This window comes from Exserohilum turcica (assembly GCF_000359705.1).
Source record: "Exserohilum turcica Et28A unplaced genomic scaffold SETTUscaffold_21, whole genome shotgun sequence".
NCBI classification, from domain to species: Eukaryota; Fungi; Ascomycota; class Dothideomycetes; order Pleosporales; family Pleosporaceae; genus Exserohilum; species Exserohilum turcicum.
In genome coordinates this window covers 552,870-607,313 of record NW_007360037.1, presented here as the reverse complement: position 1 = coordinate 607,313, position 54,444 = coordinate 552,870, and the positions used below count along the sequence as shown (strand labels likewise).

The 54,444-nt window shown below is 52.0% G+C and overlaps 18 protein-coding genes across 18 annotated transcripts; 13 read left to right on the top strand and 5 right to left on the bottom strand.

Annotated features, from left to right (window-relative positions):
• Positions 1-2,214: 2,214 nt before the first annotated feature.
• SETTUDRAFT_110373 (uncharacterized protein) lies at positions 2,215-3,475 on the top strand (the record flags this gene model as incomplete). Its single annotated transcript, XM_008028064.1, has 5 exons — positions 2,215-2,385; positions 2,451-2,487; positions 2,537-2,604; positions 2,654-3,027; positions 3,091-3,475. The coding sequence occupies 5 exons, from the start codon at positions 2,215-2,217 to the stop codon at positions 3,473-3,475; spliced, it is 1,035 nt and encodes a 344-aa protein (XP_008026255.1).
• Positions 3,476-4,997: 1,522 nt separating this feature from the next.
• On the bottom strand, positions 4,998-8,441 carry SETTUDRAFT_151418 (uncharacterized protein; the record flags this gene model as incomplete). The annotated part of the gene is made up of 3 exons (XM_008028063.1): positions 7,287-8,441; positions 5,784-7,238; positions 4,998-5,730 (listed from the first exon to the last, which is right to left on the bottom strand). Exons 1-3 carry the CDS (start codon positions 8,417-8,419, stop codon positions 4,998-5,000), a joined length of 3,321 nt encoding a protein of 1,106 aa, XP_008026254.1. The 5' UTR covers positions 8,420-8,441.
• A 2,414-nt stretch (positions 8,442-10,855) lies between these two features.
• Positions 10,856-12,621, top strand: SETTUDRAFT_169365 (uncharacterized protein). The gene is made up of 2 exons (XM_008028062.1): positions 10,856-11,507; positions 11,591-12,621. Exons 1-2 carry the CDS (start codon positions 11,175-11,177, stop codon positions 12,332-12,334), a joined length of 1,077 nt encoding a protein of 358 aa, XP_008026253.1. The 5' UTR covers positions 10,856-11,174; the 3' UTR covers positions 12,335-12,621.
• Positions 12,622-12,716: 95 nt separating this feature from the next.
• SETTUDRAFT_151408 (uncharacterized protein) lies at positions 12,717-14,429 on the bottom strand (the record flags this gene model as incomplete). Its single annotated transcript, XM_008028061.1, has 2 exons — positions 12,717-12,878; positions 12,928-14,429. The coding sequence occupies one exon, from the start codon at positions 14,427-14,429 to the stop codon at positions 13,134-13,136; it is 1,296 nt and encodes a 431-aa protein (XP_008026252.1). The 3' UTR covers positions 12,717-12,878; positions 12,928-13,133.
• A 586-nt stretch (positions 14,430-15,015) lies between these two features.
• Positions 15,016-17,736, top strand: SETTUDRAFT_131666 (uncharacterized protein; the record flags this gene model as incomplete). The annotated part of the gene is made up of 3 exons (XM_008028060.1): positions 15,016-15,135; positions 15,200-16,865; positions 16,926-17,736. 3 exons carry the CDS (start codon positions 15,016-15,018, stop codon positions 17,660-17,662), a joined length of 2,523 nt encoding a protein of 840 aa, XP_008026251.1. The 3' UTR covers positions 17,663-17,736.
• A 2,095-nt stretch (positions 17,737-19,831) lies between these two features.
• SETTUDRAFT_39764 (uncharacterized protein) lies at positions 19,832-23,173 on the top strand (the record flags this gene model as incomplete). Its single annotated transcript, XM_008027931.1, has 4 exons — positions 19,832-20,073; positions 20,135-20,454; positions 20,520-21,073; positions 21,140-23,173. 4 exons carry the CDS (start codon positions 19,832-19,834, stop codon positions 23,171-23,173), a joined length of 3,150 nt encoding a protein of 1,049 aa, XP_008026122.1.
• A 315-nt stretch (positions 23,174-23,488) lies between these two features.
• SETTUDRAFT_47622 (uncharacterized protein) lies at positions 23,489-24,324 on the top strand. Its single transcript, XM_008027939.1, has 3 exons — positions 23,489-23,844; positions 23,905-24,050; positions 24,104-24,324. The coding sequence occupies exons 1-3, from the start codon at positions 23,533-23,535 to the stop codon at positions 24,312-24,314; spliced, it is 669 nt and encodes a 222-aa protein (XP_008026130.1). The 5' UTR covers positions 23,489-23,532; the 3' UTR covers positions 24,315-24,324.
• Positions 24,325-25,366: 1,042 nt separating this feature from the next.
• Positions 25,367-27,202, bottom strand: SETTUDRAFT_110193 (uncharacterized protein; the record flags this gene model as incomplete). The annotated part of the gene is made up of 5 exons (XM_008028059.1): positions 25,367-26,095; positions 26,148-26,618; positions 26,673-26,861; positions 26,918-27,045; positions 27,097-27,202. 5 exons carry the CDS (start codon positions 27,200-27,202, stop codon positions 25,367-25,369), a joined length of 1,623 nt encoding a protein of 540 aa, XP_008026250.1.
• A 1,333-nt stretch (positions 27,203-28,535) lies between these two features.
• Positions 28,536-29,136, top strand: SETTUDRAFT_169363 (uncharacterized protein). Its single transcript, XM_008028058.1, has 2 exons — positions 28,536-28,552; positions 28,614-29,136. Exon 2 carries the CDS (start codon positions 28,771-28,773, stop codon positions 28,993-28,995), a length of 225 nt encoding a protein of 74 aa, XP_008026249.1. The 5' UTR covers positions 28,536-28,552; positions 28,614-28,770; the 3' UTR covers positions 28,996-29,136.
• Positions 29,137-29,580: 444 nt separating this feature from the next.
• On the top strand, positions 29,581-30,755 carry SETTUDRAFT_169362 (uncharacterized protein). The gene is made up of 2 exons (XM_008028057.1): positions 29,581-30,243; positions 30,297-30,755. The coding sequence occupies exons 1-2, from the start codon at positions 29,627-29,629 to the stop codon at positions 30,526-30,528; spliced, it is 849 nt and encodes a 282-aa protein (XP_008026248.1). The 5' UTR covers positions 29,581-29,626; the 3' UTR covers positions 30,529-30,755.
• Positions 30,756-31,066: 311 nt separating this feature from the next.
• On the top strand, positions 31,067-33,108 carry SETTUDRAFT_28670 (uncharacterized protein; the record flags this gene model as incomplete). The annotated part of the gene is made up of 2 exons (XM_008027905.1): positions 31,067-31,176; positions 32,865-33,108. 2 exons carry the CDS (start codon positions 31,067-31,069, stop codon positions 33,106-33,108), a joined length of 354 nt encoding a protein of 117 aa, XP_008026096.1.
• A 338-nt stretch (positions 33,109-33,446) lies between these two features.
• On the top strand, positions 33,447-34,271 carry SETTUDRAFT_110396 (uncharacterized protein; the record flags this gene model as incomplete). Its single annotated transcript, XM_008028056.1, has 1 exon — positions 33,447-34,271. The coding sequence occupies one exon, from the start codon at positions 33,447-33,449 to the stop codon at positions 34,269-34,271; it is 825 nt and encodes a 274-aa protein (XP_008026247.1).
• Positions 34,272-35,514: 1,243 nt separating this feature from the next.
• On the top strand, positions 35,515-35,915 carry SETTUDRAFT_39759 (uncharacterized protein; the record flags this gene model as incomplete). The annotated part of the gene is made up of 2 exons (XM_008027930.1): positions 35,515-35,721; positions 35,781-35,915. The coding sequence occupies 2 exons, from the start codon at positions 35,515-35,517 to the stop codon at positions 35,913-35,915; spliced, it is 342 nt and encodes a 113-aa protein (XP_008026121.1).
• A 1,306-nt stretch (positions 35,916-37,221) lies between these two features.
• On the top strand, positions 37,222-40,759 carry SETTUDRAFT_39758 (uncharacterized protein; the record flags this gene model as incomplete). The annotated part of the gene is made up of 5 exons (XM_008027929.1): positions 37,222-37,724; positions 37,769-39,030; positions 39,082-39,453; positions 39,515-39,735; positions 39,791-40,759. 5 exons carry the CDS (start codon positions 37,222-37,224, stop codon positions 40,757-40,759), a joined length of 3,327 nt encoding a protein of 1,108 aa, XP_008026120.1.
• Positions 40,760-41,488: 729 nt separating this feature from the next.
• On the top strand, positions 41,489-43,019 carry SETTUDRAFT_110380 (uncharacterized protein; the record flags this gene model as incomplete). Its single annotated transcript, XM_008028055.1, has 2 exons — positions 41,489-41,691; positions 41,750-43,019. The coding sequence occupies 2 exons, from the start codon at positions 41,489-41,491 to the stop codon at positions 43,017-43,019; spliced, it is 1,473 nt and encodes a 490-aa protein (XP_008026246.1).
• Positions 43,020-43,194: 175 nt separating this feature from the next.
• On the bottom strand, positions 43,195-43,483 carry SETTUDRAFT_110082 (uncharacterized protein; the record flags this gene model as incomplete). Its single annotated transcript, XM_008028054.1, has 2 exons — positions 43,195-43,282; positions 43,359-43,483. The coding sequence occupies 2 exons, from the start codon at positions 43,481-43,483 to the stop codon at positions 43,195-43,197; spliced, it is 213 nt and encodes a 70-aa protein (XP_008026245.1).
• Positions 43,484-44,068: 585 nt separating this feature from the next.
• On the top strand, positions 44,069-47,645 carry SETTUDRAFT_47616 (uncharacterized protein; the record flags this gene model as incomplete). Its single annotated transcript, XM_008027938.1, has 2 exons — positions 44,069-44,203; positions 44,253-47,645. 2 exons carry the CDS (start codon positions 44,069-44,071, stop codon positions 47,643-47,645), a joined length of 3,528 nt encoding a protein of 1,175 aa, XP_008026129.1.
• Positions 47,646-50,633: 2,988 nt separating this feature from the next.
• On the bottom strand, positions 50,634-53,799 carry SETTUDRAFT_110320 (uncharacterized protein; the record flags this gene model as incomplete). The annotated part of the gene is made up of 2 exons (XM_008028053.1): positions 50,634-53,447; positions 53,503-53,799. 2 exons carry the CDS (start codon positions 53,797-53,799, stop codon positions 50,634-50,636), a joined length of 3,111 nt encoding a protein of 1,036 aa, XP_008026244.1.
• Positions 53,800-54,444: the final 645 nt, after the last annotated feature.

Genomic DNA, 54,444 nt, shown 5'->3' with positions numbered 1-54,444 from the left:
GGTTGGATTTCATTATTACACTCGTTGTGGTCAACTCATTATACTGTACTTTCTTACAAGCTTTGTCACTTAACAAGATTGTTACTTTGTTATTCTATCCTAGATAGAATTGATTGTCTTTACTACCGGTTAACATCCATAACTATTTTCCACACGAATTACTCGGCAATCATGTAACGGGCTGAACGCCCTTCGCCTCCCATACTCGTCTACGACCTCGTTTACTCCACCTGCCCGGCCCGATTGTTACCCTAGCAACCAGCATTGTATATAGATAGCTACGTAGCCGAGAGCTTAGCTCTCTATCGAATACAATCTTGTTACCTTGGCCTGTCCGATCGTGCTCCCGAGCTTAAGACTACCCTCCGGGGTCGAGCCCCTTACAAATCACACGGCTTACCGCTGATCTGCTACCTCGCCCTAACCCGGATCGAGACTTAGAGAAGTATAGCCCAACCCCGTGTAACATAGACGTTAAAAAGAGCAAGTTAAAGATTAGATTTAGAATATATTAATAGACGGTTGCGTTGTTAAGACATCACGCGTTATAGTGATGAAGTTGATGGGCTGGTGGGGCGTTAGCGACTCGCTTGGGTTAGCGACTCACTTGTGAACCACGTTAGTTACTATAGTAAGGGCTAATATTTAGCTAAGCGCTAATCTGGAACAGCTTACAAGTCAGAGATAGAAAACAGAGAACCAAACAGAGCCTAAGTATCTAGTAGACAAGACAACTATACTGACTCAAATAGAAGCTCTGCAAATAGCATGTTACAGCCAATTATGTACATATCGTGTCAATAGAGTAGCAGATTGCCGCAGTTACTACAAGGATACCGCTGCAGACATCCCAGCTGAGACAGGAGGCCACTCACATCAAACCACTGCGGTAGTAACAGTTATGCACTAATCTCACAAGAATTTACAACAGCCACATATTATACATGGATTGAGACTGCAGACAGAACGCCCAACTAATGAATATAATCTTCTTCACAAGATTAAACAATTAGAGATTCTTGCAGTAGTTAGCTGTCTACAGTTTCATAATAACCCCCTAAAATCTTGCATATGTACCAAGAGATATCGGGCCGAGATATCAGCCACGTCCTCACACGACACGCGATAGCGCTGATCAGTTCGCTTACGAAACGCATTAGCGAGATATCAGTTACACAACATGCGCACCCTGCACCAATCGCTTTCTTGCTCAGTATGTTAGATCTCAATCTCGTCCCCTTATTAAGGGGGGAACCTTAGGTTGTTCCTTGCAACAAATGATATGGGCGCTCTAAGCGATTTTACTGCTAGGCTAGGTTCTATATAGCCTAGCAGCCCCTATTCACATTACTCATGTTAGCGTTATGCAAGTCACAGTGGCACACGGGACACTGTCTACCCAAACAGAACTACAAGATCAGACATGGGGCGGGCTGCTAGCGGCCGCCTCTCCCAAATCCGCAAGCCATTACAGAACCCTCTTCTTATCTCACGCACGCCTACCGTGATGTAGAATGCCCACTACGCCCCTAGATTCCTTTAAGCTGATGTTTTATTTCATACTAAAAGTACACTTACCATAGTATGGAAACTTACAAACTACTATTCTTTATAAACTAGCTCTACTCCAAGCTAACTACTATACTCTAGGATCAGTAGTAGTTAGGAATACTATTAAAATAATATTATTATAGAATAACTTATGTCTAAGACTAATAGTGAATTACTCTAAGAAATAATATGTATATATCAATAGTAGTAACTAGAACATAATAATACGTAGACTGTATAATCAGATAATAGGAGGTGATTAAAGGCTAAGAGAAAATTAAACAGATAGTAAGATTGTTAGTCACCTTAAACAGTTGTATACTAGATTAGTAGCACTCAATTTCTACTAGAGAACGTTTTAAGTAAATGTATCTATCGCTGTAGTGTGGTGTCAGCTTTACAGACGCTAACGGGTGAGATTAGCGTACCTGAACCGAACTACTAGAGCGAAACTCAATCGATTAATCCATGAACTACTGTGCCCCTACTAAACCTTCCTAGAGAGTGTCAGCTCATGTGGCTTTCGGATCTGCAAAACCCGCCAGCCTGCCAAACCCCATGTAGGTCTAAATACTTCAGACCCAGTCTATGCAAAGTTTGAAGATGATCATTTCCCAAACCCTCTGAATATCTCAATAGGCCCTTTAATACACCAAACACGCAATGGGCACGCCTGTAAGCAACGGCGCTCCGGGGAATCAAGCTGCAACTGTAATTGCAGTTGTGGTATGCCTGCTGAGTGTTGCAACAATTCTACTTGCGGGTCGCATCTACGCTCGGTGCGTATTAGTAAATGCCCCAGGGATCGATGACTGGGCCGCCCTCATAGCTTGGGTAACTAGGATTCTTATCGCTACAAAACAAAAAAAAAAGTGCTAACTCTATTTCGCCCACTCTAGATCCTCACCGTTGCGACTGGAGTAGATGTAGCGCTAGGTAAGCGCAACAAGTGCTAGCAAAGACCTTAATTCTTACATCTGCCTAGCTACCCGATACGGCCTGGGATACCACACAGCGACACTGCAAGTGGAGACAATGATTGCGTATGCGAAAGTAAAATCCGCCCTATCAACAATTAGTATCCATGTTCTAACAGTGTTAGTGTTTTTTTGTTCTAATTATTCTCTATAATCACGCCTTAACCGCTACCAAGATCGCTTTCCTGTTGCAGTACCGCCGCGTCTTTCTGAGGACTAAAATGCGGCTAGCATGCAACATTGGAATTGGGATTGTCGCACTTTGGGGTCTACTCCAGGTTTTATTGACTGTCTTTTTCTGCAAACCAATATCTGGATTCTGGGATGTTACAATTGAAGCGCAGTGCTTTCCGAGACTGCCCTTATGGTATATTAATTCGGTATTCAATATTGTTAGCGACATTGTCATCTTTGTCCTTCCGCTACCTGGGTTGCGAACACTGCAGCTGGTCAAGGCCCAGAAGCGAGTTTTGATCGGTGTTTTCTGTCTTGGTTTCTTGTAAGTCTGGTTCCAGCTTCTGCGCGATGGCAAACCTGCTGACAATGTTTCTGCTCTCTCTAGCATTTGCGCTATCTCCATTGTACGCATTCAAACTCTCAAAGAGGCCGCAGTAACGAAAGATCCTACCTGGAACGGCGTGGCCGCTGCCTGTTGGAGTATGGCCGAACTTGGCTGCGGCATCATCTGTCTGTGCATCCCGACTCTGCGTCCTTTAGCAATGCGGCTGTTCCCTGGCATGCTACAGTCAAATCTAGGGAGGGGAGCCGAAGGCTACGAGATGCATCCGGACTCGAGGGATATTCACGTTAAGCGTGATTTTGACGTGCAAGGGAGCAAGGACAGTCTGTGCCCAGATACGCATTTTGAGACGAACCAATCCAGTGCATCGGGTGCAAGTAGGGCTCAGAGTGGTAGTGGTATATCTGTCGTGGAATCAACTGGCTAACAGTTGTAATATTCAGTGTATATCACTGGTGCGTCTCTAAAGAGTCTCTCTACTCAAGTGCTTCACCTTGTGCTGTTTCTCCTATTAGAACTTTCTTGAAAGTCTCATAATGATTCTGTTTCTATCTCCAAACAACACTTAAATCATGTAAATGAGTAATATAGAGTTAGTTTCTTAGTAGACATACTTCAGCAGAATTTTGAGTACGTATCTTATCTATGTCCTACTATCCTATATTGAGATACTATTTTTCAACCTAGTAGGTACAATAAGCTTTTTAATATCATGAAAGTATTATTAAGAGTAGTATTAAAGTTTAATTCATGTAAGTAGACAGAATTCTTAGTAAATTGCACAAAGAGTATATGGATAGCACTCTAAAAACTATTTTAGTATATCAGTTTCTTAAGAGAAACTACTTTTATACTCTGCCTAACTATTCGTCTCTTACTTGATAATGATACATCTTTTTATAAATTAATACAAGCGGTAGTTGCCTATTAAGTTCAAAAAAGCTTAATGTTAAGACATAACTCATTACTTATACTTTATACTAAACAATTTAGGTGATCATTAAGATAGATAACAACTTTAGCAGCCTGTTGTCAGTCCTTAAGCAACCACATACCCTGTTGCTAAGACCCTCATCGCTATCCAGGTAGGATTGGTCTTGCTAGCTGCGTTCTGAGATTTCCTAGGCTCAAATCAAATCCTTCCGCAAAACCGCCTTTCAACATCTCAGCAGCTCCCAATCGCTGCGGTTGATTTGCCTGAGTGCAATGTAGATATCTACGGCCACTTGGATGGTGGTAACAATCCTAACAGTGGCATACATGAGAAGACCTTACTTTTCAGCTGTTGACTGTAGGGCTAAATCAGGATATTTCTCATCCATCTGGTATGTGTAGGGAATCCTTTATAAGCACAGATATGGTATCGATTTCCCTATGACATTAGTCTCTTTTATGAAGAAGACACAAAATGTTATTAATAGTGCCACTTCATACCTGTTTAGCCTGGTTTTTTCTATGCTTGCGATAATTGAGAGTCTCATCGAAGGCTTGGCTATGTATAAGGGTATGGCGACTAGCAGACTCTAACTTCTTATCACCTTCTATACTGTAGTCCATTAGAAGTTTCTACGCTCCTTTCAAGGCCTGTAAGGTACACTATTCAGAGTACCCCTTTAGTGTCTGGTCCGCATGTCGGTCCCTGTAGATGGGTATTCGGCCATTGCAAAGTATACAATGAATATTCTCACTAGGAACAGATAATCTGTCTATTTAAACCACGATCTATCATTTCAACATTGAAATTTCAGCTTATCGCAGACAGAACATAGGAAGCTTCAGTTACGGTGTTTATCATTGCGCCTGCTCGGCTCTATAACAAGATTAAAATAGTATTCTTTCTACGTACATTTACTATCGACCTCTATAGCTGGATAGCAAACGCTCAACTTGGGTGCACGAAAGAATTGCTACCTGAGACAAGGATATCTAGCAAGCCAAGTTCTATGGAATTACCACGCGATGCGCGCAATAGGCCCATTTGGCCACATTCTGACAGCCAACTTCCTCATCTCATCCATGACTAGAATACCAAGTGCTAATGGGATTGGAATGAGCCAGAACTCTATCGGTACTGCGGCAGTACCGAATAGATTCTGTATGCCTTTGACTTCTGTTACAAAGATGGCAATGCACAGACTGACAAGAATACCAGCCGCGAGCCAGGGATTGCGCCGGTCTTTGCGGAAGGGATCGGCCTGTAGGATGCTGAGGCGCTTGTTGCGGATAGATAGGATATTGCCCCATTGCAAAATGACGAGAGTGACGAAGTAGACGCATTGCCCGACCGTGTTGAAGTGGTTGAGTTCGTCCATGGTGTACCCGTAGAAACCGTCTGTATACTTTTCGTAGGCAAAGAAGAGGGCGGAAGCGGGTATCTTTGCATGACGCCACATGTAAAGGAAAAACATGGAATGGGCGCAGACAGTCTGCATGACTCCAATGAAGAGATACGACTGAATGTAGATCTTGACGTTGATGAGATGATCGCGCTTGGTGTCTCGTGGGGGAAGTGAGAGAAGATCAAACTCCTCACGTTCCATAATAAGAGAGAGCGAGCAGAAGAGATCCGTGAAAACGCAGATGATGATCATGAGGAAAGAGCTCAATGGAAGGGGCACGCCAAAGAAGACATTCAGGAGAACGGGCCATATTTCGGACCAGGAGCCTGCAGGCAAAAGGTATCTGTGTCAATGCGTCAGTAAATTACAGTCTTGCTATACGGTTGAGTGTCTTACCCAATAACCTTTTGAAGATTCTGGAATACGAGTCTTCCAAGGCGAATACCATCGATGATGGAAGAGAACTTATCCATGAGGACCAGGTCGGAGGCTTCGAGGGCGACATCAGAACCGGACACAATGGCGATACCGACGTCGCTGGCACGAAGAGCGGGGGCGTCGTTAACACCGTCACCAGTTACAGCAACTACGTTTTGACGGCTCTTGAGCTCGTTGACAATACGTAGTTTCTGTTCAGGTGTTGTGCGACCAAACACAATTTCCTCGTATTGGCAAACCGCGTCCCAATCAGCGTCGCTCAAGTCGCCAAGTTGCGTGCCTTCGAGAAGCAGAGATCGGCTTCCTGAGCTAGTGGACATGGCTTCTGTACTGGCCACTTCTTTGGTGTCATCGCGGCCAACAATGTTCGCTATTGTATCTGGTTCTCTATCACTAGAGAAGATGCCAATCCGCCGGGCGATTGCGGCACCCGTGAGACCAAAGTCACCTGTAACCATGAAGAATCTGATACCAGCTCGGCGACATGTTGCAACAGTTTCGGCTGATTCAGGACGCGGGGGGTCGAGAATGCCCAAAATGCCAATAATGGTGAGGTCAGTTAGAGCGTGCTCGGTAAGCTCGTCCGAAAAAGCGTTGGAGCGCAAGGATGCAACGGGCTTATATCGTCGCTGGCAAAGCATGATAACGCGTTCTGCATTGCGCGAAAGTTTCTCTTGTGCTTGGGATAGAAGGCGTCGCGCCTCGGCATCCAATGGTTGGACAGTGTTCGTGTGGAATGACAACCAGGAAGAGCATTTTGGGAGTAGCACATCGGGCGCGCCTTTCACAAGTACCAGAAACTCTAGCTTTTCCGATTCGGACTTCGGCCCTTCTTCGTGTAGCGAGAGCATCCATTTGTTTTTTGAGTTGAACGGGATCGCAAAGACGCGAGGGAAGGCGTCGTGGACAGAACGCCCCGGCTTCGCGCCTTCAGCAAAGCGTAACACGGCTCCGTCGGTCGCATTGCCTTGGATGGCTCTTTCATTTACAGGAAGTTGAATCGTTGTGGGATCGAACATGGCGTCGTTGCACAAAATGGCAGCCTTATGAAGCTCCTGCAAAGCCCCTGGACAGTTTTCAGAAGCGAGCTTCGGCGCAAGATCCTCGGCAGACTTGAGCTCGTCGACGAATCCAATTGAAGTAACAGTCATTTTGTTTTCTGTAAGAGTTCCTGTCTTGTCGGAGCATATGACATTGACACAGCCGAGTGTCTCCACGGTAGACAGTCCTTTGGGCAAAACGTTGGCACTCTTCATGCGTCGCGCTACCATCATGAGCGTCAGTGCCACGCCAACGGGCATACCCTCAGGAATGAATGCAACGACACAGCCCATGACATTGTTGAGCATGGCAACGACGGAGAGGAAGCCTTTGTGGTCTTTGCGTAACCACCCGAGCCAGACGAACAGTAGTCTTTATACGGTCAGCTTCTTCTACACAGGAACCAGGCTTCAGACTTACAAGAGAGCAAGGAATATCGTCAAACACACGATAATGTAGACGAATCGGCTAATCTCGCGTTGGATAAGGGTAGGCTCGTCCTCGACGCCAGACGTTGCCTGCGCGATACGGCCCATAACGGAATTCTTTCCCGTCAACACAACGATACCAACAGCGCTGCCGTTGACCACCATGGTCCCCATGAAGGCAATGTTGCGCGACTCGAGGAAGTTCTCGTCGGTAGAATCGAGCGCGCCGTCTATCTCCTCAGCTTCTCCAGTTATCATTGAACGATCGAACCGTACATCGCCCGAAGACGTCAACAAACGCATGTCGGCAGGCACTTTGTCGCCAATGGAGATACGAACAATGTCGCCGGCAACTAGATCGGTAGAAGGGACTTTGACAAAGGAGCCTTCACGCATGACCATGGCATCAGAGGGAAGTAGGTCGAGGATTGACTGCATCGTCCGCTTGGTCGACCAATCTTGGAAAGCCGAGAAGCAGGCCTGGAGGAGGATGACAATGAGTACTAAGATGGCCAGGCCAAGGTTGTACGCTTGCGGGTTGGGGTCTCCCAAAGGCCTCCAGCATATGAAGAAGATGATGACTCCGATCCAGAGAACGGAGCAGAAGCCTCCAAAAACATACCAAAAGATCTTGCGCCACATGTGCTCGGGTGGACTGGGGATGGCGTTTTTGCCATCGCGTTCAAGGCGTGTAGCAGCTGCCTCTTTACTGAGGCCCTGCTCCTGGAAGACGTTGAAACGGTCGCAGACGCTCTTCGCACTCAGTATGTGGTAGTCGAGTTGCTCAAAGTAATTGGTATTCTCGTTCTTGGTATCGTCGTCGTGTTTCAATGGCGGCTCTTTTGCTTTGGCCTTGCTCTCGGCCACTTGGATGGAAAGCGTGCGGAACTCGATAGGGATGCCAGAGACGGAATGGGCACGACTTCGAACGCTCGAGATGGAACCTTGGCTTCTACTGCGCGATGGGCGGCGGATGCCTCTACCATCTGAACGGCCCCTCGCATGGTGATCGACATCCTCCCATACAATGTGTGGCGTTCTCTCTTGCTTCTCGACGTCGTTTACATCTCTGGTAGGTGCTGTCTCCTCGTGCTCGTCAGTAACGTTGCCCTTACTGGAGACCATAGCTGAGGGTGCGCTGGGGGGCTAGCCCGCCGATACGGAGCGGCAGTTTGCTTCACAAAGAGCACCCTAAGAATGGAAAGAAAAAAATGAATGCCAGTTGGTGTGATTCTGGGATTGCGACTGGGCGCGATCAAATAGGACAGGAACACCATAGTCGACTGAAAGACGCTCTGGCCTAGACCTGGTGGCAGGAGCGAATAAAATTGTTCATCTCGTACCGACCCGTGGTGTTGGTTTGGAGCTACACCCAATTGTCATGTCATCAACGGCCCGTATGCAACTAGGTTAACGCGTTTTCCTCCCCGTCACCCGGCAGAGAAAATGCCTCATAGTAAAACACCCAAATCAGCCCCCACGTTTGCTTGAGCTAACAGGACAGCAGACACTACAGGTCAGTAGCTGGATTCGGAGATTTAGCAGTTCTGGTGAAAGCTCGCACAGCCACCTGGCTGGATCCGGGTACGTGACTTGAGTGATATAAAAATGAGGGATATAATACCCGCCAAACACGTGCGAAAACTATACGCTCTGCTTTTTTCTTATCTTTACATGAAAGAAAAAGGGCTCGAGGATGGTTGGATAAAAGATGAAGAGTGGACGCGACGATTGGGCCAGGAAACAGAGCACCGCGTAGCATAGTGACTGCGCAAAGCAGTGTGAACAGGTCACGTGGCCGTCATCACCACCAAAGGTTGCCGGCAGTTGGGATGCAAGCTACTCAGGGCTATTAGCAATACTGTTAGCTCAGACCGAAAATCCAGTTTTGAGGAAACATGCAGCAGATAGCGCCCACTTCTCAACAACGCGTTTAGCCTTGTGCACTGTTTGTACATTACTCGATCTTATTAGATGTCTGGTCCCATGGATGCTGTAGAAACGGCTTTCCGGACAAGACAGTCGTTTCGAGTGCTATTCTGTTTCTCAGCCTAAGAAATCTCTTTGCGGTCGCGTGGTTGGTTTGGAGAGCAGCAGAATTGAATGGAGGGCTATCTTGATTACAGGTATCAGCCTGGTACTATCATGTGCGGGAACCATAGGGTTGCGTTGCTTCTGGTCAGATCATGCCACGGTGCCGTTGCAGGTAAGCGCTAATCAAACGCACAAGTGTCGCATGCACATGCCGTATCTGCTATGTACCTCTCCAAGGAGGGCGGTGAAATGCTATGGGAATTCCGGTCTTGCTTTATCGTAGAAGAGTTGGATTATATCAAGAGCAAAGACTCTCATTCTACCATGTACTTGGTGAATGCAGGGTTGGAATGGATACCCGAAAAAGACGCCACAGATGGCAATACCAGTAAGCACTAGGAAGGCGTGCAACGAACCATGCCAGCGAATGCATGTGCATGCAGATTCTAACATCACTAGCTCGCACTGCCATGCTTCTGCTTTTGGGCGTTCGCGAGGTTTGACTTCTGACTGTGTTTGGCAGCAGCATTTGCTTTCTCAGCTTACTTACAACTCGACCTGGTCGATATTCCCAGCCATTCCTATTTCTCTACGTACATCGTGTTGTCCCTGTTATCTACATTGCTTGTTTGATGGTGGAGCACCTCACGCCACTCATCTTACTTGGTGGAGTCACGTTACGTGCTCTAGTAACGGAATTGTGCGCTTTTGCCATGGGAGGTACCTCTTGTGCGGTCATTGTCACATTGTTGCACAAGTGGGGATCATCGCCGCACATGCAAGGGGCAACGGTTAGAATTTTCTTCATTTCGAGTGCGTCTCACAACGCAATGTCTTCCTAGACTAGTTTTGATCCAAAAAGGTAAGACTTGGCTAGTGGGGGATCGCGGGCTGCTTCCTGGTTCAAGCTCTGCGCTTGTCACGGCTTATTTCTCAGGTACCAATTTTGCCTCATTCACTTTTGAGTGTCGTGTTGGACTAGGGTCCGGTGAGTTGCGTACAATTTATCTACAACCTGATGTGGAGCTATTTCCTGTTATTAGAGTGGAGGATGTACAATGCGTGGACAGTCTCTTTGATGACTAAACTTGGTAGTGGGGGGTCGGGCGTGTATAAATTGAGGATGTATTGAGTTATTAGAGTTGGATGCATTGTTTGGAGAAAAATAGGAGAGGAAACTGGTTACTAAGCCATCATGACGTGATATATGAAATGGACAAGCATGGAAAATGACTATTTTTGCCTTTCTTAGAGCCTTCCTGCTGTTCTTTCAGGGGTTCAAAAGCCCAGAATTTCGAAATCATGTCGTGGGGAGGGCGAGATGGTGGGCGCAATGGTACAAGTCGTGTCCTCCATCTAGCTTTACAACTCCTTGTTATTGCTCTATTCTTTGGCACAGTTTCCTAGCACTTCCAGTGCTCATTTAGTAGCATTTCTGTTTGTTGCACTGCGATATTGCAGCTGGACATGATTAGAAAACGTGATGGTGGCCCAGACGTGCAATTGATCGATGTGTGTATTTTGGTATGATTTTTACGCGAATTCGAGTGGACATGTCCGACTAGGAATACATGGATAGCGAGAGTCCACTTCTAGTCCTCCACCATGTCTAGGAAAAGTGGAAAGGGTGGCCTGTGCACCAAGTAGTAGGATGCGATGTGCAGTCTCGGCAGAAACCTAACCCGAAGTATCCATGGCATTGAGTCACCTTGTTGCCTGAAGGTATCCTCGCACATGAACAGGTCACTCTCTGCAGCATCATACTATACCCTTTGAATCCAATTTCCGGCAAAGAAGCTTCTTTCCATCACCCTCCCCCCTTGTACATGGTCAATTGCAGGCAGCCATGGCCCAACCCACCCCAGACAGCAAGATGTTTGTCGCAGCCAACGACGCCGAGCAATTCGTCCGGGAGGTCCTTGTGGCCAACGGCGTAAGTGCGGACAATGCCGACATTGTAGCACGGTGCCTGATCGCAGCCGATCTGCGCGGCGTGGACACGCATGGCATGAACCGCATTCCGTCGTATCTGGAACGTGTTCGCCAGGGCGTCTTGGACGGCTCGGCAAGGCCAGAGATCAGGCAGATGACGCCCGTGGTAGCGCAGGTGGATGGGCGCAATGGGTGGGGCTTTGTGGCTGCCGACATGGGCATGGCGGCAGCTATTGAGGCTGCCAAGGTGAATTGACCCGTGCCGTATCGTATTACGACTCAACTTATGCGCGAGCAAAGAGCACCAGACTAAGACGATTTGTGTGGCAGGTCTACGGCATAGGCATGACGAGCATCAAGCATTCGAACCATTTTGGCATGAGTGCATGGATTGTGCAAAAGGCATTGGACGCCGACATGATGAGCTTGGTCTTCACCAATTCCAGCCCTGCCCTGCCGCCATGGGGAGGCAAATCGAAGCTGCTGGGCGTATCTCCCATTGCGTGTGGCGCGCCTGGAAAAGACACGCCCTTTATTCTCGACATGGCGCCGTCGGTGGCGGCAAGGGGCAAAATCTACAAGGCCAAGAGGAGAGGCGAGGCGATCCCATCGGATTGGGCACTGGACAAGGACGGCCAGGCCACGACGGATCCTGCTGCAGCGCTTGATGGAGGCGTCATGCTTCCCATGGGTGGCCCCAAGGGCTCGGGCTTGGCCATCATGATGGACGTTTTCTCCGGAGTGCTGTCTGGATCCGCCTTTGCTGGCGACGTCACAGGTCCATACGACCCTTCCAAGCCATCTGACGTGGGCCATTTCCTCGTCGCAATCAAGCCCGACCTGTTCATGAGCCTGCAAGACTTCAGGGATCGCATGCAGTATCTCTACGGCCGCGTCGTGGGTGCAGACAAGGCTGCCGGTGTGCATCGCATCTACTTTCCTGGCGAGCTCGAGCAGTTGCAACAAAAGGAGCGAGAAGCGACGGGTATTCCGCTGGTCCAGGCCGAGATTGACGCTCTGAACGCAGAGGCTGTACGCGTAGGGGTCAGTCCTCTCAAGGTCAAGAGCCAATAGTTTTGGACCAACAAGACATGTTTTCATAAGCTGCCGAGCCTATGTATTTTGGCTGTGACGTTATGTCACGACTGGGCCAACTTGGTCAAAGCCTCTCCCTCGACGCGCAATCCCACCCATTCATCTTTCCTCTTGGCGCCAATCACCTCACTTTGGTAGAAATTGAGACTGGGCTCGTTCCAATCAAGACAGCTCCACTCGAGCCTCGCGCCCCCAACCTTGAGCACCTCTGCAGCAAGCTCTTTCAGGAGCCTCTTGCCATAGCCCTTCTTCCTGTAGCTCTCTTTGACAAACAGATCTTCGAGATAGATGCCAGGGACGCCAGTCCAGGTGCTGTAGTTGTAGAAATAGAGGGCCATGCCTGCTACCGTGCCGTCGGGGTCGGTGATGAGGAGCGTGCGAGCGAAGCCCTCGGAGAATGTAGCGGTAGAGGGGTCGTAGTGCGCAAGGGTGCGCGTGAGGATCTCCTCGGTAGCCTCGACCTTGTCACTGGCTGATTCGTATTCGGCAAGTTCGCATACGAGGGCCAGAATGGTCGGCACGTCTACGAGCACGTCAGTGTGTGTTGACGAGAAACAAATGCTCAATTGTACCTTGGCGACGTGCGTGGCGGATTGTTGCGCTGCTTGAGGCCATTGTAGGAGTCTAAATAAAAAAAAATGTTGCTAGTGTTTTTGCGAATGTCGGGCCAATGCCTGGGTTTTATGGCAGCGAGCAATACACGCCCTACATGTCGCGTTGCGGGGCTAGCAAGTAGGCGACTGGGTGGGCTACATCCATGTCTGTTTTGGGGCCCCGCTCACGACACTTTCTCCTTGTGCGCGCGCCCAGCCGCAGCCGCAGCAGCAGCTCGCTTCCTTTTCCACTCGTCCAATTCTTTGCGAAGCGGGTTGGTTGTAGGAAGAAACTCGGCGAAAAAGGGGAAGCGCATGTATTCTCCGTCGGCGTTGCGGGGCTGCACGTGAGCAGATTTGTCGAGGGCATGTTTTTTGGGCGGCTTGGGAACGCGTCCCGTGGCATCGACGCCAGCAAAGAGGTCTTGGTCAACGGGCGCATGGTAGAGACTGGGCTTGATGGTCTTGTTGGGGGTGCCCCAGGTGACTTTCCATTGCTTGAGTTGGTCATTGTAATCGAGCTTGCAGCAGAGCACGAGGAGCTTGGTGTAGAGTCGTCGCATGAACTTGGGCGTGATGGCATGCGGGCGCTGCATGCCAGCGGGCCTGTCGGCTCTGCTAGGCTTGTCCAGGGCCATGGCTTCGTTGACGGTGCTGGCGAGGGCGAGGGCGTGGGCGTGGGCGGCGGGCGCAGGCTCCAAGACAGCGGTCCGGGTCCTGCGCTTGACCAAGTCAATGGGCTGGTCGCCGACCATCATGGCATGCACCCTGTCCCATTCGTCGTTGGGCAGAGGCGGCAGCAATCTCGTCATCGTCTCTGCATACCAGCGGCGCACATTGTTGCGCGCGCGCTTGATGGGCATGGGCCGCTCCCATATGTTGTGGATGGGCGTCTTCATGGCGGGGCCCTTGAGCTCGCGGTGGATGGCGAGGCCCTTTTGGTGCTGGGAGCGGAGGACGGCGCGCAGGCGGCCGAAGCGGTGCGAGATGGCGATGGTGTAGTGCGTCTTGGAGGCGGGCACGGGGGCGTCGAAGAAGGCGAGGTAGCGGCTGGTGCTGTGGTAGAGCTTCTGCAGCGGCTTGGGGCGGGCGTCGCCGTCCATGGCAGCGTCGGGCCTGAGGAGGCTGGCCAGCAGGGCGTACTTGCGGCGGCCCAGGCGGCCATAGGCAAAGAAGAGGACCTTGTGCAGGCAGGGCAGCTCGCCGTGGTTGGCGCGGCGCAGGAAATTCAGGCCCTTGTGCGCCTTTCGCAGCAGCGGGCGGGCGCGGGCGTGGATGAGGGCGGGCGGGCGGCGCTTGAAGGCGGCATGCCTGTACCGGGCGACGGCGGAGGCGGCGGCAGAGGCGGTTGCATGGTGTTGGGGCTGGTAGGCCTTGAAGCGGGCGACGATGTAGCGGCGGAAGTAGGCGCGCGCAGTGGCATCGGGCAGATACGAGGCTTCGCGCAGGAGGGCGCGCAGCAGATGCAGCGGCTGGCGCATGCAGGACGAGATGGCGGTTGTATGCAGCGGGAGTGGGGGGGAGAATGGGAGAATGGGAGAATGGGGGAATGGGGGGAATGTCTGCTGTCCATGGTGGTGGAGTGAAGGTCGGCCGTGCGGGCGAGGGGTGGCGGGCCGCTGTGATTGGCCGGCGGGCGCACAAGCGACCGACGCGTGAGGACGCGAATCTCCACTCGCTCCAGACAACGACGGGCAATTCACTCCCCCCCGTCCATCCAGTCCATCCACATCCCGACGCTGCGCCTCCAACACTACGCCATATCGCGACTACACACACGCACACCCGCCCGACAGTCCCCGCCGCCCCGCGCCCGCTGCCACTACTACCACCACCACCACCACCGCCACACCCACACCCACAACAACAAGCCGCGCAGCGCATGCCGCCCGCCCCCTTCTCGCCCCGCCCCTCCCCTCCCTTGCGCTGCTGCTGCCCCCATGACCGTCGCCTGAGCCGCGCATTCACCACCACCGCCGCCGCCAGCCTTGCACTGACATAATGCAAGTCGCGCGCACGTCGCACTCGTTCTCCGCTGCATCGCCGCCCCAGCAGCAGCCGCCCGCCATGTATGCCAATTCCCCCCACGCCCACGGCCTCATGGCTGCCCCCGCCGGCTTCAACCGGTCCTTCTCCGACATGGCCGGCTTCCAGCAGCACGCCATGGACAAGCCCCAGATCTACACGGTACGCCCCTCGCTGCACAAAGCACGCCGCCCCCCTCCCGCGCCCGCCATGACTAACCAGCCAGGCCGTCTACTCGGGCGTGTCCGTCTACGAGATGGAGGTGAACCGCGTCGCCGTCATGCGCCGCCGCTCCGACGGCTGGCTCAACGCTACCCAGATCCTCAAGGTTGCCGGCGTCGACAAGGGCAAGCGCACAAAGGTGCTGGAAAAGGAGATTCTCACCGGCGAGCATGAGAAGGTGCAGGGCGGCTACGGAAAGTACCAGGGCACCTGGATCAACTACCGCCGCGGACGAGAGTTCTGTCGCCAATACGGCGTCGAAGACGTCCTGCGGCCCCTTCTCGACTACGACATCAGCGTCGACGGCAACCAGGGTCCGGGCCACGGCATCGAGACGCCAACCAAGGAGCAGGCCATGGCCGCCAACCGGAAACGCTTCTACACCCAGAGCATGGACGGCCGCACCACCAGCCAGAGCGTCGGCGGCACTTTTTTCAGCAACATCTCGTCCACCGCCACGAGCGCCCTGGCTGCCATGAACAAGGTCGCCCGCCTCAACTCGCCTGCCCCGCGGCCCGCCTCAGCCTCGCAGGGGCGCAGAAGTATGGCGCGCCCGTCGCAGGGCCCACTCGCCAGCCAGGAATCGTTTCGCACAAGCAGCCAACAGAGCCTTACCTCGGAACGCAGCTTCAGTGCGCAGAATGGACACACCGACTCCGCCTACGGCACAGGCATCGAGGAGCCCCAGGAGCCGCCCAGGAAACGCGCGCGAGCCTCGCACGACGAAACACTTTCCCAGCCCAACCCCGCAGACATGTCTGTTCGTGACTTGGGCTCGCCCACCGAGCCAAGCGAGAGCTTCTATCAGCACCAGACAGGGCAGCGCATTACCCTTCCCGACGGCGAGGCCCCGACCGCCCTGCCGCCCCTGCCACACCCAGACACCAAGCAGAATGAAGAGAAGCAGGCCATGCTGACTGATTTGTTCGCCGATCAGACCAGGTCGGATTTCACCAATCACCCAGCCCTACTACATCTGTCGGGCGCCGATCTCGACATGCCCATTGACAACACGTCAAATACGGCACTGCACTGGGCGGCCACACTAGCTCGTGTCTCGCTCATGCGATTATTAGTATCCAAAGGCGCAAACATGTTCCGCGGAAACGCCTCTGGCCAAACCCCCTTGATGAGCGCTGTTTCTGTCAACAACAGTCTGGATCATAGCTGCTTCCCGGAGACGCTTGAAATCCTTGCGCCCCTCATCGAGCTACGCGACTCCCAAGGCAGGACGATTCTGCACCACATTGCTGTCACGTGTGCCATCAAAGGCCGCGCAGCCTCCAGCAAATATTACCTCGAAGCCCTTCTTGAGTATCTTGTCCGAAGCAACATTGGTGGTGGCCAAATACCCTCGTTCCACGACACGACCAATTACCCAAAACCAATAGGCTTGATGAGATTTATGCAGGAAATGGTCAACGCACGAGACAAAGCCGGCAACACTGCGCTAAACCTGGCAGCGAGGATAGGGAACCGCAACATCATCTCCCAACTGATGGAAGTCCAGGCGGATCCCACTATACCAAACCACAAGGGCACAAGACCCATCGACTTTGGTGTTGGCAATGACCTGGGTGACGGTGAGGCTCTCATCACAGCAACAAGCCCGAGCAAGGGCAAGGCACCGTTGAGTAAAGTCGAGGAAACTAGCCGAGAAATCCAACCTCGTGAGTATACACATGTGGCTTTACTTGATAGCAGTACGCTAACAAAACACTCTCACTCAGTCATGAGCGGAATCCTCCAGTCCGCGTCTATGCAGTTTACACAGGAAGCGCGCCTGAAACAAGACGCCATCGACCAAACAAATGACCACATTACCCAACTCTCCAGTCAGCAGAAGCAAGAGCAACAGAAGCTTGAATCGCTTCGTGCTCGCTTACTTTTGCGACAAGACCGCGCCAAGCGGATATCGAACCTCAAGCGTTGGCTAGAGCCTCAACGACACATGCTTTCAGTCAATGCCGGTGCCACGGATTTGCACGACAAGAAGAGAATTGGCTACGCCGACGCCGAGGGTGCAGGCCTGCTCATCAAGGAAGACGATCTTCCCTATGAAGTCCGACAAGCTGGAGACCATTTGGATCGACGCGCCTCAGACGGCGCCATTTATTTGTCGACTTCAATACCTTTAGACTCCGCAACGCTTGGACGAGTGTCGAACCAGCCCCAGTACCAGAGCTTCATTGTGCAACTACCTGCCGCTTCGGTCCTTCGGCAACGGCTCGAGACCTACACGACAACGAACAATGCGCTCCTGAAGCGCAGTAGAATGTTGAAAGAGAAGGACGGACAGCTAGAGATGATGTATCGCAAAGTGGTCAGTCTATGTACAAAGGTGGAGGAATCTCGGATCGAAGAGTGCCTTGAAGGACTAGTGGCAGCTTTGGATAGCGAAGAAGGTGAAGGCGTCGAAGTGGGCCGTGTCAGAGAATTTTTAAGAAAAGTCGAAGGCGTCGACTAAGCCACATGTTGTCAATGGTTCGCCAGCGAGCGATTGGGAAGCCAAAGCAGTGGAAGAACTTGCGCTTATTCGTCAGAGGGAGGGAGGTTCTGGTGTTTACACTGTCTGCTCGACTCGATTTCTTGGGCACCTCGGTGCATGGCTTGATTGGCGTTGAATCATGGATACCAGCCCGGCGAGGTTAGATGACGATTTTCTCGCGATATAGCCCTTAATTGAGTTAATGATACTTGGAAGACCTTGTTGTATATCATTTGCCATAGCATAGTGGGAAATACCATCATATTCTTTGTTTCGACAGCTATCCGTTTAGGTTGTCAATCTGGGGAGGACTAGTAGAGCAAGGCTTACAGGAATCGACGACCAGGATGCCGACACAACGGTGATTAGGGTTGATGTCGCTGCCACTAGATTGAAATAATGGGTACTGAATGTCGTTGAAAAAGTCTGGCAAAATCGTTTCTTGTTTATCTGGAGCAGGGTGACTAGTCTGGAGCACGACGATGAGCTCACAGACGTATGTAGACCATGTCACATGTTATCGGATGGGCCACGACATCCGAAGGCTGTGAAATCATGTCAATATCTACATCAAGCTCTTCTCGAGATTCGTCGCTTTTCACCACGCAATATTGTTTGCATTTGCTTTGCCACAGTACATATTATCAATACGTCGATAAGGATCTATATATGGTCTGTTGTATACGCAGATTGAGTTCCAGTATGCTGCATACGTACATTTCCGCTCTAGAAAACGGGCAAGGAGCGGGGAGTGTCACTGAAGAAATAGCAAGGCGCTTTGTTGAATGACATCTGGCAAAGGGCACAGTCTTTGCCAGGTATCCTTGGGAGCTCGAGCACCCCTCAACGGATATACATAGGCTAACTACGTGAGTATTTGCGGGGCCCGACATTGCCGGGTTCCCCAATTTCTCTATATCACCGAGCTGCCCTCCTTTTCAGTAGCTGAGTGCCGAAAAAAGAAATACCGTCAGATGCACAGCACGGATATGGCTGCTTTTTTCATTCCGCTCTTGGGCGGAAATACCGAAATCGCTGTTAGTATTATACGTTGCACCACGCATGTGTTGACTCGGTTGAAGTAAAGCTTACGTATTCGCCGGGCATCTCGGTCTAGAATGGCATGGCGAGCTTCCTTAAACTTTGAACAGATGATGATAACCTAGAGAGGATAGCGAGCAAAAAGCAAACCAAGGAAGATCATGGCGTTCATGCAGTGGCTTGCGCATTGTGGCCAGTCATTCTTCTTGTCGTGACACCGACGCAGCCTTGGCGCATAGGTGGCGGTGGACTTCGCACATCAATGATAGCAGCTGAAGTCGCCTCTTAGGACACTCTGCTCACTACACATGACGTCCAATCAAAACGATTTGTCAAAGCTCTATGTTGTAACCATCTTGTACGTAGTCTGGCACTTGTGCCGACGATCTCAAACGCTAGATGCCAAGTACGACCATCGGCCGAGCCCTTATGATCTGGGCATTACCCGGGTTCCATTAAAATCCACTATAGTGATGTTATATCCGACGGGAATTAAAGCGCAAACATGGTAATATTGGTACTGGGATGGTCTCCTAGACTGGTACCGTCTCTCGACGTCAAAAGGCCGGGAATATTCTTCGGCCGAGATGATGTGCGCAAGGATCCTGCTGTTGCGTCATCCCTGTCGAACGTCTTGCAACAACATAACCTAACTAATGTATATGCAGAAAGTAGTACGCCACCAATAATATCAAGGCGCGAACCCGATCGGCTTTGATGGGAGATACTAAGAGAAGCCAGCCAATACTCATTCTTACGGTCTGATCCACCATAGTGGGTTGTGCAACGTATATGCCTCGTCTCCACTAACTATATCGGAGAAGAGTCGGCATAGCGCCAGGACGTGCATCCGATCAAAAGTGACGAAATATGCACGGGTTTGTTTTGCGCTGTAGCGACATGCTGAAAGTACTTTTGCCTCCCGGATACGTATATGTAGCCGGTCTTGCGCAGCAGCTGAAAAAAACCAAAGCCACCGTTCACTTCGTACCTGCATACAATAGGAGCCTTTATTCTTTATTGTTTACTCACACCGTTTTTCCAACTTGAACCCAAGTTGCCATTGCCCTACTGAAGCGTAAAACAGTAGACATAATCCCGCCAAAGATGGCAGCAACACAGCAATGCCCACAACAGCAGATGGCAGTGCCAGATCACATTGATGCAGCACTCAAATCCTACCCCGATTCAACCTGGGCCATAGTACCGCGTTCAAACTCTTCTGGGGAACAAACATGGAATCGAATCACATATGCGGACTTGGCGGGCGCGGTCAACAACATGGCTCGCTGGATTGAAAAGACATGCGGCGTGGCACAGCAGACGGGCCAAACAATTGGATACATGGGGTACGTGAAAACATGACCGAGTATCAAATGGATATTCTAGAAGACTAAAACACCGTGTTAGGGCCAACGACCTGAGATACTTGGTAGTAATGGCCGCGAGTCTCAAGGCTGGTTACGTACCACTGTTCACATCCCCTCGGAATTCGCTAGATGGCCAGAAGTCCCTTGTAGAGAAAACAGGCTGTAGCATTTTCTTAACAACAAGCGAGACTGTGCCGCTAGTCGAGCTGATCCGAACTGCAGTGCCTGATCTGAGAGTGTATCAGGCGCCTACAGCAGACGACCTTTTTGATCCTAATCAACCCGCTGAGCACTATGACGGTAGACATTCTCACGATGTCAACGCCACCAGTTTGATTTTACACACTTCAGGCTCAACTGGTAAGCAAAAGGCTTCTCAACAGTTACTATTTCTGCACAAAACACCCTTACTGACAACAGATTAGGTCTTCCAAAACCTATCTGGCTGACCGTCGGCGGGTTGAACTCTATATACGAGCAAGGTCAACTTGGAGATGAAGGTGGCATTGAACCAGTTACCAGGTCATTCCTAGCAGATAAAAAGCCTATGCTCGCTGCTGCACCCTTTTTTCACGCGCTAGGGGTACTCATCATCTTGGGCACAGCCATGTGTGGTAGGCCGATCGTGCAACTACCTTCCGATAGAATTCTGAGTGCGGATTTGGTCATGGAAGTGATAGAAACCGTCAAACCCGTAACAGCAGTCTTTCCACCATCCATCCTAGAGGATATGTGTGCAACGTCCCGAGGTATGGAGGCTTTGGCGAAACTGGAATCGGTCTTCTTTGGTGGTGCTCCTCTTGCCGTCGAGAACGGTAACAAGATTTGTCGTGTGACAAACCTGAACACTATCATAGGCAGTACGGAGGCATTGTTCCTACCTACACTGAAAACATCTGTACCAACCGACTGGGCCTATTTTCACTGGGCCGCAGCTGTAGGCGTCGACATGGAACCCGCCGGTGACGACCTGTTTGAGGTGAGTACAAGATATCTCTCAAGAAATCTCCAAACATACACTAACCTATTGTCTTCAACGCGGTAGCTCGTTATCAAGCCCAAGGACACCAAATACCAGGCCATTTTCCACACATTCTCCGACATCAAGGAATGGCGCACCAAGGATCTCTTTCGGCGTCACCCGTCCAAACCCTTTCTCTGGAAATACAGTGGACGACGAGACGACATTATTGTTCTCAGCAACGGCGAAAAGTTCAACCCCGTCTTAACAGAAAAGCTGATCGAGTCACACCCGTGGGTCAAAGGTGCTGTCGTCGTAGGCCAAGGCAGGTTCCAATCGGGGCTTCTCATCGAGCCGGATTGGACACAGGTCAGCACTACTGACGCCCCGGCTCTCATCGATGACATCTGGCCAATGGTCGAACAAGCGAACCGTGATGCGCCAGCCCATGCACGCATCTACCAGAGCAAGATTTTTGTCATAAGCAAAGAAAAGGCCTTTGTACGCGCTGCCAAAGGGTCTATAATACGGCTCCAGACAGTCGCAGCGTTTAAAGATGAGATTGAGGCTTTGTATGCTGATGAAGGATACGCGAGCGACACAACACAAGACACCGCCAGTGACACGGGGCTACTCACAACAATACGCAACGTATTCTCGCGGGTCTTGGCCTCATTCCACGAGGGTACTACTGATGATACCGACATCTTTAGCCTAGGGGTTGACTCGCTTGACGTATTGGCACTCATCAACGCGTTGAACAAGGCTGTAAGGGGTGCCAACGTCACTGCATCGACAATTTACACCAACCCCACAATCACAAAACTCGCCGGATCTTTATCTAAGGCGATTCTGAGTTCAGGTTCCAATCCTATGGCTAAGCAAACTCGAGAAGAAAAGTTGAGCGCCATGGTCAGGAAGTATACGCAGGGTATGATTCGACCGAAGGATAGGAAGGGGGCACCAAAGCAACCACCGTCCAAGCAAACCGTAATCCTGACCGGATCTACTGGAAGTCTTGGCACCCACGTGCTTGAACAACTGCTGAACAACAAAGATATCGAAAAGGTATACTGTCTTAATCGCTCGGACAACGCGGAAGTACGGCAAAAGGAAGCCTTCTCCAAGTATCACAATCCCGAGATTGACCTTAGCAAGGCCGAGTTTCTGAAGACAGAATTTGCTGAAGACAGGTTTGGCCTTGAGGAGGCTACTTACGCACGGCTGCTCGATACTACGACAACATTTATTCACTCTGCCTGGCCCGTCGATTTCAATCTGTCTCTAGAGTCCTACGAGCATACCCACATAGCCGGTACTCGTCGCGCTATCGACTTTGCGCTTGTGTCACGTCACAATGTTTCCATTGTCTTCATCTCATCGATTGCGAGTGTGGGCAACTGGGGCAGCGTCGCACAGGATGGATGTGGTGTGCCCGAATCCAACACCACACTCTTTGACAGCGCTATTACATTACCACAAGGCTATGGTGAATCCAAGTATGTATCCTCGCAGATTCTGGCTACTGCTTCGCACCGTCTAGGCATCAGAACTGCTATTGTGCGCGCGGGTCAGCTTGCAGGACCAAGTACACAAGCAGGCGGTGCAGCATGGAACCGGCATGAGTGGTTGCCGACTATAGTGCACACAAGCAAGATGATTGGAAAATTGCCCCGCAATTTGGGTAGCATGGAGCGAGTGGATTGGGTGTGCATGGACACTGCGGCTGCAGCCGTCATCGACATAGCTACCGCCACGTATTCCCAAGACGAACCTGCGCAAGTGTATCATCTGGCCAATCCACACACTACGACATGGAGCCAGCTATATCCGGTTATCCAGGACTTCTTCAAACAGGAAGCAAACGTCGACATGGAGGTTGTTGAATACAACGATTGGGTGGATGAGCTTGCAAACATCCCTCAGACCAAGGAAAACGCAGAGCGTATCCCCGGAGTGAAATTGCTGGACTTCTACCAGGGCTTACGGCCAGAGACTGGTGTGGGATTGCCAGAATTGGAAACAAGGAGGACCGAAGCTGTGAGCGAAGCATTGCGTCAGGGCAAGGCTGTTGATGAGGGTGTAGTAAAGAAATGGTTAGAGCAATGGGCGTTTTAGGCAGTTCAAAAAAAAAGTAGAGGATACAGCAGATAGTAGCTTATCCCAACCCCGATGTTTGTAGAGAAATTTACATATCAAGTACAACATGGTTGTACCTGCAAGAATGCTTTTCCACCTGGAAAAGAAGAAAGTTGTAAATGAGGTCATTTCACCCAGGCTATGGCTGAATCTGCAGCCTGAGATGCGGCTAACAACGCCATCAGTGGCTGATGCCGTCATCATCATGTCCAGCTTGAGTTCCCTGATCTCCCATCTTCCTCGCACACATTATTTTGTCAGTCTCATTCTACCCTTTACTTACGAACAGTGCAACGTTATTCAACATTTTCCGAGAGAACGACGACAAACTTACAAAGATGGGTTGCGGAGGCAGTAAAGAGAAAAACACTGGCGACTCCACGCCAATGGCACGCCCAGCAGACTCACATACATGGGCACAACAAGACGAAAGCGGCAACTTGACGGAAAAAGGCCAGACTGTTGAAGCACGAAGGTCTCCTGATAACCCAGTAGTATACTTTGACATTTCTATCGGAGGGCAGCCAGTCGGGCGCGTGCACATGGAGTTGTTCCTTGACGTGGTTCCTGCGACGACGGAGAACTTCAGGCAGTTTTGCACTGGGGAAAGCAAATGCGGAAAATACGCAGGAAGTACTTTCCATCGGGTGGTATGTGAGCACATGGGAGATCGATTGAAGGAGGGGGGGGGGAAACTAACCGCGGCATAGATTCCCAACTTTATGATCCAAGGCGGTGATTTCGTCAACGGTGACGGAACTGGAAGCGCCAGTATATTCGGCGGCGACTCGTTCGACGACGAGAATTTCCACATCAAGCATACACACCCTGGGCTTTTGAGCATGGCAAACTCTGGGTGAGCATGCCACTACATTGTGTTTCTTTATATACATGCTAACTATGTCCTAGCCCCAATACCAACGGATCGCAATTCTTTATTCTCACTACTGCCACGCCACATCTCGACGGAAAACATGTTGTTTTTGGTGAGGTACTAGAAGGCATGGATGTAATTCGGATGATCGAATCAACAAAGACTGGACCAGGGGATAAGCCACTGAAAGATGTGGTGATTGCGCGTGCTGGTCAGCTTGCGGGCGCAAAGCCATTGGAATCATAAGCGCGCGTGGTATAAGGCACCTACAAAGTACTCTCAACCATATCATGCTGATTTTTTTTTTCAATAACCACAAACTCTTAAACTCTGCTTTCTGAAGAAGGTGGTAGTATTGGCTATCGATCGGATTGCCGCATTATTCGGCCCCACCCGCACACCCCCTTGTTCCCGATCCTGCGCTTATTCGCCACGTTCCCGTCATGTTTACTTATGCTCATGATCTCCTATCCCTGTTTTTGCCCGACTGTGCGTGGATGAACAGGTCGAAAGCTCTTGCCATCTGATAAGGTGTATTTTAAGTTCTAAAGACATACGCTATGGTGCATATTCGCCACGGTACAGTTGTATATTCTGTTATAAGTAGTGTGTATCGTGCTGGGACAGCATTATCCTTTTGGCACAAGTTAAGATATTTTTGTTAAACTCAAACCCGTTTTTCCAACTTTGCACTATCTCTTGAGCGCAATAGCGACCGGGAAAGAAACTGCAGTGCCTTCGACCAATTCGGCGTCGAATAATCCAATGGCCTCTTACATACAACCGACCCAGCTAGGACTTTCTTACCCCTCAGAAGTGACCAATCGTCTTGAGCACAGACCTCTCGGAAAACATTATGCAATAACCAGATACCACCACCCCGCTCGGCTAACTATCCGCTGAAACAGGGTCTTATGACCTCGGCGGGATCTCCGCTCCAGTCGGCGGTACAAATGATGCCGAAAGGTGCAGGAAGCGGCTGACGGCAACAATTCTATGCAGGAGGGCGGAAAGCCAAGAGGCGGAATACGCGATACCAAGAACGCCGCAAGTCATGGCACTGAGCTAGACTCCGCCATCCAGTTGATAGACTGCAAGGCTTGCGGGACGGAGGCTAGAAAGACTTGACAAAGGGAGATTCACAGCAAGAGAGCAGCAGAGTTGAAGTCAGAATGATGTTGATTCACACCGTACAAGTTTTGACGGACTCGCATTCGACCCCTTTTGGCGACCAAAAAGCTATGAGAAGCCTTGCCAAATAGTGAAGATCCTGCTTCAATGGTCGCCGTTCTTCTGTCTTACCTCCTGACGGTTTCTATTGTCTCGACGCCAAAGTCCTTTTCCTTCACAGACTCTAATCCCTTATGCCTTGCTACAACCTCCTCGGTCAGGATAGGCTTGCCACGGAGCTGTGCCCATACTGCCTTGTGAATGGGGCGCATGAAGAGCGCGTCCATTTCTTCGAGAGTGATACCCTTGGTCTCGGGTACGAAGAAAAAGCTCCAAATACCCATTCCAACCAGGATGGAGGCGAAGAAGAAGTACGCGCCGTAACCCAGATCAGAAATCATGTACGGAGTGCTTCGCGCAATGATGAAAGAACCAAGCCAGGTGTCGGCGGTAGTGAGAGAGACGCAGAGCATGCGAATGTCCAATGGGAAGATCTCGGATGCATAGGTCCAGGTGATTCCTTGCCATGTAGCGCAGATGATGAACGCGTTGATGTACACGCACACCATGGCAAGGTAACCCCACGCGTTTCGCGAGACATCCCCTCTCAATGCGGCTGCAGCTGGATCCGCCTTCATGACGTAGCCACCGATATACCACATTGGGATACATCCAAGAGCGGCACCCCAGATCAAACCCTTGCGACGTCCCACCTTCTCAACGACAATAAAGGTGAAAGTGAACATACCAAGCGTCTTCGCGATTCCGTAAAAGCCGGTAGAGAAGAGCTTGAGCGATGTACCAGAGATACCCAGTGTCTCGAAGATGCGGGGTGCGTAGTAGGTGATGATGTTTACCTGGACATGTCAGCGTTACATCACCTAGACACGTCATTTTTCATGTACCCACCCCTGTAAATGATTGCAAAAACATGAGAGCAAGTCCGATCGCCATGCGATTGCGGACACCCTTTTGGAAGAGCTTCATGAACTGGGCCTTCTTGCTCTGGCGGTTGGCACTGCGCTCTTCGACTTGGGCACGGATCTCACTCATCTCATGCTGGACGTAAGCATGCGATTCATCGAGGCCGCGAATCAGGCACAGAATACGCTCGGCGCCTTCAAAGTTGTCCTTCTTTGCAAGGTACCGTGGTGACTCGGGGCACCATGCAACCCCAAGGAGAAGCAGCAAGCCCGGGATGAGCTGGACAGCAAGTGGGACAATCCACTGTGTCCTGGTATTAACATCAATGGTTCGATCGCAGGCATAGTTGATCCAGAACCCAAGCATACCACCACCTTGTGATGCAATCTCGAAGATACCGACGAGTCGGCCACGGATGGAAGGCGGGGCTGTTTCGGAAATGTATACGGGTACCACCTAGGCGAAGTCAGTATGACTCGTACATGAAGTGGGTGGATGAACTATGCTTACCATGGATGAAGCGCCAATGCCTAGGCCAGCTACGGCACGGCCACCATAAATCATGTTCAATTTACCATTCGAGGCAGTCATAAGAGTGCCGCCGAGGAGAAAAACAGTAGAGGCTATTATCATGGTCTTCTTTCGCCCGATACGCTCGGCGAAAGGGAACGCGAGAAGTGCACCGAAGAAACATCCGGCCTGGTTATTGTCAGCATCTGGGCGTGTAAAGAGCCATGCGGTGCTCAACCACGAACCTGGAACGTGGAAACAATGTTTCCCTGGATAGTATCACGGTTGGCCTTGGCAATATCGTTCATTCCAAAGTCTCGGATGAACGAGTTGAGGGCCATGGTGCCACCAATGACGGCGGTATCATACCCCACTGTACCAGTTGTCAGTACCTTGGATCTTCAAACTCTCCGTCGATACTTACTAGCTAGCGCGGACATGGAAGCGATAAGGGCAATGGTGTGGATCCGCCAATTGCGGACCTCAGGTGGGTCCAAAGTCCCAGAGGCATGAGTGTTGAAGCAACCCATCTATTAGATGACAGTGGCTGTGTTCAAAAGAGGAATATGTATATGGTATGGCTAGCAGCCTGACGTTGGCTTTCTCAAGCAGAGGGCTAGAGGCGCTTTTATCCTCAGCGCCCTCGCCTCGAAGGTCCCATGGCCAAGTCCTCTGCCACGGTACCACCACGAGGCACACTAATGCCTTTCCCCGCGGGGAAACCCACGAGGGCAAAAATCATTCCACTGTTTCCTCAACACCTGGTTTTCCAAGAGCTCCTTCAGACTATCGCAGCGAAACTAGGAAAGGGTCTGCTTGGCGAATGACAAGATGAGGTCTTGCCGATGGTTGGCATCCAGGATTGTAGGGATTGATAGGCGAGATTGCGCGCGAAGGTTGCATGAGATGAGCTTGGCAGTCTGGCAGCTTGGAACATCGTGGTGGCAAGACTTGACGGTTCGGCATTCACCCGTTATGTGTGCGGGGTAAAGTGGGTATGCCTGTTTGGACGACAAGATTCTTCTGTCTTGGTGTTTTCACACCAACACATTGCTTCTCTCGCGCCATAGTCGTCATGCGGCTGGCCAGGAAAGTTGATTCTTCTTTAAGAAAAGGAAGCTTGTCTAAAGGTACTCTCGCAGTCCTCGAGGCGGAAATACTCATTTTTTGTTTTGTTTTCTGCGAGCGTTCCGTGTTGAGTTTTCCTCTCAGCCACCCAAGACACCAAGCAAGGCACTCACGTGTCACAGGATACAGTCTTCCAGCCCAAGGCCCCCAGGCAACAAACAGTTGCCTCTGATATGCATCCTGCACGGCTGTTGCCCCAAGACGATAATAAAGCGGGACAACTAGTCAGGATGTAGCATAGAGGGTAGAGGCAAAGAGTTGTTGCGCTCGGTAACATCGGCCGTCAAGGCATTGGTGGTCTTAACCCCGGCTTACCATGCGTCGCAAGAGTCTTAGGTGAGTGATAGTGTCTGGTCTTGGTATGATACCAGCGCGGCCGGTAATATGAATGGCTTCATCACATACTGTTGGTCGTTGTAATATTGTAATGCCACGAAGCAAACTCTGAGTCACCGATTTCGACTGGAGAAACTGGTTTCCATACGGAAGCTCAGCCGTGAGAGCCTGCACCCAAGAAGTTGCCAATATCCAATTGAACAACGGCAAAGTACGATCGGCTGTAATGAATGACGATCATGGTGTTCATCTTGTTCTCAACACAGGGCTTCTTTTTTTTACCTGACTGAGTAGTACCGCGAATGGCTTGTGGAGACTATAGTCATGATAGACTGTAGGAGCCCTAACAGGCGAGAGTGAATGCAGTGCTATCAAAGTATTCATGCTTTGATCTGGACCTCAGCATATCGTCCGTGCTTCTCAAGCTTGTCAACCCCACAGCTTCCAAGAATGACCAGAAATTCGGCGGAAACTCACGGGAAACGATGTCTTGGTGTGGAAAATTCACAATTGCCAAGCTGTGAACCAAGATGGAAGTATGTCGCGTGAAGTGGTAGCTGCACTAGCGAGGCTTTGAAATTTGCCGATACCAAAACCCCGGATTTGATGCCCGGCCTATTCCCTTTGAATCGTGATGTGCATGTATGAATACCGACCGGTGGGCCGTTGGGTCATGTGCATTCGTAAATTGTATCGCCGATTTCCAATCTCCTCTTTCACTCGGCCGACCAGGAGCACTCTGTCCTTGGGATGTTTCCCAATCGATTTGCGTGAAGAATACGGCAAGGCCAAGTCGTGCTCCAGAAACATTGCCTCTTGTCGAAGAATCAACGTTCGGTCGAGATACACTGCAAACTAGCCTAGCTCTTCATAAATTCGGGTCATCTACGTGAAACTGCGTTGTGGGGACAACAAAAGTTGCAGATACTTGGGTGATGGTATCATATAACGATCTTTACGAGCCCGGGTTCTGGAATGGCCACTGGTTACGTAGACTTTTCGGGACAGCATATACTTACTTTCTTCTCAGGGCTGTTTGAAGCTGGTCACCCGTTGTTTGATGTATTGTACAGGGTGTGGTTTGTTTGGGATTCTAGCGGTTGCTGTATGTAACCAAACTGATCCTAGTTTGATGAAATAACAAGCAGTGGCAGCATGTGAGAAGTTGAAAACGAAGAGGCGCAGAATCTACTTGAGATGTGAATGGCGAGGCCCCAGGCGGTTAGGGTCGAAGTATAGAGCAGGTGAAGAGTATGAACAAAGAAGTACAGGCAGTGTAACCTACCAAGTAGAGCCTTGGCGGGGCAATTGATTGCCCCGCGGGAAAGGGCAAGGTCCAAGCTCCAGCCCACCTGGAGCTCTAGGCAGCCAGCTTCTACTTACTTGTACTCAGCCTCATGCTATTGGAACTTTTGATCCTCAGACTTCAACGACCCATGACGAGCGCATATTATCTCGCAAAACCCCTCTCGACCCGAGGCTCACCCAAAATGGCGCCCTTGACGCTCGACGAGATGCCCACGCTGTCGCTGCTCTACAAGCTCAACAAGATAGTGCCTGAGAAGAAGCAGTTTGACGTGCCACCCTCTGTCACGCTCAACGACAAGATCAGCATCATTCGCCAAGACATCACGACGCTCGCAGTCGATGCTATTGTCAACGCTGCGAACACGTCTCTTTTGGGTGGTGGTGGAGTGGATGGAGCGATACACCGGGGTGCTGGGCCGAAACTGTTGGAGGAATGCGAGACGCTCGACGGATGTGAAACGGGCAACGCAAAGATTACAGACGCATACGAGCTGCCAAGTAAGAAGGTCATTCATGCCGTCGGCCCCATATACTGGAAGGAGAAATCGCACTCAGGAGAGTTGCTCTCAGGCTGCTACAGAAAGAGTCTTCAGTTGGCTGCCGAAAACGGCTGCAAGAGCATTGCCTTCGCCGCCATTAGCACTGGCGTTTATGGGTACCCTAGTCACGAAGCCTGCGCAGTTGCGCTCAAGACTGTGCGCGAGTTTTTGGTCGATGCAGACAACGCAGACAAGCTCGACCGCGTCATTTTCTGCAACTTCCTTCAAAAGGACGAAGATGCGTACTTCCAGCAGGTTGCGTAAGTTTGTTGGCTTTGTATGTTGGGGTGTTCTTAGGCTGATAAGCATCTAGCGACTACTTCCCGCCTGTGTCCGAGTCAGCGTCAGAAGCCCAAGCAGAGCAGGCTACTGAACCTTCTGAACTTGTCTCGAAGCTACCAGATGCACCGACTTCGGAGCCCAAAGACTCTGCGGCCATTTCTCCGCCGTCGCCCCAGCAACCAAAAGTTGATGATACGGAAGACGATTTCGTGGTAGTGAGTAAGGACGACATCAAGGAAGATGTTTCCAAGCCGGAGTTGTAGATCAGTCGACTACCCAGCCTTGACGGGTATTCCCTGGTTTTCTATTACCCAACATCGCGGCCATGAGCAATAAATTGTTGCTGTAATGGGCGTTTTTTGTTTTGGCGCACGAGGCATATACCCTGGACATGAATGATCAAATAGTAACCTGTTTACGGATTGACGCCTCACTTAGGCTTGTTTTGTTCATTCCTGGTCCTTGTATTACATAGCAATTAAGATTTGACAAGGTTTTTGCAAGTATTTGAGATTTTCGTTTTGTTCATTTCATTGATTCAAACTACGCTAGTAACGAGACTGCACTGCAAAGCAGACGGCGAGTATGGTGGAACAAGGATGGTTATTCTCACACATCCCGGGTGCGCTGTCCTTGTGTCGCACTCCCGCTTTGCGGCGGCTGTTCCATGCTCTCGAGCGGCCAGTGAGTAGCTTGGGGACGAAGGCTATTCTGATAGACAGGCGCGGGATACACTGGGGTAAGAATAACATTTGAAAAGGGCGCAGCAGCAGTTGCAGAGGACGTAGTGCGAGAGCCCGCATGGCTCAAACGAGCGGTATCAGCACAAGCAGTCCCGACAGTCCCAGTGTGGACATCATGACCTGCAAGGCCTGCCGTCGCTTCGACATCTGCGCCAAGTCTACAGTTTGGTGAGAATTTCCTGTTGCGAGAACAACGTATGCAGCACGTCAACAGGCACCCGATGAGGCCGAAAAGGACCATGCCTCCGAGTATCAATGTGACTACTGTTATTGTTGTGATTTTGGAGACTCTGTCTTCCTGAGGATTTGCACTGTGCTGGAAAAGCCCCAAGGTGGGCTCGGATGATGGATATTGCATTTGGACAGTGGTTGCAGCGGACGTCTATGGGCGCCAGTGAAAGGAGATGGAGGTATTGCTGTTTAGCAATAGAGAAGTTGTGTAGACAAGTGGTGGGGAAATGGAACAACTTCTGGGTGTCCAGTCGACCAATTGTGACGATGCGTTTGCCTTGTCTTTGCAGTGCGGGAACGAATAGCTGGGTTTCATTCTTTGTTTAAAGTGTTGGGAATTGCGACTAGAAAGACTGTACCATGCTTTGTGAACAGGACTGTGTGGCGTTACTGTGCGGACGCGCACAATGTTGGTTGTAAGATTGTACACTTGCCATGAACATTGTCATGTTTGCTCGTTGTGCTACGCGCATCCATCTCAACGATCACTGGGCGCGATTCCCTCCATACCATCATGTTGTTTCACATTAAAGGAAACTTGGGGGTGGTCTGGTGGCCAAGACAAAGCGGCTAAAGATGGTCAGAGTGGAAATGTACTTTTCGCTTTCCAGACTTTTTCTAGATTAAAAGGGTTTTTTGCTGTGCAAAAGTGCTGTCAGTAGAGGTGATGCTGCAGGGTTAGCGTGCAATTCTCTCGCACAAAGCCATGCGGTTCATCTACGTCCTGACTGTGGTCGCGGTGGCTTTCCCACCAATGCCAAGTTATGGATTTACCAGGACCCGGTGGTAGGCGAGCAGTCTTTGGCGCTGATAAGAAGGAGGAATGGTTGCGTACCAGAGCAGTGAGTCTGCTCACCGCTTGGAAAATAGCACATGAGCCTGTAGATTTTGTGCCCTTGTGCAGCCTCTCCAGTAGGGGTTGGTCAAAATGGCTTGGTGGGTTTTTCATTTTCCGCGATCGGCAGCGGGGACTGCGCAGGGGGCCGCATCAACCATGCAGTCAGCTTCACTTTGCGCGCCTCTGGCAAGAGAAGGATGAGAATGGCCAGAATAGTAGTGGTAGGGTGCAGGATCCTGTTGATGAGGACAGGCGGGTTGCGAATAGGATTTTAGGCGGCGTTGCAGCGAGGGAATCAGTCACGGCAGCTGGTAGGCTGGAGAGGAGGCTGGGTTCGCGCTAAACGAGGGCAAGCTGCGTCTCTCGGCGAATCTGTGGCTGTGGCTGAGAGAGGTTTAGTGGTAGCATCTGGATGGCGGCGCGTAGCCATGTCGGATATGGAGGTGCGCATATTGCGGCGCCTTGGTTGCGATTGCGAGGCGCATGTTGGATAGACGTAGTAGTACCGGGCGGCTCGCGTGCAGTTGCAGTTGGCTGGGGGATGGCGGTAGCAGTACATGTAAAGGCGACGAGCCGTGTCTGGGGTGATGGGAGCTGCGAGTGGGAGTGGCGCGACGATGGTGATGGTGGGCTGACGACGTCATGCACCCTTGTCCATATCTACAAGTATGTATTAACACCATCGGCTCCGCTCCCCATGCTCCTCACCTGCACTCGCACTCGCACCCACACTTGCACTCTCCGATTTTTTCTTTCTTTCCCCAGGCGTTGCCCTCATTTCCAGCAGCATCAGCATGTCTAGCGGCACCTCGCAGTCCGTGGTCGAGAAATACCGCTACGAAATCCTCTTTGGCACGTGGCTCGCCGTCACGGGCGCGACGTTTCTGCGCATCAAGCGCCAGCCATACAGCACCAGCCTGAAGATTGAGCAGTACGAAAGCATCTTCAAGGGCACCTCGCTCAGCGCTGTCCTCATCGGCATCGGCATCACGCCGGCGCGCAGCACCGCGAGGCGCTTTACCGGCAACTAGACGGCCATCGGCGGGCGTGCAAGCGGGAACCGGGCGTGGGCACGATGCCAATTTGGACAATCCATTGGCACGACTGACGGACAACGAGTCGACTTGGCTGAGGCGGGCGAATTGTGTATCGATAGACATTCACGAGGGAGAGCTGAGAGGGCCGAGCAAGAGTGGAGAGGCTGCACGGCTTGCGCTTGGCCTAGCTGCTTTGGGGCTAGCGTCGGCCGCGCTTGGCATTTCCCCGCAACCTTCACATGCGAACGACGACTAGACCAAGACGGCCGCGCTGCTCCCTTGGCCCAGTCTTTCTTTTTCCCACCCGCCTTCTCCCACGACGCGCCGACACGATGCTGCTTCGACTGGGCTCATCTAGCGTCGAGCTCAGCATGTGGAGCCCCGTCTACGCCGTCGCCCCCCTGGTGCTCCTTTCCGTCTCCATCCCGCTCGCCTTCTTCGCCCTCCTCACCACGTCCGTCGCCCTGGCGCTTTTGTCCTTCCGCGCACTCGTCGTCTACTTCCAGCTTGCCATGGCCATTGTCGGCGCGTGGCTCTCTCCATCTCCATCCAACCACGGCCTCCCCCGTCGCTCGCATCCCAGGCCCGCGTCGGCCCGGCCTTCGCCCACGGGCGCCCGCCAACCCTCTCGGCGCACCAGCATCGCCAGCATGGCATCGTCCCAAGATGTCCCTGCATGTCCCGCTCCCCCACCAAACTTTCTCAACTACAAAAACAACTCCCTGACCACGCTCATCGGTACCAGCGAGCTAACACGAGACTTTGAGGGTGTTGGCGGCTGGAGAGTGCCAGGGGACGACGATGAAGAAGCGCTATGGATGGGCATTAACTCGAGGCTGGAGTTGCCTGCTGAAATACCAACGAGGCGGCACAGGCGAAGCATAACAGGCACCACCAGCCCAGGTCACCGATTGAGCGTCGGGTCCGAAACACTGCGCATGAGCCCCGTCCAGAGCAGGGCGAGGACCCCCGTACGCTTTGTACCCGACGATGAGTATGGCTATTTCCCCCAACAGCCTGCATCAAACCACAGACGCCTCAGCTACAGCTCAGAGACGCCCAAACAATACCCACGGCGGAAGAGTGCCAGCGGGAGCAGTACCTCGAGCAATACATCAGCTGGCCTAGCAATTGCAATCAAGCATGCAGGAGAGTGATCTCCTATCCAAAGCCCATCGAGACCCTTTTTTCTGGGTTAACTACGGGCTCGTGATAAGGCAGAGCTCAAATATGGGATATCCAGCTCGACTGCGAGTGGCTGGAAACATTGTCTTCTGTCTCAACTAATCACGACGCTTTGCAACCCAAAGCCGCTTGTTGGACCTGTTCGTCCCAGTGGCTTCGCTTTGCCACTAACACAACTGTTGAAATACACATGGACGCTTTTCTCTGTTGATTTTTTAAGCAGTAAGGACTCATGAAGCATCCAACTTGCCATGGCAACATGGAGCCATGGGCGTGCCTGCGACAAGCCCAAATGCAGCGCTAGATTTTTAGGCCACGATTACATGAACAAGAAAAGAACATCTCTCTCTTTTAAGCTGTTCAAATATATACTAGTATGCAAAATTGACCTTCTCGGGCTCTGGACTCATGTCAACACCTTTGACCCGCCCAGAAGACAGATTATGTGAATGTTGTAGGATCCTTTTTTATACGTGTTTGTCGCAGTTGGTAGTAAAGAGAAAAAGCAAAGGAATTTGATCAAAGTCTGGATTGGCGCACATTTTTGTGAAATTTGGGTAGTCCACTAGAGCTTTCAGCGTCTTACGTAATATACTAGTATGCACCACCCTCAAATACTGTTACTACCCAGCATATCCATGCGGATTCGCTGTTTAAATTAGTAGTAGATGCCTAGTCGACGTCGCCAACGCTCCCTACCTTGCCGAATACAGAACCAATACACGTAAACCTTAGCGCAATGCCTAGCACGGATCATGGTAAGATCAAAAGATCAATATAGTAGGGAAAATGCCGCACATAGTGCTTACCCTGGCTGCAATGGTGCTCGGATTTTTAGTGTACATTATTCAGTTTACGCACTCTCTCAACCACCACATGCAACACAGTACCACCTTTTACTATAGCTACAACATGAGCATTTCTGTGATAATGTACAATGCTGGGTCGATTTAAGGAATCATTATACTCTTATCATACTATATTCTCTCTATTAAGGTAGGTAATGGAGGAACCTTCAGCATAGAAGCACACGGGCTACTTAGTCAATTCTTACTTTCTAAATATGAGGTGCTTCGTCTATAATCGATCGTGCACATACTACCCCTAATTTTGGAAGCTTAATCTGCTATCATCTTCGACGCTATAGATATCTGGTCGCGCATGTCGACATAGTAGCTATTCAAACGTTCTTCAGTCCTCTCCGCATCTATCAATATGAAGGCACCTTCGTCCTCATCCGTGGCTCTGGTATTGACGTTTCTTTCTCCCAACGCCAATATCTTTGCAAATGCAGACCGGCTGCCCGTAACCGCAGGCTTCAACCCTTACATACCATCTGCCCTCTGTTGCAACACAGATTTCGTCTGGACTCCTTTTAATACTCCGAATGGCCAAGGTCCTATTTGGTCATGGCAGTACTGCGTACGTGTTTTACTGCATACGCGTCTATATCTATGATAGGGAGACTGACTCTGCTCTAGTGCAAGCTAGGAACAGATCCTAATTCAGGCAATGGATGCGACGGCGACGACGGTTTTAACGTTGGACGTGAACAACTAAGTAAGTTTTATGGACCGGGTTGTGGTGGAGGAGCTGTACAGGTATATGGAAACTAGTGTCAATATCATCGGAACTCCGGTGCACATGGAGAAATATAGATACACAGGAAACAAAACATTCAGATAGCCATGTGCCATGGATGGGTAATGCTCGACCAGAAACTCTGGGATGCCACCGATATGTCGTTACTCTGCGATTGTGGTCTTGTCTTTGGTATTCTTTCGGACACTGACAAAACACGGCCCTTGATACATGTGAAGGCCGCCTTTCACGGCGTCTCCAGTAGGAGGCGTCACGTCGCTTGCTAAGGTAGGCTTGTTTAACAGCCTGATTTGACGCTCACGCACCGGATTCCAAATTGGCCAGCGCCACACACAGAGGCCAATGTCTCATGACTGCTCGACGCATGACTGCACTCTGGACGTGTTGCGCCACCAGGAAACTTGAGAGAAACTCGGAAAAGTCGGAGCAGTCGAGCAGGTGAGACGGTGTTGGCAGCTTTCGCCTCTCTACACGAAGCAGCAGTGTTGCGCCTATTCCAAACGGCATGATGGCCCGTCGTGGCCACGCTCCGGAGCCGCGTCTCGCCCGCGTTTCTTTTGGATTCTTTTCTCGCAAGCGCGCAACTTTCCTGGAACATTACTCGCAGCCATGGAGCACCTGTACAAGTCACTGTCACATTCGACTTTCCAACGTTGTCACCGTCAGTGACTCTGACTTGGTGTTTCAACATCGTCGCAGCGGCGGCGTGCGCTGTCGCGGCATCACCACTTTTCATTGGGGCAATCCAGGAAATCCCAAGTTCCGCGCACAAGTGTCTGGTCCCTCGTTGCTTGCAATGCATGCATAGCTGCTCGGCAACGGCTCGTCTTTCGCTTGTCTTGGCGATCCCGGAGGCCGGTTTCTGGCCTGCAGCCCAGCCGAAGAGTCGATATGCCCATCTGCACGGCCTTTTTTTTCCGTTTACCATGCGCGGCCCATACAGCACTGTGTTCCCTGCGGCCAAACACAGCCAGTCGACTGCAAGGGTATTCGAGCTACAGTGACCTGTCCGTCTGCCCAATCCGCGTCTTCGACGTTTTCAGCATGCCACGTGCTACATATCAAGTCGACGCTGGAGGTGAAGTTGGCGCGTTTCTGGTTTCACGACGAGAATGTTTCGGCACATTGCCATCCTGGACACCAGCACTACCATGTCCAACTTCTTGTGCATATATCAGTGTATAGCGACGGGCAGGCAACTACAGAGTGTATGCTTCCTGAGTTCTATGACTGGTGTAGAGACGTATCTGCACCGACTCCATCAGGCTTCCTACCTCTTCTACACATATCCTTGGGATCCCAAAATACTCACTTTTAATAATGTTTGCCTCGGCTGTCGAAAGGCCAGCCTGGTGCCTGCTGACCATTACCGCCATCTTCTTCGTATCATGCGTCTTTTCAGGATTCTGGTTCAGTGAACTGAATCCCAGGATCCACGACGATGACTATCCCGAAAGCATCACGGCAATCTTTTCCACGCAAACCATCGATGCGCTCAACCAGGATCGGCAACTACACGAGGCGCTGTTGTCGCTGACCACGGCGGTTGCACTCTCGTCGACAGATCTTGGGGACAGATATGGATGGGAAAATCTGCGGTCCTTTGGGGGGAACCTGACGAGTGGAGTCGAACACTTTCGCAACAAGCAAGTAGAGACAGAAGGCAAGCGAGGCCTCATTGAAGACATTGGTAAGGGCATTGGCAGCGCTTTGAGCAGCAAGCTGAATGTCACTGGTGGGATCCAGGGTGTTCTATCGGGTCTAGGAAACAATTTGGTTGGAGCACTGGGCACGCCTGCTCTGTTCTTGGGTATCGGTCTTGGGTATGTACTTCCGCATATTAGCTGGCTACACTAACAGGCGATAGTATGGGTGCAAGTACTGGCCTCAACCTAACCAGTCCGCAGCAGGCCAGCGCAATAGCTTCCCGCATTGCCACCTCATTTAATGCTGCTCCGACTGGCTTGAATCTTGTTGCCCAGAACCTGGGTGACGGGCTTTTGTCACAAATTTTGCCTACTGTCAAGCTTGGAAACGCTCAACTCCCAAATATCGGCCCGGCAGCCTTCGCTCTAGCATCTGGAATCGGCAACGCGACTGCAGCAGGCCTGGGGTTAACGCAAGAGCAGTTTAAGCCGGCCCAGAATGCCACCATTGAGGACATAGCAGGCAACATTGGTCTGGGAATCACGACACCATTAGTTGCCAATCTGAAAGACATGCTGCAGAGCTTGACTAGCAGCGCTGCCGGCTCGGGTCTGATGCAAAAACTTCCTGAAATTGCATCGGCTGCCGGAGTAGGCTTAGGCAAAGGCGTGAAGAACGGATTGGGTCTGGGGGCAACCAAAACCGACTCCAACGGCAACAACACTCAAGGGCGCAACCGACGGGCTACAGACGATAAATCTGGCGGTCCCGACATCAGCCAGGCGGTAGAGTTGTTCACCGAGGGGGCCAGCCAGTCGTTCCTCGCAGGCAGCAACTTCTCACTGGCCAACAACTTGTTCGGCGGCGCTTCTCTTGCAGGTTCGTTTGATATCAAATCCATGCTCGCCCCTATCGCGTCAGGAGTAGGTGCCGGTATAGGACTTTGGGCCGCTGTCGGTTTGAATTTCAGGCCAGTGGGTAGCAAGGCGACGATTGCCGGTGACGGTACTGCCAACGGTACCAACGGGGTGCAGGTAGCCACGGCTGCGGAAGCCTTCACGCAGAACCTTCTGACAAACTTCCTTTTGAACAGCTCAGTCATTGATGACGTTAAGATGATTGCGAAGGGCAAGAACCCAATGTTCCGCCTAAACTTTGAGGCGGCCCAGGCAGCAGAAGGCTTCGGTAGAGGCGCAATCGAGGGTGTTGTCAGCGCCATATCCTCGGTTGGAGGATTCAAGAACCTCGTCAGCGGCGATATCCCGGCCAATGCGATCGACGACCTACCCGTTCTGGGCGCGATAACGTTCAACGACTCGGTCAACGGGGCCGCTGTTGGTCTTGGACGTGGGATTACCGGAAAAGGAACTTTACTTGTTGCAAACATTGTCAAAAACCTCACATCAGGATCCCAAACGTCGAAGAACGCTGCATTGGGACGAAAGCGTAGCATCAGCAGTGGACACGAGGGGGTCAGCGTAGGTGCGTTTGTATGCTCGACAACATTGCTCTCCATGTACTGACGGTTCCCAGACAAACTCAGTCCTCTCTACACCCGTCAGACTCAACAGACGGGTAGCGTCGAAGCACCGTTAGCAATTGACGCAGCCACAGCACAGGCAGGCGGCCAAAAGGCTGTTGATGTTCTTAATTGTCAGGGCATCGGTGGTCTTGCCTCTGTGTTCTTGGGTGTCCGGTCCAATCTGAAGCCAGATATGAGCATTTTCTCATTAGCTGGGGGCGCCAACGGACCCCCGCTTGATCCACAGGTTTTGCAAGCTCTACCCAAAGGACCGGTCAATATTACCTTGAATGGCAATACGTTTGAAATTGTGCTGCAGGATCAGGATGTAAAGGTCAATGGACAGGAATTGAAGGTGTTTGTAGTACTTACTGCACTGCATGGTAAGCTTAGTTACCCAAGGCGCTGCCTGACTGCAAGATGGCAACTGACATGGTGTGCTAGTACTGTTTGTAACGCTTGCATTTTTCCTTTTCCTGCCACTATATCTCATCTGGGGTGTGGTCTGGCGCTTCTCGAACCTCGTCGGCTACCCAGTCGATGAAGCCAGGAACAGGAACTGGCGCATGGGGTTCCTGCTTGCCTTTGCCTTGTTTTCTATTGTTGGCATTGTCTTGGGCATAGTGGGCATAGGCAATGTCCGTCATTTCAGAGACCTCCATGCCGTAAGTTCACCGCTCGCGAGTCTGGGCGACGACTGTGACTAACTCATACAACCAGATCCTCGGCTTGGTTGCTCTGATTATTATCGTGCCTGCAGTAGGCTTGTCAATCGTGCGGCTGCGCACTAGCATGCCGCACCCGGCCCCCTCTGCATTCGTGGGCTTCAAAGGCCCCATTGGACTGGCGCGGTCACCACAGCGTGTCTATTTCATCAGCAGTGCGTTGATCCAGATCATCATCATCTTGGGTCAGTTGTGTTTAATCCGGGGATTTGAGACACTGCGTTCCTTCTCGCTGTGTGCTGTGGATGCCGTGCTGAATTCGGCTGTGGTGGCTGGGCTTATGAGCTTCTTGCTCATGGTCCAAATCAGCGCTACAGCACTGGTTGGTATCAGAACGTGGCTAGAGCAGCGGATTGCTGATAAAGAGAAGAAGGGAGTGGCCCCCACGTTGGACCCTAGTGTCTTCGGGGACCCGAGGAATAACACGATGGAGAGGTTTGGGTTCGACCAAAAGAAGGCTGCTCCAGCTGTAGATGTGGCTGGTGCAAGGACTCTCTCAAGGAGAACAGACGAGCTCCAGGGAACTGAGGACAGGAGCATTAGCACGCCGTACAACCTGAAAAAGGACGGCAGCTTTTCTGGGCCAAGTTCAAATGAAAACGCGCTCGTCTCGCCACGGAGTGGGGCCAAGTCGGAAGAGGGCGGTTTTTACACTCCCAAAACGGGAAACTATACTCCTACATCGGCACAGAATGGCGAGTCTGCCAGCCGTGGGCGCATGGGTGGCGAGCAGCGGCCTTCTTCGGGCGCGTTTAATCGTTCGCTCTCTCCCGGACCTCGCATCACGTCGAGGCCCAAGACTGCGAATGTCACGACGCAGGACTTGTTTCCTCCGCCCAGGCCAGAGTCGGAGCGACCGGGCCGGGCCGTAGCGACGGAGCAGGCTGGGAGCAACAAAAGGAACAGCCGGCCAATTGACGGGAACATTGCGGTGAGGAACAGCCTTACTGGCTTTGAGGTGTGAGGCTGTTGACGCGTGACGGAAACGCTTATAATGTGTATATGTATTCGATATCCGGTGACGGGCATGGGAACGATACCCTGGACATGTATAAAATTAGTACAGATATGAGTAATGAGTATGAAGGAACAAGGGCTAGACAGCACTTTGACAGCGTTGTCTTGTATTCCAGAAACAGGTACAAGTGCAAGAAGCTCGCCTCGCTCGGTACACAGCGTGTGCATGCTGCCCGACGCTTGGGATTGGCAGCAGGGGACACGTGGAGTTGTGCTCTTGGTGTTCCGAACTGTCTCCCACTGGCGAACGTGCAAAGGCGGCTCGAGAACAGTGCGTGAATGGGAAAAGGCATGGCATGGCGTCGGGGAGATGGAAATGAAGGAATGGTTCGGTTGGCGGCAGCCAATCATTGCCGCCGACGCAGCGTGTTCGGCGCCGTGGACGAATGACATCAGGCGCATCCTGGCGCTCGAGCTTGGTGAAGCTTCCTCCGACTTGACTGCGATGAATGCCATGGCACTCGGTATAATACATGGCCAGGCCAGTCCTTGTTCACAGCCGTGACCATTATTGTTTCTCTCTCTCGATGCCTTGACTCGACTCGCATAGCATCGTCCCCGCCAGCGACGCCTTCGTATTTCTGCCGCCGAGCCATAGGCCCACTGGCCTCATCCACGACATCACGATCGCATTCAATTCTTTTTTCTCTCCTTTTTTCTCGCTGCAGTGGCAAGCATGGCGCAGGTACAGCGGCCTCTGATTATTCAATCCCAAGTCATACGCCTGTGCTGCCCGCGCACAGCACGCAGATGCAGCGGCGCCCTGTTTGCTCAAAGGCCGCGCCATAGCAAGCTGCACACCAAGACGGTGACGGACCAGGACATTTCGCATCTGGCGAGCCTGCCGCTGCACCCGCTGACGCTCGCTGATCTGGTAAAGTAGGTGTGCATTGTGGGCGCGCAAAAGACTGGCTAACGGGTGTCGCATGTCCAACAGACACGGAAGGCCGCCTCTCACGACCGAACAGCTGCTCACTTCGGCCAACTTCACACTCTCCATCCTGCCCGCCCGCCTCGCGCACCGCATCCAGTCGCTCCGCAACCTCCCCTTTATTGTCGTGTCGAATCCCCATGTCTCCAAGATCCACTCCAACTACATCCACAGCCTGTCGACGCTGCTGCCATGGGCCGAGCAGGAAATCACGACGCTCGAGGACGAGGTCAAGTTCACCGAGGTCATGGCCGACCTGGTGCAGACACACGCCAACACCATCAGCATCCTGGCCCGCGGCTTTCTCGAGGCGCGAAAGTACATCAGCCCCAAGCAGGTGACGCGCTTCCTCGACGAGCACCTGCGCGCCAGGATAGGCACGCGGCTGATTGCCGAGCAGCATCTGTCGCTGCACTTTTCCAGCCAGCCGCACGCGGAGATGATGCACGATGCAGACGACAGCCCGGGCTTCATTGGCGTCATTGATACGCGCCTCAAGCCTGCGCGCATCGTCGATCACTGTGCCAACGTCGTGGGCGAGATTTGTGAGCTCAAGTACGGCGTGCGCCCGACTGTCGTCATCAACGGCGAGCCCGACTACGAGTTTGCCCACGTGCCTGTGCACCTCGAGTACATCATCACCGAGCTTCTCAAGAATGCGTTCCGCGCAACCGTCGAAAGCGGCATGCAGCGCGAGCCCATCGAAGTCACCATTGCCCCCCTGCCCGAGCTGCTGCCAGAAGACCAAGACGCCAGCTCAGAAAGCATGCGCAACAAGAAGATTGATAACGACGACCAGGGAAACGTCGACAAGGCATCGCAGCGTTTTGCCGGCAATACGTCTCCAAGCTCGCCGCCTCCAGCTTCGGATATCCTGCCCCTCAAGCACAGCACGCCGGGCGTGACGATACGCATCCGCGACCGTGGCGGCGGCATATCGCCCGAGAACCTAGAGCACATCTGGGACTACAGCTTCACCACGTTCAACGACGCTCAGGCCTCGTCTACGCTGGCTGGCGGGTCGGGAAACCACTCGGCCAACGGCATGGACGCGTTGAATGCATTCTCGGGCGCTGGGGGCGACGGGGTCAACACGCTAGCGGGGCTGGGATACGGGCTGCCGCTGGGAAGAGCCTATGCCGAGTATTTCGGGGGCGGCATCGCAGTGCAGAGTCTCTGGGGGTGGGGCACAGATGTCTATCTCAGCCTGCGGGGAGTGGGAAGAGTAGACAGTGTGCAACTGGCCAGGAGAAGCGCCAAGAACCTGCGGCGATAGACAAAGAGGCGTCACATGGCATGCACCAGTGTTCATGTGTACATGTCGATGATTATTACTATATACTTGGTACAAGCCATGTGGTCGTGCATTATGCCCGTGATGCATGTCCTGCGCCGCACCGTCACATCTGGATCTTTGTCATGCCATCAGCACCGCATGTGTATGACGGGCTCTATTGCGTACGGACCTCGGCGTCCTTTTCGACGGTGACGTGCTCGTTGGACTCGAGGGTCGTGACGGCGTCGTCGGGAATCTCGGCGCTGTTGGCCTTGTCAGCGTACTGATGCTCATGCTACACAGCCCTATGGGGGCTTGGTACACGGCAGCACTACGTACGTGAAGCCCTTGATGAGCGAGAACTCGCTGACAATCTTGCCGCCCTGGTCCGTCACCTTCTTCTTGGCCGCCTCGAGCTCCTCCTGGGGAGCGTCCTTCTTGAGTGTAATCTTTGCAAACAGCATTGTCAGCATACGGGGCCCGGCTTGGGAAGAGGGGCTGAGGGTACTCACGTTGAACTGAGCCATTTTGAGCGTCTTGTTCTTGTTTGTAGCTGTAGTTGTAGTTGTAGCTGTAGTTGGTAGGTAGAATGATGTAGCAGGCACAGAGAGAAAGGCGTATCAGCAACTTTATATAATGGCGCAACTGGGCAGCAAGACCAAGAGCAGTGAATCAGAGTAGGGTACTGCTATCACACGCACCCCACCCCCACCGGCCCCCCTTGTCCCCCTGCCACCACACCAGTCGTGAGCCTTGGATATGCGCCTGTCTGGACGATGACGTGCGCTGTCCAGACGCATTCGCCCCTCCATGCTCAGCTCCAGCTCGGCGTGGCCATTGCCCCACCTTCCCGGCCGCATGTCTTATCGATAAGCGCATCCCTGTCGCCGGCCCGAGCGCCTGTCCTTAGCGCCGAAAAAGTTGGGATCGCGAAAGCATTGCCGCTGCCACTCCACGGGCTGCGCGCGACACATGCACATGCTGCTCCCCTTGCCCTGCGCCGCCATCCTGTAGCCTTGTCCATTGCAGCAGCCCGAGCTTCTGCGAACATGGCCGACCAGCAGAGCAATCGGCCCCATCGGCCCAAGAAAGAGAAGAAGCCCCATACTGCAGAGAGGAACCCCAAGGCCTTTGCATTCGCCGCGCCTGGCCGGTTGAAAAAGCAGGCTGCGCGCTCTACAGAAGTATGCGGCATGAAAAAATTATGCGCGCTTCATATCTAACACCCTCCAGGTCAAAGAAAAGCGCCTCCATGTCCCACTCGTCGACCGCATTCCCGAAGAGGCTCCCCCAATCATCGTCGGTGTCGTTGGTCCTCCGGGAGTCGGAAAAACCACCCTCATCAAGAGCTTAATCAGACGATACACCAAGCAGACGCTCTCCACCCCCACCGGCCCCCTCACAGTCGTTACCTCGAAGCGCCGACGCCTGACATTTATAGAATGTCCCGCCGACTCGCTCGCCAGCATGATCGACATCGCAAAGGTCGTGGATATATGTCTGCTGATGATTGACGGCAACTACGGCTTCGAGATGGAGACAATGGAGTTTCTCAACGTCCTGAGCGCAAGCGGTATGCCCGGAAACGTCTTTGGCATCCTGACGCATCTGGACCTGTTCAGGAAGCAAGAAACCCTCAAGCTGCAGAAGAAGCGACTCAAGCACAGGTTCTGGAGCGAGCTGTACCAGGGCGCCAAGCTCTTCTACCTCAGCGGTGTCGTCAATGGCCGATACCCCGACCGCGAGATCATGAACCTCTCGAGGTTTTTGAGCGTCATGAAGAACCCCAGACCGTTGATTTGGAGGAACTCGCATCCGTACTGTCTCGCAGATAGGTTCTTGGATATCACGCCCCCAACCGATATCGAGCAGAACCCGAAATGCGATCGCACCATTGCGCTCTACGGTTACCTGCGCGGCACCAATTTCCCCGCTGGAGGCTCACGAGTGCATATACCGGGTGTGGGCGATCTTACCGTCACTTCGACCGAGCCACTGCCAGACCCGTGTCCGACACCCTTTGCAGAAAAGCAGGCTGAGAAGGTTTCGGGCAAGAAGAAGCGCACCAGGCTTGGCGAGAAGCAGAAGATTTTGTATGCGCCAATGTCCGACGTTGGTGGTGTGCTGGTCGATAAGGATGCTGTTTACATTGATGTCAAGACTTCCACATTCGACCCGGAAGCCGATTACTCTGAGAAGGGACTGGGCGAGCAGATGATGATTGGTCTTCAGGGTGGGAGGAAACTCCTCGGTGAAGACGACGGCAACTTTAGGCTCTTCAGGGACGGTGATGTTGTGGACAACAAGAACCTCGACGACGACGCTGCAGACACTGGTCGAAAGTCTCAGCGGATGGCTAGAGCAGCGGATGCTGAAGACATTGACGACGCTGATCTGGAGGGCATCGATAGCGATGACGAAGAGCTGCAGCGAGACCACAGCGACGCGGATGACGACGAAGACGACACCGGGTTTCTGGATACCAACGGGCCTCCCAGCGGCAAGTTCAAGGTTGCGCGTAAGGACAAGGAAGCCAACGGCGATGTAGCAGAGGACATAGCATTTGCAGACAGTGACTCCGACCTTGGTTCAATATCCGGAGATGAGCCTGATCTCGAAGACCTCGCAGATGGTGATTTCGGTTCGGAAGAGTCAGACGACGACGCCGAAGACGGTGCGCGGTGGAAGGCCAATCTACGGGAAAACGCTGCGAGGTTACATGGGCAGAAGCGAGCGTACCGCATTTCTGATTTGGCGAAGATGATGTACAACATGGATCTGGCACCTCAAGAAGTCATTGAGAAATGGAAAGGCGAAGAGAAGGAGGAGGATATTGAGGAAGATGAAGACGAAGAAGATGGCTTCTTCAACAAGCGGAAAGCAGACGACGCCGCCAACACCGAGGACCGATACATACCCACATTTAATTACGACGAGCTCGCCGAAAAGTGGGAAGACGAGGAGAATGTCGAGGCTCTCATGGGTCGCTTTGCTACAGGTCACATGAACGGCAAGGGTGGCGATGGCGACGAAGATGGCGACGACTTTGAGGGCTTTGATGAAGACGATGAGGGCGACGGAGAGTTTGAAGACTTGGAGACTGGCGAAAAGCACGGAGGCGAGACTGAAAAGACCGAAGCCGAGGCCCAGGCCAATTCGATCGAAGCAGAGCGTGAAAAGAACGCACGGCGGAAAGAAGAGCTCAAACTCCGGTTTGAAGAGGAGGACAGAGAGGGCTTCATGAACGACAAGACTGACGGCCGGAAAGAAGGCGGGGATGACGAAGAGTTTGGCGAGGACGACTGGTACGATGCTCAAAAGGCCATGATTCAGAAGCAACTTGACATCAACCGCGCCGAGTTCGACCAGCTAGACGAATCTTCCCGCGTTCGTGTTGAGGGCCACAGAGCAGGCACGTACGCGCGTATTGTGCTTGAGAACGTCCCCTGCGAATTCTCAATGCACTTTAACCCGCGCTTCCCGGTCTTGATTGGAGGTCTCACGCCTACCGAAGAGCGCTTTGGATACGTGCAGATACGCATCAAGCGACACCGATGGCACAAGAAGATTCTCAAGACCAACGACCCCCTAATCTTCTCGCTGGGTTGGCGACGGTTCCAGACTACGCCCATCTACAGCATCTCGGACTCGCGGACGAGAAACCGCATGCTCAAGTATACGCCCGAGCACATGCACTGCTTCGGTACATTCTACGGCCCCCTCGTCGCTCCCAACACGGGCTTCGTCTGCGTCCAAAGCCTGTCCAACAAGACGGCCGGGTTCCGCATTGCTGCCACAGGCGTAGTCCTCAACGTCGACGAAAGTACCGAAATCGTAAAGAAGCTCAAGCTCACAGGACATCCTTACAAGATTTTCAAAAACACGGCCTTTGTCAAAGACATGTTCAAGTCGGCTCTTGAGATTGCAAAGTTCGAAGGCGCAAGCATACGCACCGTCTCTGGTGTGCGCGGACAAATCAAACGCGCTCTCAGCAAACCCGAGGGCAACTTCCGTGCTACTTTTGAAGACAAGATCCTCATGAGTGACATTGTCTTCCTCCGAGCCTGGTACCCCATTAAACCCCACCGCTTCTACAATACCGTCACCAACCTCCTCTGTCCCGCCGGCACCGACCAGCCCGGCGAATCCACCTCGTGGCAAGGCATGCGTCTCACGGGCGCCGTCCGCCACGAGCAAGGTCTCTCCACGCCCTCTGAAAAGAACAGCGCCTACCGCCCCGTCGAGCGTCAAACCCGCGTCTTCAATCCCCTCCGCGTGCCCCGCAAGCTCGCCGCCGACCTCCCCTTCAAATCCCAAGCCGCAGTCACCAAGCCCCAAAAGAGCCAGACGTACCTGCAAAAACGCGCCGTGGTGCTCGGTGGTGAGGAGAAGAAGGCCAGACGACTCATGGACCAGGTCATTGCCATCAGAAACGATAAAGTCGAGAGGCGCAAGAAGAAGCAGGACGAGCGCAAAGATCCGTATCGCAGAAAGGTCGAGGAGAATGCCGAGAAGAGGGAGGAGAGGGAGAAGAGGGAGCGCAATGAGTATTGGGCGCGCGAAGGCAAGAAGAGGGCGAGGCAGTCTGGACAAGATGATGGTGGGGGCGGCAAGAGGAGGAAGTAAGTAGATGTTTGTAACTTTGATTTATATGAAATGCGGAGGGACAGTGTGTGTGTGTGTGTGTGCGGATGTAGATGAGTAAGGAAAAATTACTGTTGCTTTTTTTTAGGCGCTGAGAATATCTCTTTTTTTGTACATGGAATCATCCTCCTCGACATATCTATCCGTACTTGGCCACTTTTCTTCTTGCCCCTTCTTCTAAAATCTTGCGTCTGTGTGTGTAATCAAAAGTCTGAAAGTTCAAGAATAACCACCACCGGCATGGAAGCGAGTGAGTGAGTGAGTGAGTGAGTGAGTGAGCAAAAGGTAGTCCAAACGTACTACTTAGTCTCATTGATCATTAATCATTAATCATTAATTACTGTGTACTTTGGAAACTCAGCAGTGTACATATGTACATAGATATGTAGTATAGTGGTACAACACAAGCGAGTTTATCATGAAAAGTCTACAGTACACGAGTCCATCATGGAATTTTTTTTTCATTTTCCTATCCATATCTCTCAAATACGGTATGTATTAACTGAGTTTTTAATCTATACAGAACTGCGCTTGTTATTCTCTCGGAACAACTATATAAACGGTAAATCCAGCTAGAACCAACACACACACACACACACACACAGACACAAAACGCTCACGCGAATACCAGCAATTGCAAAGCTAAAAAGCGTGATTTGAATTGGCTAGAAGAAGAAGAAAGAAAGAAAGAAAGAAAGAAAAAAAAACAGCCAAGTTCGCTTTGTAATAAATGGTCGTAATCAAGACTGGGCCAATGGAAAGGACATTGGTGCTTATCTAAGATAAATATAACGTGGTTCACAAGTGAGTCGCTAACCCAAGCGAGTCGCTAACGCCCCACTAGCCCATTAACTTCATCACTATAACGCGTGATGTCTTAACAACGCAACCGTCTATTAATATATTCTAAATCTAATCTTTAACTTGCTCTTTTTAACGTCTAGTCGCAACGTGTTTAGAGTGTAAACCGTGCTACTACTATCTACAACGTCCCACAAAGAACTCTATCTAATCAACGCGCTAGAAAGCGCCCTTAACGCGACTGTGAGCCAAAATTGAAGCGTCTAGATAAGCTAGAAGAGGAGGCTATAGTTAAGCGTATTCTTAAAGAGTCTCTGTAAGGATTTGCGCCTACAAAGCTTAACGTTCAAGTAATAGCTAATAAACTATTAGAGGAGCGTGGTGGCAACCCTATTAGCAAGAACTAGGTTAACAACTTTGTTAAGCGGACTCCTAAGCTCCGTACGCGCTAGAGCCGTCCCTATGATCACCAGCGAGCCGCCTGCGAGGATCCAGTGGCTATCCAGCGCTGGTTTGACTTAGTCCAGGCGACAAAGCAGAAGTGGGGTATTGTGGACGATGATATCTACAACTTTGACGAAACTGGCTTTATGATAGGCAAGATTTTATCACAGTTAGTTATCACAGCATTAGAAGGATATAGAAAAAAGAAGCGGATACAGCCAGGCAACCGTGAGTGGGTTACTGTAATCTAAGGCGTGGGCGCGTTGGGTCGCTAAATACTACCTTTCGTTATCTTTGCGGGCAAGGTGCTTATCAACGTCTAGTTTAAGGATTTGCCTGCCAACTAGGTTCTTAAAGTCAGTCCTAATAGCTAGACGAATAATTAGCTTAGTCTTGCCTAGTTAGAGCACTTTAATACCCATACAAAGAGCTCTACTGTAGGTAGGTATCGACTGCTCATTATCGATAGCTATAAGAGCCACTACTCTGTCGATTTCTAAGATCTTTGCAAGGAGAAGAATATTGTGCTTCTCTGCATGCCTGCGCACTCGTCTCACCTATTGCAGCCCCTTGACGTCGCCTGCTTCTCGCCGTTAAAGCGCAAGTATGGCGACGCTATTTCAGGCTTGGCACGCAACCGCACCCACTATATCAGCAAAGAGACCTTCCTATTAGCCTTTAAGACTGCTTTTGAGCAGTCTATCACGAAGGAGAATATCCAAGCTAGCTTTAGAGGCGCTAGTCTAGTCCCACACGACCCACAGGCTGTGCTATCTAAGCTTGATGTGGTGGTGCAGACACCTATACAATCACCGCAACAGGTAGCCGCCTGGCAGGCGCAGACACCACGCAACGCGCGCGAAGTTGAGTCTCAAATTGGTCTTATTCAAGAGAGCGTGAGAAAACGCCGTGGGTCTTCTGCCAATTCACTTACTAAGCAGATCGCGCAGCTAAGTAAGGGGGCCCAGCAAATGGCACATAAAATGACGCTTATGATGGAGGAAATGGGTACGCTTCGAGCGGCTCTTAACGAGTCAAATAAGCGTAAGAGCCGCAAGCGGCGATACGTACGGACAGAAGAGACTCTTACTGTAGGCGAAGTACAAGAAGTATTAGCTGAACAGGCGGGTAGCAGTCGTGGTGATGGTGAGAGTGCGTCGAAGAGGGTGCGAGGAGAGCGGCGGTGCGGGCGTTGCAAGCAGACTGGACACAACGCTCGTACCTGCGTAGTTGAGATAGATAGTGCAAGTGATAGTAGCGATTCTAACAATTAATTTGGTATATTGCAATAGTTTATTGACTGTGATAAAAAACTGTGATAACGTGTTGATGTAGATGTAGTGGTGGGGCGTTAGCGACTCGCTTGGGTTAGCGACTCACTTGTGAACCACGTTATATATATATATAGAGAGAGAGAGAGAGAGAGAGATAGAAGAAACTAGACCAAGAAAAACAAAAATGCGCATTTGGGGGTATTCAAGTATTGGAAAGGACAGTATATGCAATGAAGAAACAGAAGAAGAGGATATAGGTATGATAAAGTAAAAGTGTGAAAAAAAAGAGCACCACAACGCGACTGGCGCGTTTACTACATACAAAGGGTGAAACAAAGCTTGTTGTTTGCGTGGTAGAAGAGAACTTGTATTAAAAAAAAAGAAGAAGAAGAGGAGGAAAAGAAGAAAAATTTTGATATTACTATTTCTATACTCGCTTGTGGGGGGTGCGTCATGGTCGTTTCTTCGTCTTGCTGTCTGGACTCCTGCTGCTTTCTACTATTGCGTTGGTGCTGCTTGTTCGTTTTTGCGGCCACGTCGACGGGTCAAAATGTATGGCTACGAGCCATGCACACAGTATGTTTGCCAGATGGTGCAATACATAGGCATACGTAACGCCGTAGATGGCGGCGTAGGCGCCAATCGAAAAAAGCAACATGTTTGTAAAAAAGGAGGCGCGGAACTCGGCGCGAGGTACCATGCGTCCGGTGCTCAGCGTCTCCACCAGTAGGATAAACGGCATGATGGAGAGGATGTTGTGGTGAGACGAAAAGGGTGTCAGCCAATGAACAGCAAGATTTCGTATCCAGACTACCAAGACCGGGAGGTTGATTGGCAGGATCCAGAGCATTAGGATAAATATTGAGTGTGCGTAGTTGTAAAAGTTGTAGTTGGAGTCGATACCAGACTCCTTTGCTAGGCGGAGAGCGCGAACGCTGGTTGCAAGCTGGACGAGACAGAGCACAACGTAGGCAAAGTGGTAAGGGATAAATGTCGAAACGAGCGACAACAGAATGCATGTCGTAATGACACGCTGTCGGTTTGAAGTTACTGCAAAAGCTGCTGGTGTTCTCTTGCCATCGTCTTTTCGCAGCCTGGCCGTTAGGACCATGGAGTAGATGGATGCAAAGATGACTTCAAGCAGCATGGCAACATAGTTGACAGCAACACAAACGCCAATACACATTAGGCCAAATAGAGGAACGAGAAACCAAAAAAAGGTATCGTCGGAACCAAGCAGAAGCTCATTGTTGGCGTCATCAAAGAGCGTCATGTTGGCAGACTTGCTGCCGAGGAACCATTTCTTCGACTGGTACTGGGCAGTGGCCAGCGCAATCGACAAAAAGGTAAGCGCAGACAGGGCGAGCGGAAGCGAAGTCGTCAAGCACTCATTGAGTCCTTGGGAGAAGCTCGTAAAGACGCCATCTCTGTCGTACGTTCGGAATTGTTGGCGCAGAACCAGGGCTACAACGAGGATCGGAAAAGCGGCAAAAACAATGCGGTAACGCATCCATAGCTTGCCCAGACTGCCCAGAAAGTCGACTTTGAGCGTGATTTGGATGCTGCTGTCACACGTAGGGTCAGACCAGATCTGCAAAGATAGACCGTTCTGGGGTTGCTTGACATGAAGCGCAGGCGGCATATAGGGCGCGACTCCATGCAGGCTGATTTCAGCGTCCCTTACGTTGACGGAGAATCGACTCTCGTGGACATCAGTAACGTACTGACGGAGCAGCGGAGCGAAGAGCTCTCCAGAATCGCATGATTGCTTGCCGATATGCATGTTGTAGGCCAAGAGAGCAGAATGCAACGCGGGAACTTTGATATCGGTCATGAGAGGGCGATTTGACGGAAGGCGAAGCGAAAGGCCAGTCGTCAGCAGGCGCTGCAGGCCCATGTCGACATGGATTTGAGAATCAAAAGCAGAGCTGAATTCAGCCACTACCCAGCCGGAGCTCTGCTCGCCAGCTTTGTCGATGACGGCCACAAACTGGTGTTCGGCAAGATGTTCCATGTCGTATTGGAGGTAGGAAAACGGGCGCTCCGTCTCAAACGGCTGTGTCGAGTAGCGAGTCGATGCCGGAAGAGTAATTACATCCGATGCAGCGTTCTTGCAAGCAAGGCGAGTAGCGCCCGAGCTGTCGCCCGAAAGGTCCATGTTCATGGAGAAGAGCGTCGTCGACTGTCCTGGCTGCGAGGGAAAGACGCTGCAAAACAGCACCTCGAGGATGCCGTGACTGCCCGGTTGGTCGAGCTGTTCATTTGTGAGCAACGTGAACTTTTTGCCCTGTGCTTGAGGCGGCACGGGCATCAGGTGTGCGTTGGGCCGGCGTTTTGATTTCCCCAGGCTACGCAGCACCAGTCGCTCGCCTTCCGAGACAATAGCACTATTTGCCTCGAGCGTGAGCAGCGTCTTGGCTTCCTCATGTGGCAACGTCTTTTCGGCCGCGTCCTCGAGGCCTGTCAGAAACCATTTTTTGAAACCGCGCATTCGCTCGGCACGTGGTACAGTTTGCGTCGCGCGAGACACATCGATGACGTCGTACAGGGCGCGCACGACAGCCTTTCTGTGCTGATCACACCAGGTGATGGCCAAGTGATCAATGCCGGTCCAGACATTGGGCATCGAGGTTGAGAAGACGGTAAAGCCGTGTGTCTCGGGGACCAACGAGGCGATGCTCGTGTAGTCGGACGAAATCATCGTGTCCAGACTGCCCCCGGCAATGGAAATGAGCGTTACGTGCCAGAGGGGGTTGTCAATGGCCCACTTTTGCGAGTACGCGCGTCGCCAGTAGTCGTTGACACCCTGGTAGGTACGGACGATATCCCCGTCAAACGACACCGGGGGGCGAGCATGGGGTGCGGCGAGCGTAATGATGGTGTTGATTGAATTGGCCTGGTAATTGGGCATGGTGAGCATGGTGCGGGCGACAATGCCGCCCATGGAATGTCCGACAATGATGACTGACGTAGGGTCTGGCAGCGACGAGTCGCGAAGAAATTTGCCCGGGGTGTGGTAGAGCGACAAGATGTAGGTTATGGCATCGTTGAGATATTCGGCCTGGTCCAGCAGGGTTTGGCCGTGGAATGCGGTAATGTCCTCGTTGAAGTCGACGGAGAAGAAGTCCAGCGGACGCTTGCCCGCCTTGCCGGCATCCACATCGTGCTGCACATTGTTGTGGTAGTGGTAGGCAGCCTCGGCAGCGAGAGAGCGCACTTGCTTGTAGCTGCCTGCATTTCCAGGGATAAAGAGGACGGGGACGCCCTTGACCTGGTATTTGTCAGCACGGCTTGACGTTGGAGGGGGGAGAGCAGGTGACGTGACGTGCCCTGGTATCTTCGTCCAAGCTACCTTCCCGATACAGATACAGCGAGTATTTTGTTGCAAATCGCGTGTGTTCTGTGTCGAATTGGCTGAAGCGCGAGTACGTGGGGCGCATATACGACATGCCGCAGCCCTTGACGTCTTGCTGGCGGGTGAGGAAGGACTGGGCCATGAGGGCCATGGCGGCCATGGCAGCCAGCGTGGTCAAGAGGGTGGCGAGCGAGCAGGCCCAGGGATTGCGCAGGCGCTGGCGCCACTTGCTGTTGTGCGTGTTGGCGGGGCTCGGAGGCATGATGTCCTTGGCCAGCGGCACCATGTGGCCATTTGCTTCGCGGTGCGCCATGCGAAGGTGCAGCGGCGTGCGTGGGGAAGCGGCGTGTCCGGGGCGGTAGGCTTCGTGGTCGCCCGCCTTGCTGTCGACACGGACGGGGGCCTTTAGTTGCAATGGCTCGGAGTGGGCGTCGAGGTTATCGTCATGTTCCGAAGATGGGGCGGACGAATGGGCGGCGGCGGTGGAGTGGGCGTCGAGGAGCTCTTGGCTGGGGTCGGCAGACGAGCGCCGTCGCATCTAAAAGCGTGCGTGGCACCGTTGGGAAGAGGGCGCGGCTGCCGTCTGGGGAGAGCAGCGAAGCTGGGTGCAGCGGCCGTGGATGTGTACGTGTGCGTGTTGTGTATGTGTATGTGTATGTGAATGCTGCGAGGGCGGTCTGGGTTGGGGCGGGCAGGGCAGGCGGAGCTGGCGCTGGCGCTGGCTGAGGCTCGCTAAATTTCCCGGGCGGCTCTGCTTCTGGGTTGGGCTTTCTGTAGCGACAGCGGGCGGGCAAGCGAGCGAGCGGGCGAGGGGGGGGGGAGCGGGTTAGGGACTCGAGGGGGTATCGCGGGCCATGGACGGGAGAGATGGAGAGATAGAAAGAGAGAGAGAGAGAGAGAGGAGGGA

Bases quoted from the DNA above. Each gene is read 5' to 3' on its own strand.
- SETTUDRAFT_169365 (XM_008028062.1), top strand. From the start codon at position 11,175: ATGGCCCAACCCACCCCAGACAGCAAGATGTTTGTCGCAGCCAACGAC. The intron at 11,508-11,590 runs GTGAATTGACCC...TTTGTGTGGCAG, and splicing joins CAGCTATTGAGGCTGCCAAG to GTCTACGGCATAGGCATGAC.
- SETTUDRAFT_47622 (XM_008027939.1), top strand. From the start codon at position 23,533: ATGGGTTGCGGAGGCAGTAAAGAGAAAAACACTGGCGACTCCACGCCA. The intron at 23,845-23,904 runs GTATGTGAGCAC...ACCGCGGCATAG, and splicing joins GAAGTACTTTCCATCGGGTG to ATTCCCAACTTTATGATCCA. The intron at 24,051-24,103 runs GTGAGCATGCCA...ACTATGTCCTAG, and splicing joins TTGAGCATGGCAAACTCTGG to CCCCAATACCAACGGATCGC.
- SETTUDRAFT_169363 (XM_008028058.1), top strand. From the start codon at position 28,771: ATGTGCATGTATGAATACCGACCGGTGGGCCGTTGGGTCATGTGCATT.
- SETTUDRAFT_169362 (XM_008028057.1), top strand. From the start codon at position 29,627: ATGGCGCCCTTGACGCTCGACGAGATGCCCACGCTGTCGCTGCTCTAC. The intron at 30,244-30,296 runs GTAAGTTTGTTG...ATAAGCATCTAG, and splicing joins GCGTACTTCCAGCAGGTTGC to CGACTACTTCCCGCCTGTGT.